Source organism: Crocuta crocuta, unplaced genomic scaffold (assembly GCF_008692635.1).
Source record: "Crocuta crocuta isolate KB4526 unplaced genomic scaffold, BGI_CrCroc_1.0 scaffold448, whole genome shotgun sequence".
NCBI lineage: Eukaryota > Metazoa > Chordata > Mammalia > Carnivora > Hyaenidae > Crocuta > Crocuta crocuta.
The window spans coordinates 3,745,709-3,817,797 of record NW_027532411.1 but is presented as its reverse complement, the minus strand read 5'-3'; the positions used below and the strand labels follow the sequence as shown (position 1 = coordinate 3,817,797).

General features: G+C 41.4%; 1 protein-coding gene across 1 annotated transcript; it reads right to left on the bottom strand.

Moving 5' to 3' along the window:
* Nucleotides 1–23,145: 23,145 nt before the first annotated feature.
* MAL2 (mal, T cell differentiation protein 2) lies at nucleotides 23,146–66,310 on the bottom strand. The gene is made up of 7 exons (XM_077778921.1): nucleotides 66,206–66,310; nucleotides 65,449–65,513; nucleotides 64,971–65,057; nucleotides 51,922–52,039; nucleotides 38,465–38,635; nucleotides 28,196–28,351; nucleotides 23,146–25,383 (listed from the first exon to the last, which is right to left on the bottom strand). The coding sequence occupies exons 1-7, from the start codon at nucleotides 66,308–66,310 to the stop codon at nucleotides 25,312–25,314; spliced, it is 774 nt and encodes a 257-aa protein (XP_077635047.1). The 3' UTR covers nucleotides 23,146–25,311.
* Nucleotides 66,311–72,089: the final 5,779 nt, after the last annotated feature.

Here is a 72,089-nt window from a genome sequence, read left to right as displayed (position 1 = left end):
ACACAAAGTGCTTGAAAACTTTTGTCCATGTGAAAACCTTCACATTAATGTTTATAGCAACTTGATGTGTAACTGGAAACATTTGGAAGCAACCAAGAGGTCCTTCAGTAGGTGAATGGATAGACTGTGGTACATCTAGAAAATGGAATATTATTAGTGCTACAAAGAAATGAGCTATCAAGCCATGACAAAACATGGAGTAACACTGAATGTATATTAGTAAGTGAAAGAAGCCAATCTGAAAAAGCTACATATTTTATGATTCCAACTCCATGCGTTTTGGAGAACGTGAACCTGTAGAGACAGTAACAAGAGCCATGGTTGTCAGGAATTCGGATGTAGAGGGATGAATCGGTGAGATACAGTGGACTTTTAAGGCGATGAAAATAGTCTGTATGATCCTACAATGATAGATACATGCCATTATATTTTTGTCCAAACCCATAGAATGTACACCACCAAGAGTGAATCCTAATGCAAAGTCTGAACTTTGTCTGATTAGTATGTGTGAATGTGCCTTCATTGATTGTACCATTGATTGTTCATTGATGTCTGCATCACTCTGGTGGGGGATACTGAAAATAGGGGAGTTATGAATGTATGGGAGTAAGGGGTATATGGGAAATCTCTATCTTCTCCTTAATTGTGCTGTGACCCTAAAACTGCACTATACACATAAAGTTTTGTAAAGAAAATTATATTTACATTATCTCAGAATATTTCTTCATAATCTACTCATAAATTACAATGGGGAAAGAGTTTTATAGTAAAGAACCCCAACAGACACCATGTCAACCAATGATCAAAGTTGACATCACCAGTAATCAGACATATCAACATACTGTCCACCTGATCTGATGCACTGAGAAGGGCATGGACGGCATCACTTCTGTGATGTCCTGGCCCCATCTCTCATATCTAACATGAGGAAGTATCAGACAAATCCAAACTGAAGAATATTCCACAAAATAAATGACCACTATTCTTTAAAAAATGACAAAGTAGTGAAGGAAATGACTCATGAACTGCCACTAATTGGAGGAGGCAGAGGAGACATGACATCGAAGCTCAATGTGGGATCGTAAACTGGATCCTCCTGCAGAAAAAAGACACAGTGGGAAAACCAGGGAAGTCTGAATAAAGTCTATAGGTGAGTTAAGAGTATTGTATCAGTGTTGCTCAGGTCGTGAACTCGCAGTTCTTGAGTTTGAGCCCCACATCCAGCTCTGAGCTGACAGTGTGGATGGAGCCTGCTTGGGATTCTCTCTTTCTCCCTCTCCCTCTGCTCCTCCCCTGCTCGTTCTTTCTCTCTCTCTCTCTCTCTCAAAATAAATAAATAAAGTTTAAAACATTTTAAAAAAGAGTATTGTATCAATGTTAATTTCCTGGTTTCAATCATCATACTATTGTTATATAAGATGTTAACATCAGGGGAAGTTTAGTGAACAGTATATGGGAACTTTATTATTTTTGCAACTACTCTGTAAATCTAAACTTATTTCAAACTAAAAAGTTTAAAAAACACATGTGTTCAATCTTTTCAACTGGACTGATGAGCAAGATCTTTTTGCTTGACATGTTCAAACACCTACTACCTCTTTCAGAGTCTCTACATCAGAATTTTTCTCTCTCCTACTTTAGATTTTCTACTTAAATACACGCATTTTCCTTTTCTAAATGCCACCTATGCTTCTCCCTGTCCTGATGTACAGCTACTCATTTTTCAATTGTCCTCTAATTTCTACTCTACAGAGAGGCCCTCCTGCTTTACACACCACCAATTTCCTACTACACGGAGATCCGAAGCCTCTCCACTATCCTTCATTCATCATATACTCAAGTGCCTATGGGTGAAGTCTCCAAAGCCTTAGATGGCTATTTATCTATCTTTAGCCTTGTATGAGGGTTTTTAAAAATAATAATGTCAGATTCGTAATCTCAAAATTTTAATCCCAGGAACAAAACAAGCCCAGGCTGGTATCCTGACCTTTTCTATGGCAGCTATCACCGAGGAATGCAAAGCATTTTATGGCATTGAATTGTGGTCATTAGGCCTGGCATGTTGGGCAAGTGCCGTGAGGCTTATTTTTATGAAGGGATAAAATACTGAGCCCAGAACTTGAGTGCTTCATCCAACACTTACAACAAACTGGCAGCAGGAGAGGCAGTGGAGTCTGCCTTCTGACCTTCATTTTCATGCCTTCATTTAGAGTTCCAATAGCTCTTCCTTTTCTGAGATTTCTTATCTGCACGTTGATAGACCAGAGGCTAACTGAGAAGTCAGCAGAGAGGTCATTGCTGCATCGAGTCTCCCAGCTGTGACTGCATGAGGTAGGGAGGTAGGTTATGGCTTTGTTGGTCACTAGTGCTGAACAGCTCAGTTCCTCTATTCAGAAAGCAGCCTTTCAATTCCTGTCTACCAGCCGTTTGTTCCTGTGCTCAAGGAGACAGGCTATTTTTCTTCTCTCTTCTTTGGTGAAGTGCACTATATTATAGGCACTACTTCAAAGGGAATACTTGGATCAGGCTACACTGAAAAATACCTAGTAACCTGCCATAAATTTAAAACTTTTCAGTACAGTCAATATTTTTCAAATGCTAAAGATAGGAAATGTGGCAATTTGAAAAAATTCAGCAAATGTATTCCCCGTGGAGAACTCTTGCCTTCTCCCCACTCCTGACTGCTGGCTTATTCTAAGGAATCTTTCTTATCTTAAAAATGTTGACCATAGGAGCGAGCCAATAGGAGCCAGCTCCCAGATTGGAGATATGGATATCTGGACTGGGAACCCTGGGGTTCATGTCTGAATAGACGTATCTTTGTTCATTTCATATCAGTTGGGTATACTGAACCCTTTTAAGAAAACATTAGTGTTCCGAGGATTCTGAGACTGCAGATACTGTAACCTAATAACTCCAAGGCACATAACTTCTAATTTTAAAATAGAGGGTTGATGGTTCTCTCCACCAGAACAAACTGTATGGGAATAGAGTAAATCTATCAGGTGATCATGGCAGAGATGTAGTTTCTTAAATCCAGACCAACTGGACTAGGGTTGAATAAGAATCATCCAGAAATCTTGTTAAAAACACAGATTCTTTAGCCCCAATAACTGAAAACCCAATTCAATGATTCAGGCGCATAGCCAGGCTAAGAAATCTTTCACCTTGAAGAAAATGAAAACTGAATCATATCAGTGGTTTACAAGTTTGGAAAATAACTAAGTTTTTAGCCTTTCATTTATCCAGTTACCTATCTATCCACTCTCTCTATATATTTATTAAATATATTTATTTATATTTATTTATTAAATACCTCTCTATAAATGCCTGCTATATGGTAGGAATGGAACTATGTGCTAGGTATTTAATTACAGTAAAGAAGCATCCAATCAAAGGGGAAGATGTACAAGGAAGTACTATTAAGTGTCATCCTAGGGGCATGCACATGGTGAAACGAAACCAAAAAAACCATCACTGAATCAAGCCTCGAGGAGTTGGGGGGAATTTTGTAGAGGAAATAAACTCTGATCTGGCTCTAAAGGACAGCCGGGTGAAGAAAAATTGGTGAAGAGAGAAGAATAATAACAAAGTGTGTATTAAGACCCCAGAAGTGAAAAGAACATGATGCAGAGATTTCCAGCAGTTTAGTATAGCGAGAGTACAAGGCCATGGGGAATTGCTGAAGGGTGGGATAGGAAAGTAATGAGCAGGTCACAAAAGGCTCGTTAGTAAAAGATCACATGTCCCTATTTACCTGGGACAGTTCTCGTTCCTGCCTCCTGCCCCAGGTTAATTCCCCTTCACTTTCAAAAGAAGATGCATTTTTAAAAACTGTACCTTATTTATTCAGAGACAGAGAGAGGGAGATCCCAAGAATCTCTGATAGCACAGAGCCTGACAGGGAGTTTGAACTCATAAACTGTGAGATCATGACTTGAGCAGAAATTAAGAATGGGTGCTTAATCCATTGAGCCACCCAGGCGCCCTGAAAGAAGATACATTTTATGGTTGGATGATACGTTGTATGGTTGGCCCCCTTATAGCCATTGCTAAGGAGTCTGGCCTTTTGGTCAGAGGAAGACATGTTGTTCTTGGAAGGTTTAAGCAGGAGAGTGAGTTGATCTGATTTCTGGTTTGATAATCTCATCGGGCTGCAGCACAGAGAATAGATTGTGGCAGGACAGGATTGGAGTCAGGGATATTGTTTGGTGAGCAACTACAGGAATCCTGGCAAGAGCTGTAATGGGTGAAAAGAAAGGATGGCTGTGGGGGTGAGCAGAAAGGAATGGATTCCACCAGTGCTAAGAATCAGACTGGACTTACCACTTAACATGTGACTGGATAAGTTATTTAAGTTTTTCCCCTTCATTTGAATGAGGAGCTATAACAATTCCTCTTGGGATTCTCCTAAGACATAACAGAATACATTTTTCAGCACACATCCCGTGAGGCCCTCAATAATTGCTTTCCCTTTTGCTGCCAGCCAAGGCCCTCATCTCCACAGGGTACTTCCCAGGTCCACCTCTGGTGGTCTCTTCTCCATTCTCCCCAATTAGGTGACATTAATTCTACTCTCAATTTCCTGTTGCTTTGACTCCTGCTTTCGCATTCCCTCAATGCCCAGATACCAGTTGAATGTCTCCAAAAATAGCTTAATTTTGTTGGAAGATGAGCTTATGATTTATAGTTGCTTGAAAGACGCACGTATCCATTAAAACAATGACAGCAACCAAAACTCTATCAGGCTTTAACCTAAAAACGTATGCCTTGAAGGCTGTACATGTAAGCAATCTGACCTATGGACATGGTAGCTATGCATCCAGAATTTTCTAAAACAGTCAACTGCCTTGCTGTTTTTGGTTTAGGAAATAAAGTGTCTTTAGGGGCATCTGGGTGGCTCAGTTGGTTAAGTGTTCGACTTGAGCTCAGGTCGTGATCTTCGGTTCACACATTTGAGCCCTGTGTTGGGCTCTGTGCTGACAGCTCAGAGCCTGGAGCCTGCTTCAGATTCTGTGTCTCCCTCTCTCCCTGCCTCTTCCCCACTTGTACTCTATCTCTCTTTCAAAAATAAATAAGCAATTAAAAAATTACAAAATAAGGTGTCCTTGAAGAAAAATGACCATATTTTGGAATCAGCTTCACCTTCTACTATAAAACTCTTCTTCCTCACTTTCTCTCCTTTTCTCCACTCCTTCTTTCCTCCCTTCATTTCTTGTCTACATCTTTCCTTTTTACTCACTTTCCCCTCCCTCTATTGTAGATATGTTTGCCTCTAATGACACCAACAGGGACCTTGACCTCTGTAGTTTGGCTTCATGTACTCTATTTGTGTGTGTGTGTGTGTGTGTGTGTGTGTGAGAGAGAGAGAGAGAGAGAGAGACAGACAGACAGACAGACAGAGACAGAAAGAGACAGAGAGAGAGAGACAAAGACAGAGAGAGAGGAGAGAATCTTAAGCAGGCACCATACTCAGCATGGAGCCTGATGTGGGGCTTGATCTTATAATCACAAGATCATGACCTGAGCCCAAATCAAGTGACTCAACTGACTGAGCCACCCAGGCACCCCTTTGGCTTCAGGGTTCTTTATAACCCAGTTTCTCTCCATCAAGGTAGACCTTTCATCCAAGTCAGTTTCTTTCCCAAAGTATGGCATACTTTCCCCCTTGTCAGTGTTTATGTGAAGACTTTATCCACCAAACCTTTGTGTTTGAGTTGGCTCTGCTGAGCTGAATTTCCATCTTCTCCAAGAAGCACTTTCATTGTCTACTCCAATGTGGAGTTGATGCCCTCCATTTGCACCTCCTCCTAATTCCTTTAGCACCAATGATCTGCATCTGCACTCTTATAAAACTGTTTATGTGTGCGTGTCTGATCTTACCAACTACGTGGACAGCTCTTGGTCAGGAGATTTTTGTCTTACAAACTCTTATGTCACCCACCAAAATCAGCATGAAATTCAAACACAATAAGTTGTAGATTTTTAATTATATGAGAAGTATAGAGAAAAGCTCCTTATTACCCCCTTTCTTAAAACCAGGTGTTTTGTTTTTTTTTTCCACTGAGCTTCCAGACACCATGAGTGTTCTTGTCTCTCAGTAGCAACTAGTGCTCTTGTCTTCAGAATTCTTGGTTTGGGAGATTGGGAAAGGTTAGGGGTCTCACATAGACAATAGAGACATGAAATCCCTATTATTCCTATCTTCCTAGTTGTCATAAAGTTAACTTTTTAAAAATGTTTATTTATTTTTGAAAGAGAGAGTGTGCCTTCCTGCACAAGCCCATATGAGAGGGGAAGGGATAGAGAGAGATGGAAACAGAAGATCCTAAGCTGTCAGCGCAGAGCCTGATGCAGGGCTCAAACTCACCAACACTGAGATCATGACCTGAGCGAAAGTCCGACACTTAACCAACTAAGCCACCCAGGCACGCCTGAGTTGTCATATAGTTAAATAAAACAATGTATTATTATTTCTGTTCAGCTTATTTTGTGAGGACACATAGATAGAAGGGCAGTTAACATATTGTTTTAAATAACTGATCTTACCGTGGATGATATCCAGCCTAATGTCTCTCCTATTTTCCATTAAGACTGAGTCACTTCTGTGGGTGGTTGGTGTTTGTCCTTAAACTTAGGGTAAACTGTGCTCCTGGTTCATCTCTAAGAGAAGGTCCAAGGTGAAAAAAATCATAGAACTCATTCTAGTACCCTAGAATTCTGGATGTTTGATTTTTCCTAATTTGTAGAGATAGTTAAATAACATATGGTCATTGGTGAAATGGTTCATGATGAAGTATTAATTATTTTAGATTAGGCTGTGGATCATGAAGTTATGGTTCATGTTGCTTTTCTTAATGGAGCTTAATGGAAACTAAACAAGTAGAGAGAAACCTTCTTATTCAACCTTATCTAGAATAGCTAATATTTGAGCACATTAACTTTCCCCTTCTATAAATAATCCTTTGGGTGAAGGAGCATATTTGTACAATCTCATCCTTCATTCCTTCACCCTCTCATTCATTCCACGAATATTTATTGTTTGTACACTATGTGGTGGATACTATTTATGGCTCTGGAGGTGCAGCAGTAAACAAACAAACAAAAGTGATCTCTTCACTTTAGGTGCTTATATTTTAAAAGAGAGAGACAGACAAAAGAGTCAATAAATAGGATACGGACAATTGTTAGAATAGTTATGAAGGAAGTTAATAGGGTGATATGAGAGAGAATAATGGGGCATTGAGATAGGATGAGCAGTGAAGGTTCCTCTGAGAATATCATATGGACCAATTTGCAAGGAGTCATCAAGAGTCTTTTAGACAGAGGGAATGGCAATGCAAAGGCCCCAAGGTATAAAAGAGTTTGACAAGTTCAAGATACAGAAAGGAGCATGATATAGAGCTAAATAGGAGTAAGAGGAGAGTGGCATAAGGTTGGAGAAGCAGGGGGCCAAAGCCAGGAATGGGAATAGAAATGAGTAGTCAGGAGGTTTGGACATTCAATAAGAGTCCTTAAGTCTCCTTTCAAAAGATGTGCATAATCAATTACTGTTGGTGTCATTAAGCAACCATGTCCTTTTCCCCTAAACCTGAATTTGCCTTGTGACTTTGGCTCATCTCATCTGAGCAGTGGCACATGAACTGTCTTCTTCATTGATTGTACTTAAGAAAACACCCTGTTTGGGAGGCCTTTCCATATGTAAAGGAGATAACTATTCAATAAAAAGGTCCTAATTTAGCATAGATCAACATGTTAAGTATTATCCACTCTCCCATGGGCTTTTTTTTTTTTAAGATATCAAAGTTTCCCTTTACTCTATAAACATATGTGGATTTGAAAGTAAATTTAATCTGGAAGTTTCTGATTCATTTACATTTAGCTCATACCATGTCATTCATTTACAGTGGTTTGAAGTTTATGAAACCTCTTGCAACTTACTTATTTTTTTAAAAAAAATTATGTAGCTTAAAAAAAACCTTTTAACTCTTCTTGTTCTTAAGAACAAGAGATGATGACTTTATAAACACAAACAAACAATAAAGCCCAATGCCAGAGCTTAGTTTGCAACATAAAAAGTTAGGATGCTTGTGTAAGTTTCAAATTAATCAAATGGAGTCACACACCCAGCATAAAATTAGGACATCAGACTTTGTTAAAATGTGCAGTGCTATCGTTTATGTAGAGTAGAAACTATAGTATATTATCGAGACATAAGAGTTTCCCTCTGTGTATTTCCTCACTTTACCTCAATTCCACACGTCATTGAATTCTGGAGATTCCAGAAATACCAGACCTTTAGAAAAAAAAAAATAATCAAACCACAAACAGACAGTATTTGAAGAGAATTTATAAAAGGTCATTTTATGTGGTAAGGAATATTTGTTTGCAAGTGACAGATAATCCACTCCGAGTGGGCTTAAACAAAAGAAGAAATTAATTGGCTAATGTGACTGAAAAAATCAGAAGTAGAGGGGGTTCAGGCATGGGAGAATTTAGAAACTCAGTGTCATCAGAACACCGTCTCTTTCCCCCTCTGGGCTCTGGCTTCTCTTCTTGGCTTCATGTGATAGTAAGATGGCTCTAAATAACTCCCGGCCAGGTGGTCCTAGATGCCATGGAAATCCAATGGGGATTAAAGAGATATACACATGCCCCTCTCTTGGTAATTGTTCCAAAGCTTCCCAGATCTCTGTCTGACTGGTGTGGGAGTTCATTTCTGTGATTGGCCTGCCTTCAGTTATGTGCTTGCTACCCATGGAACTAGAGAGTTGAGTATATTTTGCTTGAGCCACAGGGATAAAGATGGGCAAGTGATATCCCAGAGGAAAATTGGAGAATAAAAGAAATAATCCAACAAACAAACAAAGCCAAACAAAAATGTCCACCACAGAACCTACTGCACCCATTCATCTGATGTTTGGCTCCCTTGAGCAGGGAAAGTGAAATCGCAGGCTCGATCGAAGTCCTCACGTTGTCATAAATTACCCAGGCGATGTGGCCAAGTCCCTTCACTTCTCTGCCCCTCAGTATCCTTGTTTCTAAAAGGAGGGGGACCAGACACAATGCTCTCTCTGAATTTTCTTCCAGCTCTGAAATGGTAATGATCCCAAGCTTGCCAAAGAAGAATGGGAAGATTCTCCTGGCCCAAGATTTCATGGAAAAGAAAACGGAAGCAGGCCCAGGTGCAGGGCAGAAAAGGGAGCCAGCGGACCCTGGGCCATAGAGCAAAAGACGCAGAGAGAATGCTCAGGGGAGTGAGGTCAACTCCAGGACAGGACATCTCTCTGCAAGCTGAGGAGCACCCTCCAGTCCCTGCTGAGTACTCGGAGTGAATGCACTGGCGCGGTGGTGATAGTTGCCATAGAGAGGGATAAATAGACTATTGTTTAGTGCAATGGCTTGATTTCTGCCAGAAAGTTTCACACTCAAAATAAATATTATATATGGCTCCCATCAGAAGTATCTAATCTAGCAAGAAGAAAAATGTATATTTTCTGAGGTGTTTTAATAAAGTGCTTTAATTCTAGATGTCCATAATCTCGCATCAGATGTGTTTTAGAATTTAGTTATTGGTGGGGGTGGGGGGAGATTTTAAGAAGCAAATAAAGAACGTGTGCCATATGTTTTATTACCATAAGGAGGGTGCGGTACAGCACCCTACAATCATCTACATCAATATTTCTGCAACAAAACATATGAATGTTCACATTAAGAGATAAAAAGACTAAAAATAGCCTCTTATTTGTTCAGATCAGATTCTTGAAACAAGACACTTTTAGTTTCCAAAGCTTTTTGGAGCTTAAAGTTGTGGATAAAGTCCTATGGACCTATAGGTACCAGAGCTGATTGAGATCACTTTGGATAAGACAAAGGAAAGACATGGAACTTGGGAAAGTTGAAGAATGAATTGAATTGTTTTTCTTAATGTCAAGGGACATAGAATTTACTCCCTTTTTTTTCCCTCTGTGCCTAGTCTCTTGTAGGTGTCGGTGACTATGACGTAAGTACTTCCTACCTATTTTCTGGTTGGCTGTGTTCTCATCACTGCTTTAGGCTCTCCGCTGAATGGTTAACATCAAGTTCATGCCTCTTCAGCATTTGATGGGTTGGTCACTCTTCCTAGGTCTCTCATTCACTGACTTGTGTCAAGCCACTTTGTACCTAAATCTCTGGATGGTGCCCTTTGGTTTCTTTTTTTGGGCTGTTTTTCCTCCACCTACCCTGATGTGCCCATGTTCTCTTCTCTTTTCCCTCTGCACATTTCTCCATGGTGAGCCAGAGGTCACCTCCAGACATCACTTACCACTTGCATGCTTACATCTCCAAAGCTGTCTATCTCTCCAGCTTATACGGTTCTTCTGAGATCAGGACTTATAGTTGGCAAGGCATTTCCAAATTCAAACGTGCGAATGAGTTTCAAATAGAATTTATTACTCCTGCTTTCCCCCAACCCCACTCCCACAGATTACTTTAGTGAAAGGTATCACCTTTTATTCAGGTGCTTGGGACAGAATCCAGAATTATCAAGCTCTATCAATTACACCTAGTTTATACCTTCCCTACGCACTTTTTTCTCCATCATTTACTCTGCCACTATCTTATTCTAAACTTCGTCATCTCTTGCCTGGATTTACTCAGTGGCCTCCTAACTCAATTCTCTGTTTTCAGTCACCACTTCCTATAATCCACCTATTCTATCAGTATTCACAAATTTTCTCTTGAGTAAAAAATATGATCAAGTTATGACCCTGCATCAAATCTTGTGGCTTTCCTCACCCTTAAGATTAAGTCCACATTTTTTTCTCTAGGTACTAAATTCCATATGACAGAACCTCTAATTTATAGACCCGTTTCTGGCTCTCACACTCTGCCCAATCACAGGAGCTATTTGTAGCTCTCCCAACTCACCCAAGCCATTTTGCCTTTTGCTCCTCTGCACATGGTATCCTTACTTTCTAAAACTGCTCATCCCCTCAAATGCCTATTTAATTTACATTTGTAATTCAGACTCAGCTTAGAAACCTGCTACTTTAGGGGGCTGTTCCAATCACACCCACCTGGGATTAGTGTCCTCTCTGCACACCTTTAGCATTCTGCTTGTTTTCTATATTAAACATGCTTTCTGAGACCTCTTTTCTTTCATAAGATTGTTAGCTCCTTGTGAGCAGAGGCCAAGAAATTCGTATCTTCATTGCCTAAAAAAAAATGCTTGACCCATAATATCCCTCAACAGATTTTTGTCAAATGGAGGAATGAATGAACACACACACACACACACACACACACACACACACACTAAGGCTCCTATAAAGCATTCAATGTTTTTTGTTTTTGTTTTTTTCACTTTCCTGAAATGTTAAATGTTGGCTGATTAACTCTAGGAAATGCTTTTTAAATTTTTGTATGATTCAAACAACTAGTATATCATTCAGGATACGTGAGGTTCTTCTGCAGTAACAATCTCTTTTTAAAATTTTTTAGTGTTTTGATTCGTTTTTTGAGAGACAGAGAGACAGAGTGTGAGCAGGGGAGGGGCAGGGAGAGAGGGAGATACAGATTCTGAAGCAGGCTTTGAGCTGTCAGTACAGAGCCCAACACAGGGCTTGAACCCACAAACCATGAGATCATGACCTGAGCCAAAGTCAGCTGCTTAACAGTCTGAGCCACCCAGGTACCCCTGTGGCAGCAATCTTTAATCTCAGAGGTCACCTGGCCTCAATTCATTACTTGGAACCCAAGCAGTACAAGCCTACCATGTACTCAGAATCATGAAACATCTGGAACATATGAGGACTAGCAGAGTTTTAAATATAAAGACTTTTTGTTTGTTTCATTTAGAATGTCACATTTATGAGTAAAGGTTTGATATCAGCTTGATTTTTAAAAAGCAACATCTACACCACTAGGAATCTGATCCATTCGTTTTCTCCTTCTATATCAGTACCCAAAGTCCTGATTCTCTCTGCCGCTAAATCCTGATAACTTCCTCTGAGCACCACACAGCTCATCACAAAGGGAATCCATCCTTTCTTCCCCCTTCCTTCCCTCCCTCCTTCCCTCCCTCTCTTCCTTCCTTCCTTCCTTCCTTCCTTCCTTCCTTCCTCTCCCTTTTCCTCTTACCCTGGCCATCATCTCTCCACATCTGAATTGCAGCATTAGCTTGCAGGAGATCTCCAGTCTCTCCCCCTTCAATCTGCCCGTACACATTGCAGCTAGAATAATCCTACTAAAACACTGCTTTGTGTTTCTTCAGAGTTCACAGAATAAAATATTAAACCTATAGCTTATCACCCAAGACCTATTAGAATTTGTTCCTGGCCTCCACCATGACCTCATTTTCTCATTATCTTCCTGCAAAAGCCTTTGGCTTATGCAAAGGGGCCCTCCTTGAGCCTTCTCCTTCTTATCTGTTCTGGTTTAATAATGACAGCCCTTATCTCATAGGATTGTCATGAAGATGGAACGAAACAATATGAGGAGGGCTTCTAGCATACTGCCCGGCCATAAACTCGGCCCGTGATATTGTGGCACATGGTTAAAAATATGTATTATACCTTTCTAACAATCTCTTATTAAGTATCAGCACTAGGTAGGATGCCAGTGCCCCCTGCATTCTTTAGGATTCCCTGAGAATAAAGAGTATACTAACAAATACACAAATGCTAGTCATTCATATTGAAAAACTAGATAGTTAGAATTCAGTTTTTTGCAATAAGTAATCCTGGTTTGTATCATCCAAATGATGGCATGCACTTACATAGCCCTCAGTTTTGCTGTGTTTCACGGTGACTTCCAACAGTTAAACAGCCACTCAAAGTGTTATTATTTGGAAGATGGAAGAATTTGCTTTGTTTAGTTGCCAGGCCGTGTTATAAATCTGCTACGCTTTGTAGGAGTAAAGGTGGTCCAAAGATGTTACATCAGCTACTAGTGCACTTGCTGAGAAAATGGACGGTACACCTGAGGACCTGAGGGTCCCTTATAAATGCACCTTGTTTAGTTTGCCTGAAGTGGGGCTGCAAAGATGATTCTGCACTGAAGCAAGAGCACAAGACTATGAGTCTGAAAAATCTGTCTTCTGAGATCTATTTAGAGCTAATGATATGATCCATTATCATCAGTTTCTCAGTAGGATATGAATCATATCTGCTATCTTAAAAGATTGTTGTAACTAACAAGCTATACCTGTCAAAGTGTTTTGTTTCAAATTGATAGATTGATTTCTGTGTGCAATTTACATATGTAAAACATAATGTAATATGCAAAGCATGTAGAAAGATTTTCATTACATGTGTGGTATTTGTTGAAACATTCTTTCTTTAAGACCAAACTAGATTCCTTTCTACGAGGTAACTGTCACACACATTCAGAGTCAACTACAAATATTAAACACTTTTTGCTATTATTTCTGATTATTTTTGGTGCCGGTGTTCCCGAAGAGAAGGAGGATGCATAGAAGGAAAAGGTTTTATATAAAAAGGGAAATTTGAGAAATATGACCTTGTTTGCTGAGTGAAAACAAAAATTAATTCATGTCCTTGACATTGAAAATAGGGTTGTTAGATAAACACCAGAGTTCTTTGGGTTCCTGTCGGTGTTTCCAGAACAAATCAAAGTCTCTGCTACCCTTTGGGAGGGTGTCACTGCTTCGTACCTGACTACTTCAGTCAAAAAAACAGTGACAAAGGCAACAGCGGTAGCGGATTCTGCCTCAAATCCTACTGTTCGGTAAGATCTGAGCATTGCTCCTCTGTCAGGCTGGAGGAAAAAACTGACCCAGAAATTAAGTGACTGGCCCTAAATGTCACAACTGGGCCAAAATATGAAACAAGCTCTACCTGGCTCCAAACTCTGTTTCTTTCATGGCACCACCCGACCAAGCTTGTTGTGAGAGTACCAGTGACTTCAATCAAGAAGGCGAAGGTGGAATGAAAAAGTCTACTACAAGGTATGGCATTGTAAATAGTTTTGATTATTGCATGAAACACAGGACAGCCTTCAGTGTGTATTGTTATTAACAATTCAATCACCAAAGCGGTTTTAGGTGAAGGCTGGAAGAGCAATAATGCCCACACTCAGTAGAAGTCATGGCCAAGTTTTGCAAGCGGAGCCCAGTGAGTATGTTCCACAATTGTGTTTTGATTAACAGTGAAAAAGATTGAAAGGTGTTGAAAAGGTGACATTTAATTGTAATATAGTGAGTGTCTCAGGGACATGAAAAACACTCATGGTTTTAGTCCCTCCCCACTGTGGAAACAGGCATTCTGATTACAATTATTGCTGTCTATGCTTTTTAATGACTAAGTTTTAGCAAGTGACTCAAAAGAGGCCATTTACTTACACCAGCTCTTAAGTTACACCGGCATGCTGCATATGACCTTACACTTTGGGTTTGCACATTACCCCGAGGAAAGGGACTTGAGAGCACATCATCTTAAAGTGGAAAATCTTTCTGAAGTCCCCCACCCTTAAGCAGCTGCCTCTGAAGTCTGTAACATGGACTCTGACTGCCCTCTCCTGGTTGGATGGAAAAACAGCTAAAAGAAAAGTGAACATGGGTTTTTAGCACCGCATGCTCTTAAACTAACCTGAATTTCACAGAAATGGAAATTGCCAAGGGATCAAAAGTGAAAAACAATGGGACAGAAAGCGAATTCTCACTTGTAACTTTGTAGTGCAAATATAAACCCAGACTAAACACATCCCACAAAAAAGTATCCCAATGTTGGAATGAAGTCACACCTGAGAGTCATTTGATCAATAGGGCTGCCCCAGAGCTATCTAGTATGTGACCAAAACTCATCTGAGTTCTGGCCAGGTTTGTCTAGACCCATAAACTGTAGAGTAGGACTCAATGGAGCCAGGGACACCAATATTGCATTCATTTCTATTCACTGATACACTTAATGCCTGGTACCTTCTATAGTACCTACTGGCAGCTATAAAGGCTGATACCAGACTGAAGTGCAAAAAAGAGGTAGTTGATGATCCATGGAAATATTTTGTGTTTCACTATAAAATACTCCAGCATTTCTCCAGTGTTTATTGACCAAATTCATGGTTCTGATAACACCTAGAAGTGTGTATCTACTCAACTCCTTGCACTTGGTTCAGAATTGTAATCTTTAAAAATGTTTTGGATACAAGTACTTACTGAGGTCTTGGACCACACTGCTTAGGTTTGAAATGTGACTGTGCTCCTAGCTGCATGATCTTACACAAGTCTCCAAATTTCAGTGTCCTCAGTTTCTGTACCTGGAAAATGGTGATCATAAGACTGTCTTGGGTTATTGGGGAGATTAAATGTGAAACATCTAATACTCTTAGATTGGTGACTAGCACATAATAAATGTCCAGTAACATTTACGAGTGTTTTTCTACATCATTGAGGAGGTCAGTGGGCGCCTAGGTGGCTCAGTTGGTTGAGTGTTCAACTTTGGCTCAGGTCATGATCTCACGGTTTGTGATTTTGAGCCCTGCATTGGGCTCTGTGCTGACAGCTCAGAGCCTGGAGCCTGTTTCAGATTCTGTGTCTCCCTCTCTCTATGCCCCTTACCCACTCATGTGCTGTCTCTCTGTCTCTCAAAAATAAATAAACATTAAAAAAGTTTTTTGAAAAAGGTCAGTGATAGATTTCCTTAAGAAAATAAAACTGTGGGTAGGCAAGACATTTACAGAGCTTGGCTCATCAAAAGAAATAAGGATGATGCAGCCATGATGCACTAGAATCCAGGTGATACTTACCCACACAAATCCAGGGGGCTGTGAATTTGGGAAGAGGTCACCGCAGAGCTTTGACCCACTGGTTTACATAGGTGGTTACTAGAACATGGCTTCTGTAGGAGCCGAAACAGATGAGCAACTAATGAGAGTACTGCTGATTACATCAGGTTAAAAAAAAAAGAAAGAAAGAAAGAAAAAGAGAGAGAAAATGGATGAGCATGAAATTGTTGGCAATTTTTCTCGCTCAGATCACAACCTGAACTCATTTTTCAGACCTGGAAATGTATTAACTGAAGAAATGGCTAATTCCCCACAAGGAAGGACCTTATAACACCAGGGCGGATGTACACGATAATAGTACCCTTGATCCTTCTCCAAATGATTAATATTGATTATAGGAGGATGACAAGATATTTTGAGGACCTTTGGACAGAAGAATGAGTTGACATGGATGTTTGGAGTTTCAACCATGATTATTATCCCTATTTGAGTAGGGACATATGGGGACAAGAGATTTCTGGCCAAAATCCAGCTTACAAAGAACCTAGTATGTGTGTGAACCAACCTGGTTATCATCTTCCTGGTTCCTAAATGTATAACTGGATTCACCATACTTGGCAATTAGAGTAAACCTAATATTGGATCCTTGGTCTATAGATTAAGAGCTATCATAGAAGGGGAGGCCAAGTGGAAGCTTCTGAAACTGCACAGCCCCTCAGCCAATATACTACATTTGTGTGTGAATGTGTGTGTGTGTGTGTGTGTGTGTGTGTCTGTGTGTCTGTGTCTCTGTGTGTATTACATTCTAGGGGAAGGGAGATGATGGAGATGAGTGATGAGTGCCATCATTAGGATTTTAAGGATACAGGGGAGAGGGTCCCTAACATATCTCTATTTAATTCAACAGTTTGGCCTCTGCAGGAATCAGAAGCATTTTTGTGAATGACCATAGAATGGTCTAGACTGTGGCTGGCATGCCAGACAAGGTGTCAGGCACTTGGTATGGTGAAGGAGTTTGTTCCATCTGATCAAAAAAGGGGATCAGAAACAGTTGACTTTCACATGGATCAGAGAGTAATACACATCACAGATTGGTTCAGAACTAGCATAACTTTTCTGTTATGTGTCATTGATATAGTCTGCGGAGATCTGGACAATCCAGACATAACCACAGCACATTTTCCCGAACATGACGTTAATGCCTTCAGGATGAGCACAAGAGCCAGCTTAAGACCTTGGTATGAATGTGCACTCCAGAGGGCATGAGAAAAACCCTGCAAAGATTCAGGGAACTGCCTTTTCTTATAAAACTTGTAATTGTCTGTGGCACGTTGGGGCATCCCTCTAAAAAAGTCATATTATTACATTCTTGCTTTCTTAACCACAGAGATGAAAGTACCATGGTTTTCTATGGGTTTTCTGAAGTCAGTACATTCATTGTGTAGGAATATTGTTCTGGTCCATATTCTGGTTGACAGTGAGGTCCAGAGCAGGAAAGAGCTGTGAAGCAGACCCAAGTTCTGGCACAGCATCCTGGCTTAGGACTGCCTTAACAAAATACCAGATTGAGTGGCTTAAATAACAGAAATTTCTTTCTTTATGGTTCTGGAGGCTCTAGGTCCCAGATCCAGTCCAGCAGAGGCAGCTTCCGGTGAGGACTCTCTCCCTGGCTTGCAGAAAGCCTATCTTCTCGCTGTGTTCTCACAACGGGGAGGGAGAAGAATCTCCCCAGTGCCCCCTCCCTCTAGCCTTTGGCAACCACTAATCTGTTTTCTGTCTCTAGATTTATTCTGTATATTTCATATAAATGGAGTCATACAATATGTGCCCTTTTGTGTCTATCTTGTTTCACTTAGCATAGTATTTTCTAGGTTCATCCACATTTAGCATGTATTCCTTTTTATGGCTTATTAATATTCCATTATATGGATAGACCTCATTTGTTTACCCATTCATCCGTTGATGGGCATTTGGGTTGTTCCCACCTTTTCACTATAGTGAATAGTGCTACGGTGGCCATTCATGTACAAGTACTTGTTTGAATATCTGTTTTCAACTCTTTTGGGTGTATATTTAGGAATGGAATTGCTCACTGGGTCACATGATAATTCTATGAATATCTGCTAAAATATTTTGAGGAACTGCCAAAGTGTCATTCCATGGTGATGGTATGATTTTACATTTTTTAAAGAAATAACTTATTTTGTTTTATTTATTTTGAGAGAGGAGAGCATGCACAAGCAGGGGAGAGGCAGAGGGAAATAGAGAATCTCCAGCAGCCTCCATACTGGGCACGGAGCCAGACGGACCCAGGGCTCAATCTCGTGACCAGGAGATCATGATCTGAGCCGAAATCAAGAGTTGGATGCTTAACCAACTGAACCAGGCACCCCTCATTTTACATTCTTATAAGTGATGAATGAGGGTTCCAATTTATTTTTCTTCTAAAAAACATTACAGCTACCCTAGTGAATGTGAAGTTTGTTGTTGAGTTCTGAGTTACTTACATATTCTAGATACTAGACTCTTACCATACATATGATTTGCAATTTTTTTCCATTCTGTAAGTTGTCTTTTCACTTTCTGGACAGGGTCTCTTAATGCAGAAGAACTTTGAATTTTGATGTTAAATTTATCTACTTTTTTGTCATGTCTGCAAAGCCACTGTTGAACCCAAGGTCATGAGGACTTCCTCTTATGTTTTCTCGAGTTTTATCTCATGCACCTCTTGTGAAAGGAAAAGTGTCTTGAGGTGAGAATGTTTACAAACTCATGCACAACAACATTCTGGAGTTCTGGGCCGTAAACAGGGAATCCCACTCAACACAACACCGAACCAGGGAGATAGCTCTGTGACTGTGGCCATCGACCATAAGAGATTATGCCCCATACAGAAGCAGCTGGCCTGAAATGGCCTGGTGAAAGCAGAGGTGAAGCACCAGCACAGAGGCAATACCCTGTAAGGGTGGAGAGTCATCTTCCTAGATGCCAGATATGCATCGGGTCTGAAACTTATGTAGGGCAGTGTCCTCAAAAGAACTCGTGAGGCTGGAGGGAAAGAGGGTGAAAACAGGAGTAGCCCCATTTACCATCACTCCCCATGACTCGCTATGGACTTGGGACTGCCTGCCTTTGCAACTTTGGGTTCTGCACGGTTACTGTTCAGACCTTCAAGGGAAGTTAATTCTTGCCAGGGACAAAGCAAAGGTCTCATAAACTGCGGCTTCTGTTGAAGCATTTAGGATTTTAGAAACCATCAGGCAAAAAGGATTCACCATCTTGGCAGAGGTAATTGATCCTGGTCAGGAAGGAGGAGGGCTATTATTACAGAATGGAGAGAGGGAGGAATGTGTTTAGAACTCAGGTGATACACAGAGGCACCTTTTTGGTATTTCCTTGCCAACGGTGATTGTGAATGGACAAGGCAGTGAGTCATACCTGTAAGAAGTATTGCTGCCAAGAATTTAGACCTCTTAGAGATTTGGGTCTCAACACCAAATCAGTGACTAAGACCTGGAGAAGTTGGTGGTAGCTGCTAGGAAGTCAGAATGGATAATCACAGATTATGAGTGCCAGTGATGACCCCAAGCCTAACTACAGTGATGGAGCTAGTAGTTTAACTTCCTTGTTTTAATTCTTCCCTTAGGACAAGAGGCCCATTGGAACCTCAGAGAAGTGGCGCCCAGGACATGTATGGAGAAGAGGACTTATATGGCACAAGGGGCAGAAAGTGGGAGTCACCAAGTGTGCCATGCAGCTCTCCAACAGGTTACCATCCACAGGGAGGGCAGTTATTGGACAGCCTCCAATTGCAGGCGCCTTAGGATCTTCCTTCAGGTTTTAAGCTGAGGAGCTGAGATCACTTTCTTTCTGGGCAATTCAAGGCCAATGACTGAGCATCGTGTTGGTACAGGGTTCATTCTCCCTAGCTGGTGTGGGACTACTCGATGGGCGATCTTGGTGCAGGACCTCTCTCCTAAGATGGTTGAGACTTTCTCATAACTAGAACATGGTCTGAAACTCTCTCTGCCTAATCTTATTTGTTCTTCTCTTTATCTATCTTCTTTTATCTTTGGAGGCATTACCTCCAATCAGTTTCTTGTATTTTTAACTCTATCTTGGATTCGTCTTCCCAAAGGAACTATGGCCACAGGTTTGTATATGTGATTACCAGTGTAGATGAGTATATAAACTTAAAGTGATTCAAGTCATACAGCTCTTAATGGAATATTTTTTCCTACTTAAATATTTATTTAGTTTCACGCTGAATAATATCCATGAAATCATGCCTTTGATGTGTAACTTATACTTTCCTAGTGCACACTGAAAGTATAACTATTTTTAAAAATAACTGAGGCAACTCTTACCTCACATTGGAAAAGAGCATAGTATCCTACGCATTTGCTGAGAATATATTCATTTCATAAAAATTTATTCGACCAAGAGTTAGTTTTTGAGAGACAGGCAACTTTCTACTCAAAATAAATGGAGATGTAGCTATCATCTCACCAGTAAACCAAAGCAAAGATATTGATAAAAGACAATGTCTAAGGTTGCCAGACTATGAGACACTTTCCTCTCTGATTTTATTCAACATTTTCAGCAAACCAGTAGGAGAGATAAATCCAGATAAATCTGACCTCTGGATCAAGGACCAATTCATTCCTGTGGCCTCCAAATTGGGTATGTGTGTTCAGGATAAATTTATTACACAGCATGATACAAGAAAATATTTTAACTATATTTTATGATTTAAAATTAAAATGCTTTACTAATAGCTCAAATAGGTTGACACTCATTCACATATTTCATATACATAAATAGGGTATGCATGGTCAAAAATTGAGACAACAGTTAAATTGTTCAAAAGTAACAAATCTTTAACCACTGTTAAATATTTTATATACTTATGTATATAAATAAATGAGTTTATTGACATTCCAAAAAGTTTCCACACAATGGTTTTAGGGTATTCAGTAAGATGGCATATTTAATAACCAGTAACATGCACAATTTCATGAAAAGGCAACATGGCCCAGTACACGGATGCATCAGAACCCCATTGCTTTGGTGAACCTGTACATTGACTCAGGACAGAAGGCATACTTAGAATGATACATGAAAGTGTAGATAGGAAATTCAACAATATCCTTCATCTAGAATACCTCTCATGCATATCCAAGGATAAAGCTTGGAGTTGGGAGACATAAAAAGTCAAAATGTCACATGGTATATACAGATACCTCCACTTATTATTAGCCTGAGAACAGTGACTATTGTAATTTTTAGCAAACACCACTAGCCAGAGCCCTCCACTCCCATCATAATTGTGGGGAAAAAATTACATCTTTTGACCATTAATTCTTAGTTCTGATGATGCTTTGAGGACTACATTAGTTGAGTCTACAGTGAAATCTTTTGTCATGAAAAAGGTTGGAATAATGATCTAATGAGTTTACCTAGGATGCCTCAGTTTTGTATGCACAACTCCTCTGCTACAGAAGACTGATTATAAGACATTTTTACAATACACATATATTTACTAGGGAACCTGTAAGGTAGGATTCATCCTAAATATATCCACAGCTAGGTGAAAAATGCCTAGCCATTATATTCCAGATATTTGCAAGTGCTAACAAGATCAATTTTACAGAGTATATCGATTAGAACACAGGAGTAGGTAATGTTAGAACATTCATCCATTTGCTAATCCAATGTATAGTTATGGGGTACATGCTTTTTGCTATGCTCTTTAGTAGGCACTGGAGAGCTGCAAACAAAGAGAGATGGCTCCTCTCTATAAGCCTTACATCCTGGTAGAGGAGAGGACAAATACAATGAGTACATACAATCTATGCTATTTCTGTTTATGCTATATTTAAAATGTATGCTATAAGTGCCTAGGAGAAATGCAGGAAAGGAGGAGTGTGCTGCCATGGGATTCAGGGTGATAACTGAGCAGAGACCCAAAGAGGTGAGGGAGCAAGTCATGCAAGTACTTGAGAGAAGAATGCTCCAGAGAAGGCAACTAGTAATGACCTACTGCCCAAGGCACAGTTAGTACTCTCTCAAAAAGCTGAACTTCAGAGCATTCAACAAAGTCCAGATTTGATCTAAAGGTGATCACCTCCCCTTAACTCTGGACCACTCCCCCATGAATCTGTTACATTGCCACCTGACACTGGCTTACTTAGTAACAAACCTGAAGCATCATGATGTTAATGATAAGAACCTTCATGACGATAGCTTAGAATTCCAGATTTTGGCAAAGGCAGAGGCATAGATTCAGAGTTTATGTATAAAGATCAAATGGGGAATCTCAGACTAAAGAACCCTTCTGCTGTCAGCTCCAGGGCTGATCAGGAAGCCAAGCTAATTCAGGAAAGAGCAGACTCTTGATGTAAGTCAATGAGGAGTTGACAATGTTGATGTAGACAAAGGAGGAGACTGAAGCCCCACAGCCCATGTCAAGATTAATGGACTAGAGAAACAGGCAGTCAAATGCTCTGGGGACCTTTGCAGACCAAGGCTGCCTAACTCTTCCCTTATATGGCAGGTTTGGCTTAAATTCTTACAGCTAAACTCATAAGTCCTTGGTTATGATAAAAAAAAAAAGTTCTAAAAGATGACATCTATCACAAACATTCTGCTAAAAACTTCTTTAGGGGGAAAGGGTTATATATATTAATATCATATATATGTAATTTTATATATCATATACATATTTTTATAAATATGTAAAATCGTGAACTGAGGGNTAAACAAATAACAAATACTTGTTTTATTTATTTTGAGAGAAAGCATGAGTGGGGGAAGGGCAGAGAGAGGGGGAGAAAGAGAATCCCACGCAGGCTCCACATTGTCAGTGTGGAGCCCAATGCAGGGCTCGATCTCATGAACCGTGAGATTATGACCTGAACCAAAATTAGGAGTTGGACACTTAACTGACTGAGCCACCCAGCTGCCCAGTTCCCTCACCTTTAAGAGGAGATATTATCTGCCTCATGGAGTTCTCATGATAACGATGATGAGCAAATATTTGAAAGAAATGCTTAGAGCACTGCCTGGCATATATTAAGTACTATATAAATGCTTAATTTTAAAATAATTAAAAATTAATAATTTTTATATAAATGCTTTAATTTTAAAATAAAATAGATCATAGTTTTAACTTCCTTTAAAATATGACTTCCAAAAACTTACCTCTTTGACCTTCATCAAAGAAAAAAGGCTCACTGACATTTCCTGAGAGACCATCTTTTACATAGAAATATTTAAAGCAGGATTTTTATATGGTAGAAATCTAGAAATTCCAAATATGTCAAGTTTGTATCAAACCTTTAACTGAATTTCAAAGTGAATTGTGTAAAAAAATAGATGGCCCAAAAAGATTATCAAATGAATACTTTATTAGAGTCATAACACTTACAAAATAAATTTCTTTTCATCATGGAGTTACCATATTTTAAAACCAACCAACACTTTCTCATTTCTACAGCAGATATAAAGAAATTCTCAGATGCCATAATTTTTGTTCAAGTGCTTTGTCACTCAACTCACAAGTCCAGAACACGATTAATCTACAAATATAAGAATTCACAGTCAGAGGAATTTTAGGCTTGGTTCTTAATGATCTAGAAGCAACCCATTTACAAAAGCGCCACCAAAGCCATTTCATGAAATCATTTAATTTAATGCCACCAAGCATGAACCTGTTATACTTTGGAAACAAAAATAAAATCTCACAACTAAATCTAGCAGACTAAACGATTCCCACTTGAATGGACTATATATCCTTATGGCACATTTATGACTTTGTAATATACAATTCATAATACAGGTTTAAGTGTGTGGATGGTGCTAGAAAATCCAAGGAAATCAGGTATTATAGGAAAAATATGACATGAGTTTAACGTCGTAAGAATGATTTCTTCTTGCCACATATTGAAACACTTCTTTACGTCACAAACCGAACTCTAATAAGATTCTTCTTTCTAGGAGATTATTATATAAGCAGCATCTGATCACTGAGCATCGATCATGTTATTCATTCAGGATTGTTCTATGTTCCATGAAATCTAGTAGCACAACTTATACATGGCACTCTTAGGGGATGATTGAGCCAAAAAAGCAAAGTGGCAAAAATTTAAAACTCTCAAAGGCCTTCTATTTTTGGAGGTAGCCCTCCTGGGCAGGACATAAGTACCCTGCTTGGATATGTTGTGGGAGCTGGGACCTAACTCTTAATTGCCATTGAAGCCATTTTGCCATAACCAGCGTACCTCTAACAGATATATTCAAATATTTTCTGTGCAATTCGGCCAGAGACAAGTTGTTATGATGGCTACTGTTTTAAAATGGATTCTGTACATCTGTCACCAATGCAAACCAACATAGATATTGGGGCTACTATCAAAACGTGTAAGAAGTTACAACTGTAAGTTATATTTAGTAGTCTACTGAAATTTAACCCAAAGTGATGTAAAAGAATGAGAAGTAAAAAGTTAACTCTTCAGGGAGCTCTATATGGTAGAGCCTCACATATCCACACACGAATATTCCCATGTTCATGCACATGGACAAACAGATTATTATGCTTATTCTGAAGCATAAATGAGTCCAAAGTAACACAGAAGTAGACAGAGACCAGTTCCAGGTGAAGGGTCTCTGGAGATCTCATTGTAAGGATGCCAGATGACAGGTTTGCTCAATTGCTACGAGACCCTTGGTGTGATTAGGCAACTAGGATTTAGTTCATAAATTACCTTGTCCTATACCCAGGACTCTGCTTGAGCCACCATCCACCACCTCGAGGGGAAGCACTTGACCATTAACACAAAGGTGATATGATTATTGCATAATGAGGCTAAATATTATGTGGCTTATCTAGTTTTATAGCTTTCAGGATCAGTTCAATAAAATACATAACATAGAACTATGATTTTACACCAGAGGTCGGCAAACTATAACCCACAGGCCACAGGCCAAATCCAGCTTGCTGCCTGTCTTGGCAAATAAAGTTTTGCTGGAACGCAGGCACGCTCATTCACTGATGTGGGGTCGATGGCTGCTTTCACAAAGTAACAGCAAGGCTGAGTAGCTGCAACACAGCCTGCAGGGCCCACAAAGCCATCTGGACCTTTATAGAAAAATGCTGCCAATCTCTGTTTTACACTAAAAGACAGAGTTCAGTGGGAAGACTATTTAAAATGTGTCTTTTTTTCTTTTCCTTTAGGAAATGTTAGTTACCTAGTAAAATTAAGGTTTAGGTGACTCAATAACGAAACCAAAGAGACACCCTTTTCTCATGAACAATATTGGTATATTTTATGGATATAAGGGAAAATTTTCTTAAAAAAGGAAAGAGACTGATGTAAAATTAAAGGCCACTTCTCTGTTTAACATCATTATAAAATTAAAATTCCATCCATGAAATGAACCAAAACTTGTCCTTAGGTTTTCTCTATATATAAACAAATTGCTTTTGGAATGTTATTATATTTGGACAAAATGATATCCAAATCCATCAGACACGTAAAGTAGACAAATAAAACCAACACATGGACCGTTAGTTTCTAAGGAGTGTCACGGTCGCCATCTTCGTAAAGCCAGACCCAAACTGCAACCATAACAGGCTGTTGTCACAAAGGCAAAAATCTAAGAAAAAGGAAACAAAAGCTCACATCAGATTCTTAACACTGACTTTAATTAACAAAAAACAACACTCATCCTCAGGAACAACTATCTGAAGACTGAGCAACCTACCTAGAGATACTTCAACACTTATGAAAATGGTTTCTATTCTACCATTTAATTAAATGTACTACCATTTAATCCCCTCACGTCATTAACCCCTCTTTTAAACATTCTAGCCCCTAATAATGTTCTCATTTGTGGACAGCCCTAGCTTGAACATCTGTTCACATGTAGACTCACTTAAGTATTTGTGAAACTCTCAACACAGTATTCAAAACTTCACTACGAGGTGTCTATTAATACAATGATCTCACAGCCAAGAAAACTGTAAGTATTAGAGCTTGAGGATGTATAAAATCCTTCCTGTGACAGTGGAAAGGGATTTTAGAAGTAAACAAAGAAAACCCATAGAAATGAATCAACAGATTCATTTGGCCTGGGAGAAAGTTCTGAAATCAGCACTGAAGTCTGAATTACTATCCTTACTATTTGACAAGGATTTCTTTAGGAACAGCTATGTGTACATCAGTGCATTTGGTGCATAAAAACAAACAGTATATATTTAGTATATATTTATAAATAGTGGATATTATCTTCATCCTTTTCAAATTCATAATCCATAGAAAACTATAAGAAAAGCAATTAAATATGATAAAACATTATGATTTAGTGCACGGATCCTTTACCAGAAAACTCTAGCTCTGAGAGGGAATATCAGATTCACCTACAGAACACAACCATTCTCTAATTGCCATTCTGCTTTTCTCCCCAGCTTTCTTCTGCTGGTTGTCTTTCTGAGGCATCTCTCATCTAGACATCGTGTGCTGAATGAGAATGACCACTGTTGACATCTATTGTTAGTGAAAATAAATTTTCCTCTCTCAGGTATTTTGAAATAAAAAAAATTTTTTTAAAAAGTGAGGGACTCAATATAGGGTCACAAAAGAACGGCTCATACACTTAGGTATTATTAAAACTCAAAAACTAAAGATTCACTTCTATGGGAGCATATGGATAGGATGCTATGTAACACAGAAGGGAAGAGTGTAGAGGTTTACTAAGGCAGTTTCACTTAGGCACAGGAGAGGAAGGATAACAGAGACAAAGTCACAGAAGAGGGTCAGCCAGAATGGAATCACACCACGGCAACACTGAAAACTGGGCTTCTAGGACAAAGGAACGTTAGTGAGAAATGAATGACATCCACCATGGATCACCAAGTCCTTGAGCACCTGCTACACTATGAAAGTAGGATCTTATGGCAACTATAAATAGACCATTTTGGTGCTACTACCAGGATCCGGGAGGTGTTGAGAATACAGCCTGCAGTGCTAAAAAGGAGGGGACGGAAGTAATAAGGGAAAATTCAGTGAGAATTGAGGACTAATAGGAAGGACATTTGGTGGAAAAAAAGTCAATTCCAAGTCCCTGAACGTTTCTTCACTTCGTAAAATTGTTAAAACCAGTGGCTTTCTAGCTGTGGTCTCTGATAATAAGGGTTCCTTGAAAGTGCCTCAGAGAAGATGAGGCCGACAGATAGGGCTTAAGAGAAGCAAGGACATCTTCTCCCAATCCAGCAAGAGCACCCGTGCTCATGCCTTCTGTACTCATTGGGTTTTCAGGAAGATTTCATTTAGTAAAAGTTTCATTTCCTATAAAAGAAAGTCTAAAAATCACTGATCTAAACTATAAGCCCTTCAGAGCCAGAGCCATGCCTCCTTTCTGTCTAATCATTGTAGACACTCGATGAATTCTGACCAATTCTAACAGAGGCTTGGGAACCTGATGATAAGACGTGTTAGAATCACAACACCTCTACCCTTCAAAACCCAGACTCTAGACCTGAGCTGTCCAACAGCCACAGCTACATGTGGCTGTTTAGACTGAAATGTAAATTAATTAAAATGAATTAATTGGATTAATTAGTGGCCACCATATTAAATAGAACATACAAAGAACATTTCTATAATTTTAGTAAGTGCTGTTGGGCAGCGCTGCTCCCGAGAGATTTTAATGGCTGTGCGGGGAGTCCTATCTGCACAGAAGAGTAAAACTTCGGGGTCACTAACTTGCTATTGAGTCATATTAAATATCAACACATTTCAGGGAATAATTTGGATTTCTGACACTGTCAAGATTATAAAAACAGAAATAATATATTATTTCTTTAAATTATTTACATCAATACACAGCAACAAACTCACTTAAGTATATGGATTAAGGAAGATAAAAACATTCAAAATATTTCTCCACGGCATGTATTTCTTCCACGTGTCATCTCTTGTACTGGCTGGCATATTTACCCCCCTCACTCACGGGGACTTTCTCCAGTGTCAGAAACTGCACCTTGTTCATCCCTGTCCCCAACACCCAGCAAACTATCTACCTCATGGTAGGCTCTCCATAAATATTTGCTGAATTGAAATGAATTACAATTAAGATAAAGATGAATTACCACGTCTGAAGTTACAGGAAGTAAAGAGCACTATGAACTGTTTTCACAAAGTAGACTCTGTTGTGCCACACCAGCCACAACCACAAACTGGCTGTGATCTTACAAGAACGTCAGCCTCTGTGCTTCAATGTCATTGTCTACAACACGAGGGGTAACAGCAGTACTTTGCCAGGCAGGCTATTATATAGATAAATAGCTAGTAGGTGTTTAATGCCAATGGCTATTATTAGAGAAAACTACTGCTGCCTGAGGAGTTTCTGGGAGACCTGACAGTGAATGTGCGGGGGTTGCTGGTGACCTGGCCTCCTCGACACTTACTGTGGCTGCTACGTTTATGTTATACTGGTTATCGCTCAAGAGCGGCTGCACAGCCATGGTCATATTGCAACGCAGATCATGCAGGGATGTGGCCGCTGCTTCCAGTAAAAAGGCTCCAAAGTAGAAGACAAACATGGTAAAATGGTACGCAAAATCCTGATAGAGGAGACAAAAAAGACAGCTACAATTAAAAGTAATCCTTTTTTTTTTTTTTCCCTGTTCCTTATTTCAGTTGATGAGGTTTAGGTCCAGGAAGCTTAGAACATTGAATCAAACAATCTTTAACCATACTCACCATTTATTTTGGCTGCTTGACCAACATCAAGCTATGAAAATCCAAAGGAAAGTCAACCGACTCGCTGTAATCGGCATAGTGGCAAACCTTTTGATACACTGAATTTTATAGTAAAATATATAAATTCAGTGTAGAGGAAGATGCCACAGAGATTGATATTAACTAATATTGATATATATAATCTAATATTAACTAAAAAAGGAATAATGTATGCTGTTCTTAAAATTCAAGTAAAACCACATTTAAATTACATCTTGTTTGAAGCACGTGGGCAGCTCTGTCCATTAAGCGTCCGACTCTTGGTTTGGCTTGGGTCATGAATCTCGCAGTTTGTGGGCTCTGTGCTGACAGTGCAGAGCCTGCTTGGAATTCTCTCTCTTTCCTTCTTTCTGTCCCTCCCCAACTCGCGTGCACACTCTCTATAAATAAATAATAAACTTAAAAAAATTATACCTTGTTCTTATAGTTCCTAGATAATTGTATTACTGTTGTACATTATATAGTTACATTATAATATACACACATTTATAATTAAGTCTTTTATTTCTGAGCAATTATGATTTTCATCCATGAGATTTTCACTTCATACACTGAAGAATGCAGATGACCTATGATATCATAGAATTCAGTAACTTCTAAAAAAAACAAATATTATATCAGATTTCTACGGAAAGTACAGGAACTTCTAATACAACGCAATAGTCATTAGGTGATTCCTTATGTTGCTGGCTTTGTGAAGCATAACTCTACTGGAATTCACATCATCATATGTGAACTGATGATATCCATCAATACATTGCTATGTGTGTCTGTCAACAGCTCCCAGACACCAGGTACTTTACGCTCATTATCATTCATCCTTATGACTACCATTTATTATTCCCATTCTACAAACATAGGATTTTCTGTTTTGTTTTTTAAGTAAATGTTCTTTAAAAAAAAATTTTTTTAATGTTTATTTTTGAGTGGGAGGGAGAGAAGGGGGGGAGAGGGAGAGGGAGAGAGAGAGAGGGAGAGAGAGAGAGGGGGGGGAGAGAGAGAGAGAGAGAGAGAGAGAATGCGCACATGAGCATGGGAAAGCAGAAAGAGACGGAGACACAGAATCTGAAGCAGGCTCCAGGCTCTGAGCTGTCAGCACAGAAACTGACATGGGGCTCGAACCCTTGAAGCATGAGATCATGACCCAAGCCGAAGCCTGACACTCAAAAAACTGAGCCATCAAGGTGCCCCTAATTAAGTAACTGTTCTAAAGTCATACAAAGATGAACTTCTGAAAGGGGAACTCAAAGCCACACAGGTCTGTCTGGTCCCAAATTCCACTTTCTTTCCTCTGTCAAATGGTCTGTTATTGATACAGCAACATTACAGAGAAAGAACACTGCTCTGCCTTTGTAAATGCCTATTCAGCAAAAAAATTGTCCATACAAATTGTTCTTACCCTGCCTAGAATAATAAGGAAAAGTTAACCCACCAGGAATGAGAATTACAAAGGTACACACTAAAAATGCTTTCTGCTGAACACCTTTAATTTATAAGCTAACTCATCAGTGCCTTCAAAAGTTTTAAGAAGAGTGTTACATACTGACCATGTGTTTAATCTACAGGAGGAATGCTGAGATACATGTAGCTATTCAAATGTTAGTCGATGAAAGTCAAAGTCTACATGTCACTACTTTTAGGGATTAAAATAATAGAGCTGGATTTCAATTAGTAATAAAGATTGAGAGGATATATTTGAGATCATTAGCCACTCAACTAATTTACTGCGGTGGACCCTCAGAAGCAGCTCGCATTATCTCAGAAGGGACGGAGTTTGGGGACAAGGCCTCCCACTTTTGGTCTGATGAGGCCCCTCCTCTTCCTCACCAGCCTCATCTCCTGCCACCCTCACATCTCTGTGATGTGACACCGCCTCGGCCGCATTTTGGTGCTAGGAAGCACTCCAGGCCTCAAGACTGATGTTCCTTACACGCAGTGTCGTGTGGCTGGAGAGACTCTTCTCACAGCCAGTCACCACTTGCACCCTTCCCCATCCCCCACCAACTTTCTATTCCCGCCTAATTTTACCTTCTCCCTCCTTCTCAGGAGTATCAGAATTGACCTGTGGTAAAGGCTTCCCTGTCCAACCCATTTCCTTCCCTCTTCATCTTTTATGGTGTTAACCACCCAGTAAACTTCGTGCACTCCTAATTGTTTGGCTTGGGCCATGCTATCCAGCTATCCATATTATGCTAGGGCCACATGTATCCTAAAATGTTGGCAGAAAAGAATCAAATTCACGGCAACACTGGGGAGAAAATCACCACGTAGGCTCCTGGAGTTCCAGAGTCAGGCAGGTAACCTGCAGTGGGGAGTTACATGTCCTTGTAAAGCAAGTTGCTCTGATGTTCTTCTGGGCCCTCGTGGAGAAGGGGCATTTTTGTCTTGAGATACCAAGGACTAAGTATTCAGAACTTCCCACCATCAACTGAGTTCTGTCAAAGCCACGACCCATAAAGTCAAACTGGCCAACAGCAATGCTTAAGATGGAAATGGCACATCAGGTGCTAGCCCGAACCCCCAATCACCTACCACAATGGAACTGTCTCCTTTCCCTCACTCATACCTGTGGCCGTATGAGGGAGGGGTTCCCTTATGTCTAGCTGAAAGAGAAAGAAAATACCTGTGCTTCTTCTGGAGGCATGATACATGGCTGTAAGGTGACAAGGGACAGTGGCTGTATCATATGTGCTTTGTAGCCACAGTCAGGGTTGGCTTTGAAAGACAGTGGTTAGGGAATATTTTCCTAATGGGTGGAACTGTGAATGGTGCGATAGGTCATGTACTTTGCTTGGGAAGCACAGTGGCCCAGGGTGAGAATATACAGAGACTCTAGGTCAGTGGTAATGGTCTGGCAGGCTGGTCAGAGGCCTGGGAGAATAAAAGACTGAGAGTTCTGAGACAAGGGAGTATGGAACAGGGAGGTGGACATATTGGATTTGGCATGAAGTGTGATCTATCTGTCACATGGTGATGCCTACCAGAAACATCCATGCATGGAATGCCACATAGAAAAAATGACCCAGCCAGTTGATGAGAGCCAGCCTTTGTCACCAGCCACTTTGATTACTGCCATTCTGGACCCAAGAGCAGAATGACCATGGTTGGGAGGAGGAGGCTATGTAATGCCCAGTACCACTGGCTTCCAATTGCCAAAGCTGATTTAGCTACTGACTCATCTGAATGTTGAACTTGTCAACAGCAGACACCAACTCTGAGACTTTGATATAGCACAATCCTTACCTGGTAGCAAACTGATGAAACCGAGCCCCTGGCTTCCTGGAAGGCTTATGGTTCATTCTCACAAAACAGACACTCATTCTGAGTACGTATTTGCTATTCCTTCCCTGAGAGCCTCAGCCACCACCATTACACAGGGACTTACAGAATGCCTGATTCACAGGCATCTACTCAACAGAGCATGTGACTAAGGGGCCAACTTCTCAGCAGAGGAGTTGGGATGGGCCATGACCATGAGCTGTGCCATATACTGCACCATTCACAAGCTGCTGGCCTGAGAGCATGATGGAATGACTGGCTGAAGGCACAGTTTGGAGAATGTGTGGCCATCTTTTGGGACGCAGGAGAAACGGGGAGGATGAGTTTTCTACATGGTGTTATTTCTCCACTGGAAGAATGGGAAACCAGGGGTAGAAGCAGGAATTTCTCCACCATCGCTCCCCATAACCTGATGACTTTGTGAACGCTGCCCCTGCGACTCTGGGCTCCGCATGCCCAGAGGCCCGGTCCCCAAAAGGGCATACTCCTGCTGGAGGATACAGCAAGGGTCTCACTGAGCTATAAGCTATGGTTCCTGCCTGCGAATTGTGGGAACAAAAGGCAAGAGGAGGAATCACCATTTTGACAAGGGTAGCCTGCCCTTATCATCAAGGGAGGGTAAGGCTGCGGATACACAGGAGGGCAGTATATGCAGAACTCAGGTGACCTTGCTGTGGGAACTCTCTTGCCCAATTGTGACTAAAAATGGAAATTGCACACAACAGGGCCATGGTTACTGGGGGCTCACTTCCTCAGGAGGGTGGGTTTGGATGCCACTGCCAGGTGAACCACCAAGACTAGCAGATGTGAGTGTCCAGCAAGGGGGGTAAGATGGTTTGTGGAAGGAGGAGATGATGAGTGCCGATGAGACCAATGCCAGTTAGAGGGGCTGTGGTCTGTCCACCTGGCCTCTCTCTCTAAGTGCTCGTTCAGGAAGAGAGTCCTGGAAGAGCAGTTCCTCTGACACATATAGAAAAGTGGACCCACCAGAGCAAGAAGTAGACAGTAGCCTTGGTAATCATGCACTGCACGCATTCCCCTTTAAGAAAGAACCTGACATTAGCTGACAGCTTTGGCTTCAGTGGGTTTGGGATATACTATTGTGTTTGAGCTGCCACCATGTTCCTCCTGGCAGTCCCCAGCTAATGATGACAGAGTGGGGATACAGGTGCTTGGCCACTGTTGCCCAATACAAGACTTTTACAGCAAAGACCGTGCTCGTCACTTCTCATTAATTTGGCCAAGGCTGTCAACCTACCTCCCACTCTAAGACTTTCCTGCTTTACCCTACTTCCTTGCCCATTACCTTTGACAGGGTTATCTCTTCCCCTCCATCTCAGAAAAAAAAAAAATCTCTTGCACTTTTAAATCCACTTTACAGTCTGCTTCTCAGTGGACCAGAGACTGGACCCTGAACATTCCCTGCTTGGCCATTAGAATCATTTTGATTAGCACATCAATTGTGTAACCATTTCTTTACTGCCTCTGCCTACGACGACAAACCCTCAGAGCCAATGCAGGCCTGTCTTGTTCACCACTGTATTCCTAGGACCTAATGCAGGGCCAGGTATGTATTACGTGCTCAGTAAAGATCCCCCACCACTGGAGAGCCACCTCCACATTTATATCAGGCCATCCTTGTCATCTTACTCCAACTGCTGCTGTGTGTGGAACGTGTGCAAGAAGGTCTTCCACACATTTTGCTCATTGTTTTGGACAACGCAGACTATTTACGCAAAACCAGCGGTTCTCAAAGGTAAGCATGCCTCAGAATCATCTGAAAATCTTGTAAAAACACAAACTATGGGCCCCACCTTCTGAGTTCTTGACTCAGTAGGTCTGGGTGGGATTGGAGAATTTATATTCTACCAAGCACCCAGGCGACGCTGCTGCAGCTGGTCAGGGACCACCCTTTGGGAGCCACCTGTCCTGAGTCGTTGGCATGTCCCCATCAGCAGATGGTCCCGTCCTCTTTCTGAGTCTCCTCCTGCTCTCTTGCCAAACTTCCCAATATTCGTACACCCCAGAGTATTGCCCACTTCTCTTCACCTTTCCTCGGGTAAACAGCCTCAAGCAAGGCTTGATTTTTTTCGGTAACAAATGACTACCCCCCACCACCATATTCTTATGTTAAGCCCATGTTCTGCTCCACAGTCCAGGGTCAAATTTTCACTAACTAGTTAAAAAACAAAAAGCTACATCGTAAGTAGGGGGACCCTGTTTTCCATAACAGCAGCATGAAAAGGGATGATGGCCACACTGTGTTTCTGCTTTCTCATCTGTAAAAATGGGAAAATAGTATTCCATGATGAATTGTTGTAGAAATCAAATAAGTAAATGAATGGCAGGACAGAAAATATAGATCAAGACATTCACACTATTAAGGGACATCCATAATGGGCTAATGTGTGCCAGGTGCTTTATGGGAAGAAAATGAAACATGTTTAATTGTACAGAACTTTTTTTTGTAACTTTCATTTCTCTAAAATATATCTTTCCTTCATACCCCTCCTCTCCATAAATGTAAAATAAGTATGGTATCTTTTGTTTAAAGTTAGTCGAAAGGGTGTTATTTCCTTTACACACACACACACACACACACACACAGAAAAACCATCTCAAAATGAAAACCTTTCTCAAATTAGAATAGGGCAAGTTTTTAGCATTTAATGTATGTTATTACATATTATATTTTTATTTCATCATTTATACCAAAGCTAGAAAGCTTGGGGAAAAATACTGAAGACATCTACCACCATGAATGTTAACTCAATCTTATGATCAACAAAAGGTAGAAGCTATGAATATTTTAGTCAATATCCCACAACAGACACTTTTAGAAAACAAATTCTTCATTAAAATGCATTTTTGCTTCCTTTATGCATTATATACAGGTAACATGAAACTGTCACCACAAGGGGAAATTATCTTTTGAGCAGTTCATGTCTAACAGTTCCAGAAGGCAGCAATTAAAAGTTGTTACCATCTGGTGGCAACTCCCACAATATGCTTGGCTGGAAACTTCCCGGCCAGGAGTACACAAGGTAGGTGACAAAACCTACAGAAAGCAACCATGTGGTCAGAAATGACTGATTATGTAGAAAATCACAAAAGAGGAGAAGCAAAAGGAGCCCTCTGTAAATATGGTGAGCGTTGTCAACTCCTTGAAGGTGAGAGCTGGCTCTTGTAAGGTACGGCCGGGTGACGGGGCTGCGCGATGACACACGGTGGGTGTGGGGCCTGTTACTGCACCGCGTTCTCCCTCTCTCTCCGAGTGGGTGCGGCCGCTAAGAAAACCACTGGATAAACTCTGCGGGCGCCCATGCAACAGACTCGGAGGTCTTCCCATTTCAATGGCCTCTTCCATAAAGCGGTTTAATTAAAAACGAAACAAAACAAAAAAACAAAACAAAAAAACACTGCTACATTTTATTGGCTGAACAACAACGTTACAGATTGGGGGAAGGACACAAATGTAGGAAACCTAATACATTTATAAGAATATTAATGATATACTCAATATCAAAAATTAGACTCAATATAAACATAAGGAAACACATGTTTAAGAGTTCTTCATGGTTTGTTCCCTCTCTCTTTCCCTGCGCCCAGTCCCACATGTTCATCTATTTTGTTTCTTAAATTCCACATTAGTGAAATCATATGGTATTTCTTATTCTGACTTATTTCACTTGGCATAATATATACTACTAGCTCCATCCACGCTGTTGCAAATGGCAAGGTTTTATTCTTTCTGAAGGCTGAGTAATATTCCATTGTGTATATATATCACATCTTCTATACCCATTCATCAGCTGATGGACATCTGGGCTTTTTATGTAATTTGGCTATTGTTGATAATGCTACTATAAACATCAGGGTGCATGTAGCCCTTGGAGGCTGTATCCTTCAGGTAAATACCTAGTAGTGCAATTCTGGATCACAGAGTAGTTCTCTTTAACTTTCTGAGGACCCTCCACACTGTTCTGCAGAGTGGTAGCACCAGTTTGCATTCCCAGCAACAGTGCAAGAGAGTTCCGCTTTCTCCACAGCCTTGTCAACACCTGTTGTTTTCTTCACTGTTAATTTTAGCCACTCTGACAGGTGGGAGGTGGTATCTCATTGTGGTTTTGATTCGTATTTCCCTGACGATGAGTGACATTGAGCATCTTTTCATGCGTCCATTAGCCATCTAGAGGTCTTCTTTGGAAAACTTTCTATTCATGTCTTCTGCCCTTTTCATATCTGGATTATTTGTTTTTTGGGCTAGATGGGTGATGGGTATTAAGAGGGCACTAGTTATGATGAGCACCAGGTGTTGTATGTAAGTGATGAATCACTGACTTCTACTCCTGGAACCAGGAGTATGTTAATTAACTAGAATCTAAATAAAATTTGAAAATAAAATAAATAAATGGAAAAAAAGATGGTATGTCTAATAAAACCATGGGTGATGTTGGCAAAACATTTAAACATTGGTACGGCATGTGGTTTGACCAGTTAGAAGGAGCTGGGCAGTGCAGGCTCCTGGAGACTCACTACTTTTCCAGGCATTAGCCCTTTCATTGCTGGGTTATTAGGAGGTCCAGGAAGGTCCCAGAGGAAGGGCCAGGATGACGGGGAGCACAGCACTGGGAAGAGGTAGCAGGGAGGGGCAATGACTATGTATTAGCCAGTCCTGAAGGCTATACTGGTACATAGTGGTCAAAAACCATCTTTGAACCTAATACTAAAAGAGCCTGGTGGTGCTTCCCAACATCAGGTATCGACTGGTTCATTCATACATTACTATGAGAAAGCCAGGCAATTAGGGAGAGGATAGTAAGCATCTAGCTATAACTTAAACAGAGATTTCTGATCTTCATCATTTTGACCATTTATTAGAAATATTTTCTCATCGGGCTCTGTGCTGACTGCCAGCTCAGAGCCAGGAGCCTGTTTCAGTCTGTGACTCCCTCTCTCTCTGACCCTCCCCTGCTCACGCTGTCTCTCTCTCTCTCTCCTAGAAATAAATAAAACATTAAAAATTTAAAAAAAAAAAGAAATATTTTCTCATCATTAATGAGAAATCAAGGCAACAATGTAGGAACACACTGCATCAGCAATGTCAGAAACAGGACTTCCTGAGTGTGTGTGTGTGTGTGTGTGTGTGTATGTGTATGTGTGTGTCTATGTTTTTTTCTTAACTCTCCAGTTAGTTAACATACAGTGTAACATTAGTTTCAGGTGTACAATATAGTAATTCAACAGAAGGGCTATTATTTATTTTTACTTATTTTAATCTTTTACCATTTATTTATTCTGGAGAGACAGAGCATGAGCAGGAGAGGCAGAGATAGAGGGAGACACAGAATTTGAAGCAGGCTCTGGCTCTGAGGTGTCAGCACAGAGCCTGATGTGGGGCTCCGACTCACAAACCATGAGGTCATGACCTGAGCTGAAGTTGGACACTTAACAGACTGAGCCACCCAGGTGCCCCTCAACAGAAGGGCTTTTAAAAGTTTCAAACTGCAAGCCTTGTGTGTTTAAGGAATTATGACAATTACTGATCAGTTACTATAAATCACACACAAAGCTGATGAGCGCTTTAGAATACATTCATTCCATTATTCCTTAACAGCATCTAAGGGAGGAGGTATTTTTGTTATCATTTTACAGAAGAAGAAATCGAAAGCCAAAGAAGCTCAATATTTTGCCCACGGCTATATATACAGTTATTAAGCAAACCAGACCTAACTTCAAAGCCTGTGCAAGATTATAACCACTTTACGTACCACACTTCCTCCTTAACTTTTTACACTATCCATTTGCCCCTGGGGTGGTTTCATGGGCAGCCACATTCACTACACTTCACTGCTAGTGACATTTGGGATGATGGTTCTTCTAACACTCTGTAACTAAGAACATGTTTTCAATATGCCTAGCCTCTGTCCTAAAGCTGGTGAATACAATGTTACCATACCTGAAAGGAACAATATAAGCCTGACTAAAGGCTTGATTTAAGTTTCTAACCACCAACTGATTGGAATTCAAGCTCCACTGGTCATTTTGAAATTGTCCCAGAGAATGAATAAGCATAAGCATGAAAAAGAGCCCCTATGTTATATGGGAAAAGGGAAGGTAAGCCGATCTAATTTAATGGTGTCATAATTTTTTAAATTGTATTGACTGTAAACTCAACTCTTCAGATTTGCCAATTCTTATTAATTTAGGACAGGAATAAAAATAAACTATCCCCTTTTGTAAGTGTTTAAAGAATAGAATATATCGCTCCTTGTTTTCTGAAAAGAATATATATGTTTAATATCCGAAGCAGAAATCAATGGAAAATTTCAAGATGTATGTCTCAGCATCCACCCCCCAATGGCATCTCTTTGATAGTTCAATAACTGTAATGCAATTCATTTACTGAATGAAATAAAAGAGTCTTTGAGTAAAGGTCACCTAACTCATAAAGGAGCATCAGATTGCTCAGCTCCGTTAACAGAAATTTCACAAACTGGGACCCTGTTGTCCATCAAGGCACTAGCCCAGCAGACCCAGTGGTCAGATCTTTTCTCTCTCACTGGAAACAGAGCAAGGGATCAGGCATTTCAGGACAGAATAAGATATTTATACATTTCTCACATTTTCCTAAAATAGACTTAAAAATCCCTTACCAGGAAGTTCCAGTTGGCATCAATCTGAGTCACCATGCCAGAGAGGAACACGCCCAGGAAGAGGAGAGAAAAGATAAAAGCCGTCACGGACACGAACATGACCCATCCTTGTAGCAGAGGTAGAGGAACGTTGGAGGAGGCGACCAGAATCCAGACGAGGCCCCCGAACAGCTGAAGGGAGAAAGAAAGAGGTCACAGGAATGGGCAACACAACACCGAACGTCCATGCTTATACCCCTACCTCCCCCTCTGTTTCTCCGCAGACCCCTGCACACATTCCTGCAAGCCCTCCCTTTACCTTTCCTCTCTCTCTACACGGATGCCTGCTTCCTGCAGGGGCAAGGCCAGTGCTTCCGCACACAGAGCTTCCACACCTCTTTCTGCACCTGCCTTTGTGCTGGACATGCATCCTCAGCCCACGAACAGACACAGAACTCTTCCATCACCTACAAATATTTTCCTTTGACCCCGTGGCCTTTCTAACGATTTCCTTTTCAGTCAACCATTTTTACAAATTCATCTGTGCTTGGTCCTCACCTCCTATCCTTGCTGTGACTCTTCACACCTCTGGCTTTCACTCTCACCACTTCTGAGAGTTTATTAGCACAGATCAGCCATAACTTTCTAACTTGTCACTTCTAACAGCCATGTGTCCGTCCTTATCACGGCCTATTTGCACATGTGAGATTATTGCCTATCTGTAGAATAAAAGCTCAGCTGCCGTACGTGGTAGTAAACAACGTCTACCTGATTTGTTGATACTCTTCTATGTGCTGGGCACAGATCTAATATTCAGTAAATAGCTGCTGGCTGTCAGAGACCGTTTCAGGTGCTGGGAATAAGATGGTAAACAAGCTACACTTGGTCTCTGCCATCACAGAAATCACGGTCTCTTATAGGAAAGAGATAAGTGTGTAAAATGCTGCTTCACACGTGTCACAATTGGGCAAATACTGGGCACTGCAGGTTCACAGAGTGAGGGCTCTAAAAATCCAGAGCTGAAAACTCAGGGAATACACCCCGGTAGCAACAACCCAAAAGGCCAAGTTAGGGTGCATAGCGGCAGGCGGGAGGAGAGGGTGGTTTCGGGGCTGGAGAGGAGCCCGGAGTTGGTCTGGTGGAGCTGAGGGGTGGAGCCCAGCACTGGGGCGCAGCAGGGACCATATGGTGGATGGCCACGGGCAAGAGCTGGACGCTGAGCTGAAGGGTCCTGCATTCTCCCAAGGGCAACAGGAGGCCACAGAACGCCTGAGCAGGAGGGAGCACCATCTAACTTGTATTTAGAAGCTTCTCTCTGGCCAGAGAGTGACAGGGCTGAGGGACCACAGACGAGACTGTTAGAGCCACAGAGCACACAGCCCAGACTTGGGCATGGAGGACAGAAGAGAGTGAGTGGATTAGACAGAAACTGAGAAGTAAGCATGGTGGCAGGTGGGGGGACATGCCAGCAAAAAGACAGATTAGAAAGAAACCCAGCTTTCTGGCTTGGGCAACTAGAGGTGAGTGAGAAATCACAGGAGGGGAAATGGCATTGGGGTGAAGACGGTTAGTTTCATGAACCCAACCATGGCAAGTCTCCCCTATGCTACCGCTAAAGTAAGAGAGGCTATCCATCCTTTACATGGCATTCCAGGCCCTTTAGGCTCTAACCTGTTGTTCTCATCCTTGTCTCCTGCCACCAAGCACCTCACATCTTACAGTAAAGAAAAAAATCCATAGTCCAAAGACGAAGCACTTTCACATCTATGTGGCCTGACATATGCTGGCCCAGAATGTCATTCCCTCCCTATGTGTATTTGAGAAACTTCCATTCATAGCTCATCTTGAATAGTACATCACCCCAGAAGTCTTTCCTGAGTCCCACCCCATGGTCAGGTGCCCCGTCCCCTGGGCAAGCTCCTTATATGGATATGTTACACTGATGAGAAGCATTGTAATTGACTGTCCTGGCTTCCAGGCCAACTGCATCAGGAGACCTTCTTGTCAGCCAGCCACCCTATAGGTCTCTGCGTCCTAAGCCATTTATCCATCAACATAATGATACCTTCCTAACTCTCAGTCAGGCACTGTGCTAGATTTGGCAATCCAAAAGCCGAGGCCATACACCTGTTCTGAAGAAACCTACAGGCAAGCAGGAATCAGTATCTCCCCTACCCTCATACACACAGAGGTGGTATCAAAGAAACATGTCTGTCTGGCAGGAAGAAGGCTCTCCCATATTTGTGTAGTAAAAAAAAAACTCCAAGTTTCCAAGAATAGCTGGAGCTCCACATATTAACAAACAGTAATCCCGCGTATCTTGCTTAAGTGTCTAGCTAATATCCAAATTACACAAGTTACTAAAAGTCAAAACCACAAGTTTAATTCAGTTTCTACATACAGGCCAAGTCATTCGATTCATTACCACTTTGAAAAATATTATTGAAAGCATAATGAATTATCACTTGAGTATGATAACTAAAGCATCAATCTAATAAATTTATAGTTGTGGCTGCTGGTATATCTGAAGTCCTGACTTCAAATTTTAAAAAATAACAAAAAAATTATCAGCCCAGAAAGTTTTTTGAAATAAATCTAAGTCATAAATATTAATGCATATTAAAAAATTTAACCACACCCTTCTTAGTTGCTATGAAAGAAATTATGTTTCTGGTAAAAAGATTCTCTATTCTTCCATACTGTCTACTAAATATCTGAAGGTGATAAGATCTTCAAATCATTCCTTTTTTTTCTCAGCATCCTCTTTCTGGTAACCTTTTCTTAGTCTCTCACCACAAATAACTTACATTTCTTTAAAATTTTTTAATGTTTTTATTTATTTTTGAGAGAGAGAGAGAGAGCAGGGGAGGGTCAGAGAGAGAGGGAGACACAGAATCTGAAGACAGGCTCCAGGCTCTGAGCTGTGAGCACAGAGCCCAATGCGGAGCTTGAACCCACAAACCATGAGATCATGACCTGAGCTGAAGTCGCACGCTTAACCGACAGAGCCACCCAGGCAGGCACCTCAAAACTTATGTTTCTTTAAATACTGTTTAAGAAATATACATCACTATAAAATATCTATTCATTCAACCAGGGTAATAAAGATCAATTGACAAGGTTTATTAGGGGCAGGCAGACTCAGATATGAAAGCATAAATATATGATGTAGGGATTATGATAAACTTGACAATCCAAAGAAGGGCTATAAGATCCCCTAGAACTAAACATAACATTTAATAAACCCAGACTGGACCTCAAACTAGTTGGCCTGAAATCTACTGCCAGGCACTGTGGAAGAATACTTGGGAGGAAAAAAAAAAGGCAAGGTTCTGTGTCCTGGAGCTCTAGATCAGGGAGAAATAGACACCATCAAATCTGATTCAGGAGCAGATTGCAGGGAGTGCTATAAAAAAAGCCCCACTCAGTGTGCTGCAGGAGGCTGCGAGGGCAGAGGAGGGAGAAACATAATGGGAGGCATGGAAGGCAGGTTTCGAAGCAGGCTTCCAGGGCAGACCAGGGCTTTGACAGCAGATGCTGATGTGAAACATTACAGATTAACCATTCTTGTCTTACTCAAAATCACAGCCCTTCCAACACCTCAAAGGCTTGGGAAGGAAACCAAGCACTTACTGGAAAGAGAACAGATTCACCTCCTCATTTGGGGTGTGTGTGTGTGTGTGTGTGTGTGTGTGTGTTGCGTGGGAAGGGGGCAGGCGAGGGAGGAAGGTGTGCGAGTGCCTCTCCCTCACATGAACATACCCCACATCCCTGGCTCGAACAGCCTGTGAAATCCAGATTTAAGTCCTGCTCACCATGGTAGCTTTGGGAGATACTGGAGGGATGGGTCTCAGAGAACATAAGTAAGCTCACTACGGAGTTCCACCTTCCTCACTGCAAAGACTGTCACGTTGGTATATGGGTCACTATGGCTCTGACACAGCTTTTTCTTCCTCACTTCATGACTTCCTTTTGCCAAAAGCTTCCCTTTCTTCTTAGCTTCCCAACCTGGCTCCAACTCTAATCACTGATCTTTTAATAACATTACCAAAGCTCACTACGTTCACGTCCTCTAATCCTGGGTGTTACTAAGCTGAGAGCATTTACCAGCCATACTGTAAATATTAGCATCCCTGGTTAGTAGAGGTGACTCTGGAGGGAGCCTTGATTGTAGAGGTGAAAAGCAGAGCACAAAAATGGTTAAAATCTGAGGGAGAACAGCTGATAAAGTATCGTAGCAACTGCACAGTACACACACTGTGAAGGAGGGTGGAATGCCATGTCCGCCCACGTTTTTTCCTCTTGTATCTGAATCCACATTCTGACCTCTTGTCTATCACTGCCTTCCATCACTCTCCAGTGTCCTGAAAAGTCTGATAATTACATATAAAACTCCCCAGTGCACCACATTTTGACATTTCTTTCAGGAACTAAGCTGAGGCTCATGACTCTGAACCTCAAGCTCTAACAAAAAGGCAACCAGACTTCCAGGTATGTTGCAAAGGCCAACATTCCTTAGACGTAGGCATCAGCCTTCCCCCATGACTCAGTTTCCCCTTCCCCTCTGCACTCAAATTCAGGGGTTCCTGGCAGACACCTGGAGCGTTCAAGTCTGTGTTGAATTGCAATTGTTAAGCTGCTACACATCCCTACAACCACAGACTCCTTCGTGGCTTCCCATCTGTCGGTCACTTCAGCTTCGCTCCAGCAAGGGTGTGACTCCGCTGAAGCCGTCCTGCAAGAAAGCCGTGGAAGTTCTCATCCACCCATCACACTGACCTGAGCCCTCTGAAGTGGACTCAAACATGCTTTCACTAGAAACCACGGACTGCTGACAGCCCGTAGCCCCGCGGGAAGGCACGGTGCTGTTTCGGCAGCGCCTGTGGCGATCCTGGCCGCGTGGCCGACAGGCTTCTCACCTTGGCTCCTGTTTGCGTGGTCTCCTGTCTCAAAAGGGTTCATTTTGCAAATGCCCTTTTGTCTTTTCAAATGTCATGTATTTCCTAACAGCATGCTTTTAGACATGCCCTCCAACATCTTAGCTAACAATTTTCAAACCAATCTGACACCTTCACCTTAGTGCACTCCTATTAGTGCACTAAGTAAACACGCCAGTCCCTATGCTGACCTATTTTTAGTTAATGACTGGAATGAGAACAGGGAAAGGTAAGTGAGTGAATCTGAAGGTAGGAAGGACTGATTAGATTACCCCTATGGAGAAATTTCATTATTTAGAACTTTCTGTATATAACACAGAACCCTCTCTTTCCAATTTTCCTGCGATTTACATATTGAGCATTTCATCGCTGTAGCAGTGAGAATGAACCCATCAGCATGCCTAGAGGGGAAAAAAATGGTCTCTTAGTCTGGTTTAGAGTTAGTTTGACTAAGAGGTTGAAGCTAATGAGGATAACAGAAATATTAGCTAGCATTTATTGAATGTGCATGTTCCAAGAACCGCTCTAAGGGTTTTATTTGTACCAATTTAATCCTCACAAACACAGAGAGATAATTACTATTATTATTCCCATTTTACAGGTAAGTTGAAGTAGGTGGCCAGTAATAACTTGCCCTAGGTTCCACAGTTAATAAATGTTAGAACTGGGACTTGAACTGGCAGCTGGCTTCCAGAGTCTATGCTCTCGATATTACGCTATTGTGCCTCCCTCAAAGGGTTCCTATCCTTTTGCTGTGGAATAGCCTGGTGGATGTGGGGGGCTGACTCCCTGAAATCATATCAAATTGGGTAAAATGCACGTGCACTTTTCTGAGGACACAACTTTCATCAGGATCACAAAGGAGTCTGTGCTCCTCCCAAAGTTCGGAATATCGGGGCACGTGGGTGGCTCAGTCAGTTAAGGGTCTGACTCTTGATGTCAGCTCAGGTCATGATCTCAGAGTTTCGTGAGTTCAAGCCCCGCATCAGGCTCTGTGCTGTGAGCTTGAATTTCTCTCTCTCCCCCCTCTCTCTGCCTGTCCCCTACTCATGCTCTCTCACTCTCTCTCAAAATAAATAAGTAAAAAAAAAAAAAGAAGTTCAGAATATCTTATCCTCTTGGTAATCTCTCCTATTTTAATAAATACTGGTTTGCTGAGTACCTGCAAATGAAGCAACATGGTTAAAGAACGTTTAATGTTAATGTGTTGGGACCATTTGTCACCTAATGAATAGATGACCTACAGTTAGCTCTTTATATACATCCCTGTATTCCAAGATTCTTTTTTTAGCTGGGAACATACTCTGGTCAACAGATAGATGTGCTTGCAAGGCAGCCCACAAACGTGTAAATTCATTCACCATGGGACGCATTCAAGTCTCTCCAAGCTCACCTTCTTGCCGGCACTGCTACTTCCCCGCCACCCTCACCCGGCACTCTAAGCTCTTATCTCTCACCCCCTGCACCTGAGTCCATCTCACTGGTCCATGCTTCTGCCTAGCATGCTGCCGTCAACATTTTCTCTGCATAACTAAACTCTGGTAGCAGGTCTTCCAGATAGATTTCCGTAGCTGGATGCCATTGCCTGGTCCTTCCATGGTTACTGATATGTGTATCCTCTGTAGCACTGAAAACTACTGGTTTGAAAAATAATCGGTTCATATGGCTGTTTTGCCCACTGGATTGTGAGGTTGGAGTCGGCAGCACTGACTTAAACGTCTCTATGCTCAGAACCCAGGACAGTGCCTTCTACAGAAGATGTTCAACTGCATTCTCCCTGAAAGAAAAGGAAACCAACGGGTGTGGGTGATGAATGGTTCTAGAAGAAAATGCTCCAGCAGTGCAGCTTGAGATGCTAAGAACACGCTGCTGTCTGGAGCCCGGCTCATTCGCTGGTACATGGTGGGTGTCTGAAAGTCAGCATGAAGACTAGTGAAGCAGGAACATGTACTTCTCATTCTGAAGTTATTATTGGCAACTCCCACCCAGATCTTGTACTAGCAAGAGCTCAGGAGGCGGGGATGGGAAGTTATGGGGAAGGTGGCAGCTTTTGCCAGTCTAGCTCGTGACGCCCCATTTTTACTCTTCTTCGAGCCCCAAATGTGTTCAATTCACTTATTCTCCTGCAATAGTGACTGGAATTCTTGATCAGGGTGGTGTTTATCTTGTGCCCTCCCCCACCCCCTCCCGAGCCCTCCATCAGTCCCCATCTGTTCTCTCACCATGCGGACGTCCATCCAAACGCGCCCTGGCCCTGCCCTAGCCCTGGTACAGTTCTGACTTAGAGCTACAAGCTGGCGTGGTGTTTCGTTTGTTTTAAATCAGAGAAAGGAGAACAAGACAAGTTCTGGGAAGCAATGGGAAATAACATATACGAAGAGGCCTAGGTACAAAATATACTCATGCAAAGGAAGTTTTGCTTTTTAGAGTCACACTTGAAAATTTCAAAAATATGTTTGAGGATGCCGGGAAGAATTTGTTACTACAGGCCTCCCTCCCCATCTGACCCAAATTTCCATTTCAGTTTCTTAAGTAGCTGAGGCTAACCCTAAAATGGAAAGCACATCCTTATAGGGGAGAAATACGTTCTGGCTCCTTTTTATTCTTAATTATAACTGCCCTTGATTTCTTTTTTTTTTTTAATCTTCTTTTCCTGTTTGCAGGTAAATACTTATCATCTAGGTTAAAAATGTTCATGCAGGCCAATGCCCTGATGTCAGCAAGAGCCACATGGATCGTTCTTTGCCTCTTTTCTTCCTTTTTACCTCCCTCCTTCTGAAAGCTATTATGCAAAAGTTAAGAACGTCACATATGAAAGGACACGGCCTCTATCCTGTAACAGAGGACACAGGAAATTCAGGTTAGACTGCAGATTCCTGGAGAAGAACCATGACATTTTAAGAGTTGCTCAGGACATCTACCTCAAAGCTGCCCTTCTCTCCAGCCAGTTTCTCTAGAATATCTTCATACACCGTCCAGTCTGTCCTGCAGATCAGATGGCATTTGCGAGGTGCAGCACGTGCACGATACTGTGTATGCCAGCCCGGTCCCTGTCCTTTGTCATTAAGTAGTCTTTTCTATGCAGACACATCAACGCAGATATGCCATGGCCACGGCTCCTACTACCAGATACAACATTTCTGTAGGGCTCTGCAAAACAAATCGCATCTCCTTGACCTTTTCCTTTGGAGCTCCAGGTCAAGATTTTTAGGAACCTGATTTAAATTTTTTCTGCATTGTAGGTTTTCATATTTTGTACAGGGCTGCCAGTCAGGGTGAACAGTTGCCAAAAATAATCATTGGCAGGGGCATCAGTTTCTTTTCTCTTATGCAGTTTTAAGGATTCTTTTCACATGGCTGGAGATTTCTAACCCAGAGGAAAAAGGAAAATCCTGCTTAGAGAATTGAAACCCCTGCAGAGAAGGAAACATACCCACAGATAGCCCCTTTTCGCCGCTGCAAACACACAGCGTCTCTGTGCACCTCAAAGCTATTTTCTGGACAAGAAAACTCCATACATCTGACCATTTATATGTTAGTCTAATGTCAAAACTTCGGGTTGCAAATAACCTGAAATCCCTTCCCCAGATTTCTCTGCAGGACTGTGCATGCCCGCTCCAGAGCCCCGCCCTCCCCATCATCCTGTCACTAACTTGTGTGTTCCTGCTGTCATTCCTCTGAGTTACAGCTTATATTTAAGTTTGCTCCAGTATCATTTCAGAACATGCCAAAGTTCACACACTTGGTTGACCTTCTAAAGGTCAGATCTCTCTTCTTTACTTCTTTACTTCATTTGTCATTGTCATGATCCCTCATTCAAACCACTGAGATAAGTCCCTTAACTGATCTCTGCCTTTGATCTGTTTTATAAGCAAACTTCACAACTTAAAGATTTTTTTTAATATTTACTTATTTTTGAGAGGGGGTGGGGAACGAGCAGGGGAGGGGCAGAGAGAAAGGGGAACAGAGGATCTGAAGCGGGCTCTGTGCAGATGACACAAAGTCCCATGTGGGGCTCAAACTCACAGACTACGAGATCATAACCTGAGCCGAAGTCAAACGTTGGACTGGACCAAGCCACCCAGGTGCCCATACTCAAAGATTTCTAAAACATCAGTGCAATCACATTTGGCCCTGCCCTTCGACAGCTCCCCATCCAACACCTGGTCCAGTCAGTTCTCAGCAAATCACAACTCGGGCCCTCTCTGCTCTCTCTCCTTCTTCTGCCACCTTCCCATGAGTCATGTAAAAAAATAAAAACTAGGGGTGCCTGGGTGGCTCAGTCAGTTGAGTGTCTCAGGTCATGATCTCGCAGTTCATGGGTTTGAGCCCCGTGTCGGGCTCTGTGCTGACAGCTAGCTCAGAGCCTGGAGCCTGCCTCAGATTCTGTGTCTCCCTCCCTCTCTCTCTGCTACTCCCTGTCTCTCTCTTGAAAATAAATAAACATTAAACATTTTTTAAAATAAATAAATAACAAAAACAAACTAACAATTACTAGAACCTTCATGTCATGGTCCGTCTTGTCTCTAGGGTTTATACATGCCCTTGTTTCTACTTGGAATTTTCTTTCCTGCTTTTCTTGTGTATTGAATGTCTACTCATCACTTAAGACTAAACTCCTGGTTCACCATCCCATTCCAGCTGCCTGGCCCAGAGCCAGATGTGCCCTATCCTGTTTTTCAGTAGAACTTTTCATGAACCAATTTTATCACTTCAAACACAGCACTGGAATTCTTTCTTGACTTTATACTTCACTATATAGGAATTTCTTTTAAGGCTAGGAGCTATGTTAATTATCCTATTCCCAGGGCATAAAATAAGGCCTGACGCATAGCAGATTCAATTATTTGCTGAATGAGTGAAAACTATTGGGACATCCACAACACTGCAGGTCGGAGCATGTGAATACGAGTCCTAGAAGATCTCCCATAAGGAAAAACGCTAATGAATATCTTGTGGAATGTGGACAGTTTCCCAAAACCAAAAACAAGAAACCCACTGAATTCAATACATTGACTCATCTTCTTTTTCATATTTAACACTGTTACGTCTGATCTTTCTTGCGCATTATACAAGGTAAGCTCACTGCGGACAGGGACCGGAAGTAGTTTGTTCAGCCCCATAGGACAGATGCTCTGATGTCATTTTCCTATAAACGGAATTGCCTGGAAAACACTTTAGCTGCAGCTCACTCTCCATACTTGCCTTGTGCCTGAATGGCAGTCATTCTTATGCAGATCATCTCAACTAGGTTAGATGTTCTTTCCGGTGAGGGTCTGCCATCTTTTTTTCCTCCCCCCAGAAGAGTGCCTTGCACACAGTAGGTATTCGATCAATACGTGACAAAAAACTTAGAACCCTAATCCAGGAAACACTGAGAGAATTTGAAAATGTAACTTTGAAGGTGATGTTTTCCATCCTAAACTAAAAGGCTTTGCATTGCACAAATAACTCCGTATTAAACCCTTCGTGGCAAGCATGCCTTGGGAAGTATAGCTCAGTGCAAAAACTGGGGGCTGACAACCTAAATATCTGGGGGCCGACCACGCTTACCTCATAACAACAAACCAACAAACCAACCATACCAGGCCTACGTGGTTGCAATACTCTCCACCTATGAAGCCAGTGCTATAAATTGCCTTAGCTGGTGCCATTAGGCAGGCACTGTGTGCATCTTTGAATGATCTCTGAATAAGTGGCTTATACCTGAGGGATTATGCATGGGTATAATAAGAGGGACTGAGATGGAATTCTAAATGTAAAATCCGAGAAAATGTATTCTTGAAGTGCAGTTGACATACAATGTTCTATTAGTTTGAGGTGTGTAACACAGTGACTTGACAATTCTATGCATTCCTGAGTGCTCACCATGGTAAGTAAGGCCACCATTTGTGAGACTGAGTTTTCTGAGCAAAGTTTCCAGTTAGTGTGAGAGGTAAACTCCAAGATCACAGTTTCGTTAGCTTAATCGGCTACCAATTAGCCCAGCCCACTTGTCAAATGCTGTTTTCCCACATCAAGCTTTACATGACACAAGACATAAAAAGAGAACTCACCAAGACAAATGGATTTGAACAGAGAAGACAGACAACAGACAAACAGATTGGAACAGACAAATGGCCAAAACTGAGAAGGAGTTTAGGGATATCCAGAAACACTGGAAGAGGCTAAAATAATTGGTCCCCCAGAAAGGAGATCACCTAGAGATGAGAACTGCTTCTAGTAAACTGCCACGTTTAATTCACAGGCTGAGGAATTTCTGAGGAGGAGCTGAGGGAGACTGAATACTTTACAGCAACAAGAAAACTTTAAGAGGTAAGGGGAACAGTCTGGATACTTCTATGGGCCTGGGTCCCTACTAGAATGGGGAGGGGTGGAAGCTCTTGCTTTGCATGAGGGCTGTCTCGCCCACAGGGGCCTGGTAAGGGCCGCCCTTGGTGGTTCCCAGCCATGTGTTCACTAGACCCTCGGGGGAGCTTTTAGAAGAACCTAGCCGAGTCTGGTCGCTCCCCCCAGAGATGCTGATTTAATTAGTCTGGGTCAGCCACCGTATTTTTAAAAGCTGCCCAAGTAATTAAGTACAGTAGAGTTGAGAACTAACTACTGGGCTAGATACGGGGGCAGAGGAGAGGAAATAAATCCCTTCCACATTTTTTTCCCTCAGAATTAGGCAGTGTTTCCAAAAGTGTGACAAGACCACAGATGGCCCTAGACACAGTATTCGATCTGATGGCACATGGATGAGCCTTCTTTGCTATATATATACACACGTATACAGGTCCCTATATACATACATGTATCCTTACATACCGTTACATATATGCATGCATACACACATATATGTAAATACAAAAGTACATAGTAAAAAAAATATACCCAATGTATCAAATTTGAGAATTCATGTATACTATTGCTTAGGATGAGGTTAAAGTAGGTACTGAGGTTTAGAAAGTGAATCCAAGTGAACATTCTATAAATCCTAGTACAGGTGGAATGCGGATATAGCAAAAATGCCTAAAAGTAGTATGCAAATAAGCAGAGTTTGAGGAACGTGGGACTAAAGCAGCCCAGGACGTATACAAGCTTTCTCCCCAGATCTTACTGCTCTAAGCTCGTCCCCCCCCCCCCCACCTCCTACACACACACACACATACACACACACACACATACCGGTGCCCGGGCCCAGTGCCATCCCCTCACTACTCTCCTCACATGGATGCCCGCGCCTCATCCCAAGCGTTCAGATGCTTCCGAACTGGGCTCAGACTCAAAACCAGCCTCTTCCAGCCTCGCAGTCACGATCCGATTACTGATGTCGTCGCCTGTAACTCACTTGTCTCCTTTTGCAGATTCAAATCTGAGCTAAACTTAACTTAGCACGCCTTAGCCACCTTCACACAATAGGGCAGAAAACCAACGCTCAGAAGGCGTTCCGGCCCCACACGCACAAAAGCGAAACCAAAGCGACCAAATCCAGGTTATGCAAACTCAGAGGAGGTGAGGGAAGAGGGATGAACCCTCCACACCGAGCAAACAACATCAGGAAGGCCAGAGGCTGGCCACCCCTGCCCTCTGGATCTGCCATTCTCAGGGCGTGATGCAACCTCGGGTTGCCCAATTTTTGTTTGCACATCTCCCCTGCTCCACAACGAGCTCCAAAAGCTTCCAACTCCATAAAATTGCTTTAAGAAAGTTAAAGTCTCTAGCCCAATAAGGTTGCACGGCAGGCCAGGTGACCTCGCCTTCACCAGGCCCAGGGAAGTGTGCTGAGAAGCGTCGACTTGCACGGGTCAGCTAGGAAGCCAGAAGGCGCAAAGGCAGGCAGGCAGCGAGCAACCTGACAGCCACTTCTGTACCTCCCCCACCAACGCCCGGCCACGCTCACGCCCAATTTATTAGAAACTGCCAAGAGCGCGGTTCACACTTGACCTTTCCCCCCTTCCTTGCCTCCTGAGCCCTGCTCCTCTCCTCAATCCAAAGGGCACGACTAATGGAAAGGGAAGGGGGTGGGCAGGCCCGGGTCTTAAGCCCGCCTTCTCCTCCTGGCACCTCCCGCCTCCAGGCCTCCAGCTTTTCACGTCGTGGCAGCTTTCAGGTCACTCAGTCATGGGCTACACCTTTGCACCACCCAACAAAATGGCAGGTTAGCAACCGGCGAGGCCCAGAGTGCCTGCCCTGGCTCTGGCCAAGCGCGGCCCCTGGCCAAGCCGCCGGGGGTCTTCCGCGGCGCCCCAAGTCCAAACACGCTTCCGCTCTCAAAGTCCCCAATCCTGGGCCCCGCCGGGCCGGCTGCTCGCTCTCCCGGGGCCATTTCTGTCGCCAGCGGGGAAACAGGTGCCAGCGTAACAGGTGCCAGGCGAGAGGGCCCAGGTTCAGGCTGCGCTGGGCATGCGGAGGGCAGGACCCCGGGAGGGGCGCAGGGAAAGGCCACGTCCAATGTCAGGGAGCTGGGACCCGCGCAGAGGGAGCCGGTCAGGGGACGCAAGGATGCCGCTGCGGGTCCTGGCTCCCCGCGCGCCGCGCCGCGCCTGCCCCACTTACAATCTCCAGGCAGACGAAGGCACCCGAGTAGGTCCGCAGGATGTCCGGGCCGGCGGGCAGGGTGATCCGGNGGCGCTGTCCTTCCTGCGCCTTCCTCGCCCCTCCGCGGGCCAGCGCCCTGCTCTCGATTCGTTTCCCGTAGCCCGCTTGGTTTCCACCTGTTCCCTTCCACCTGCCCTACCCCTCCTCCTACGCTCACAACTTCCCTACTTTCCTCAATGTAGCTGTAAGACAGGTCTTGAAATTGTGACTCAGAAAGTAAAATCAGGGTCACTAGGCACACCTAAAAAGTGGGGTGGATCTGCCTTAAATGGGACTCTAGTGGGGTTTTAAAAACACCGCTAGGACAGTCAGACGGCTCAGCTCCAACACCTGTGGGTGGTGGATGCTGGAAAGGTAACTGGCTTCTTTGTGAGCCTGGGGTGTGCTCATCTGTGAAATGGGGGTAAGGATATCAACCTCCTGTGATTACAGTCCTCCTTCCAAATAACATTAACATGGAAAGAGCTGAGACCATGGTAAGTGCTCTTTTAATGGTAGCTAATAATGACGACTGCTGTATTTTTGAATTTTGATATATACTCATGTCATGCTTTTGTGTACACATGATGTTGCGTAGGCTGGGTATTTTCCAGATAAAGCTTTAATTATTGATTTTACTTGCCCAAAACTTATGAAGTGCTCTTGCCTTTTAAACCCTTAAATGGATTTTTTAAAAGGATGCTATGTATAGTTTAGACTCCCTACCCCAATTCATCCCCGTTTTGTCTTTGATTTTAATGTCAACATTTTGTTAAGTGAAATAAAGGATATGATCAGCCGAAGATAAACAAAAGTACACACACCAGCATACGCAGATGGACCAAGTTGGAAGAAACATTAGCTAACATCATCAGGCATTCTCCAAATTGAATACTCATCTTGTCTGTTGGTACCAGCCTTTATGGGACTGTGTATAGCTCTATGCAATGTCAGCAGATTTTAGTCACTCTACCTCATTATTATTTTAATAAGCGAAACTCATAGGCGTGGTGTCAGGATTAGGGCAAAGCCCACAAAACAGGGTGTGGGTGAAACCTTTTGTATATTCCTCCCATCTTCTCCACCTCTTAGTCATTACTTTCTGATATTTAATGTGGAAATGTAAAGTTTTCTCCACTCACTTGTTTCATTAGTGAACTCTCTCTGGGTTCAGACCCTGACAGTAGGGAATAATCTTCCTGTGTATCCTCTCCTATCCTATTTCTGACTCACATTTCTCCATAAGCACTTAAAGAACATTCAAAAGGGGGCACCTCAGTGGCTCAGTCAGTTAAGCGTCAGACTGACTTCGACTCAGGTCACGATCTCCAGCCCTGCATCTGGCTCTCTGCTGTCAGCACAAAGCCTGCTTTGGATCCTGTCCCCCTCTCTCTCTGCCCCCCCCCCATGCTTTCTCTGTCTCTCTCTCTCAAATAAATAAACATTTAAAAAAACATTCAAAGAGAAGGCCTCTTCAAAGAATTTCATTTTGGAGATATTCAGCAACTATGATGAGCCCCCCAAATTTTAACGAATAAACTTAAAATGACTTTGGAGTTTCCAGAAATACGAATGGCTCCGAGAGCCTCAATTGCACTTATTTAAAATATTGTCACTGATGGGGCGCCTGGGTGGCTTAGTTGGTTAAGCGTCCGACTTTCGCTTAGGTCATGTACTCGCGGTTCGGGGGTTCGAGCCCCGCGTCGGGCTCTGTGCTGACTGCCAGCTCAGAGCCTGGAGCCTGTTTCAGTCTGTGACTCCCTCTCTCTCTGGCCCTCCCCTGCTCACGCTCTCTCTCTCTCTCTCTCTCCTAGAAATAAATAAAACATTAAAAAAAAAAATATTGTCACTGAGGAGAAAACTTTTCACTGTGTCCCTTCCAGCACGTTCCTTGCTATACCATGTATCCCTAACCATCCTTGCTTTCCATCTCCTACTTGCTTCCACAATGACCAGTGGAACAAAAAGAATTGTCCTTGAGGTTTCTTCTATTATTGTAACATGATATTTGCTTGAAAGTGAATTCCTTCCTTGAATGATTTTCCCTGCTCATGGTAACTTCCCATACTTGTTTTCTCTCGATAATACCAGTTTCCTCCTGATGAAAGCAATACCTCCGGACTCAGAGGAAGGAAAGCACTCAGCCCCGCCTCCACTTCAGCACTGTGTCTCTTCCTCCACGCAACTGACTATGAGCTCTTCACAGTTTCACTTTCTGCTCTTTGCCCATCCTGTTTCCATAACTGACTTCCAGCATGACTTTTACCTTATTCATAGACTTCCTGTGGACCCCCTAATTTGGAATGTCATCATTCATATTCATGACACTTTCAACAATCTTGCCTCGTAACCACTTGCTACCTTCAATGAGGTGAGATCACATCTGGACCCACCTTACTGGAATTTCACTACCGCCATTCCCTTAAACGCTGACATGCTCTCTGATGGCTATCTCCTATTCATCACACTCTCCTTCATTTTCAGCCCATTGACCCTCAGCCTTTTACTTTGCCTTTATTCTCTTATTGGCCCTGTTCTGGCTTCCTATGCTCATGGGAAAGCATTTTAGAGATGCTCATATTAGTCCCAGATGTTGCCTTCCATCTTGTACTTTACTGTAAATCTACCCATACCACCCCCGTATTCTGCAGCTTGATTTCAACCCACCATCTGTGTCTGCTTTATCTGATGCTACTTCCGTAGTGTCCAGGGTTGCAGAAAGAAGATCATAACCAAGACTCTTGCTTCCACTACTTACTCACGTTACCTAACCTTGACTAGGATTTAAGGATTCCTAAGGTTGTCACTCTCCGCCACCACCCCTCCTGACTACTTGTCTTGCTTACTATCCCATATCTTCTTTCACTTTCCCCATCTTTAAGCCTGACACAGTAGACCAATGTGTTCCGTGAATGAAAGCAAATCTAAACCATTCCAACCATCCCTACTATCTCTTACTTTACAGGGAGGTTTAGACCATCTAACCAGTAATACTTGTTTCATTGAAAACAGGGCCGTCAATACAGTTATCCAGACAAACATCTGGGTGTTTCCCCGGAGCTCCTCTTATGCCGCATATTTAATCAGTTATAAGGTCTGGTAGTTCTACCATCTTATTTTCGAAGAGACATCACATTTCTCCATCCCTACTGTTCTCCTACTGCCTCAGGAGAGGATGTTATCCCTTATCACACTGAGTACTCTGTCTTGTTCCTTCCCTTATGTTCTCCACACTGATATCACAATGATTTCTAATCACAAAATTGATTGCAGTCACTCCTCTACTTAAAACTCCTCTAGGGAAGCGTGGGTGGCTCAGCCAAAGTGTCCGGCTTTGGCTCAGGTCAGGATCTCATGCTTTGTGAGTTCAAGCCACGTGCTGGGCTCTGTGCTGACAGCTCAGAGCCTGGAGCCTCCTTCAGATTCTGTGTCTCCCCCTCTCTCTGCCCCTCCCCTGCTCATGCTCTGTCTCTCTCTGTCTCTCAATAATAAATAAAAATGTTAAAAAAAATTAAAAAACAAAACTCCTCTAGGAGTCCCTACTGTTCTCAGGATCAATTCCAAACATCCCAGAGTGTATTCAGGGTATCTGTGGGGCTGTAGCTTCTGATGAGCTCTCTGACCTCCCCAGTCCTATTAATCCATCTGCAGTTCCAAAACTTCTCCTGCCTCCAGACCTTTACACATTCTCCTCCCTCTAATGGAACAGCCTTCCTTCTCACCACTCTTATACCCCGTATCTATGCTGTGGATAATTTCTTTGGGTTATAAGGGCAATTCTTTATAGCAGCATTTCTCTGGCTATTGAATATGATGTAGGGCCCCTGCCCACCCACTGTGCTTCCATAACCTGATATGCAGAACACTTACTTCGCTAAATTGAAATCATATTTTCACTTGTCTCATATCCCTTAGGTAATGTTATATGGCAGGATTTTAAGTTGAAAAGATCAGTGGAGGCATCAAAAGATATCAGATACCAGTGTGAGCTGTGAATCAGACCACCAGAAGTTTTAAGAACCCGTTAGGTAATCTATAAAACATTCACTTTTATCAAGAACATGGAAAGCTCAGATGTGAGGATTTGGAACGAGGGTGATTTGGGGGAGACCTGTGCTAACAATCACGCTTCTCTCTCCTCCATCCCCTGGCCCACACTGCAGAAAGTAGCTGAGATTTGTTCACATTATATAATAGGAGCTCGCATAATATCCATTGGCCACACGAATCCTGCATCTAAATTTCTATGCTTTATCGCTATTACTCTCCTCATTTCTTCCTGTCTCAGAAGAAGTGGGATTTTTTTTTTCCCTTTCCAAAATTAAGACCCATCCCAGCTTTTCATTATTTCTCCTTTGTACTTCCTTTAGGAAATTCATTCATTAATTTTTCCTTCTCTCTCTTCAATTTCAAATTCTACTTTACAGTCAATCTTTCCCCCTCTATGAGCACATACAAAGTCCTCTTATTATCAAAAACAGCACCACGTGACTTCTGCCCAAAATAGGATAACCAAGACTGGATTTATCTTTCTGGTTGAGACAAATTCCAGAAAAAAAAAATATGTAAAACACTGGTTTTCATACACTGCACATCAGACAATGCAGGGTAGTGATCCCTTAGGAATAAGAAAAAAGTCATGTGAACCCTATTATTTTCTCACCAAGGAGCAAGTTTCCAGAGTATGGGGGAGGAAGAGCTTTGTGGAGGCCAGCTGTCTTTGTGAGTTGAGATGGTGAAGCGGCGTTTGCGGGTCCAAAGGAGCTAGAGTTCACAGAATACTATAGGAGAGAGCTGCATTCAGAGAAAGCTTGGGAGGTCGGCAAAGGGTCCTCCTTAAAGCTTCAGATAAATGCTGATCAGCACATGAAGGTGAGTAACTTATCTGAGGCCAAGGAAGAAGCATGCCAGAGGAGCAGAGGAATAATCTCCAGAGTTCATACATAGCCAGGAACAGTTTTTGTTTCCAGGAACTAGAGTGAAAAATTTACTAATTAATGGAGCACTGGATAGAGCACTCAGAAAAGTATTGCCTTGGTACTGGGACAAAGTCAGCCTTAGATGAATGGCTGCTCTGGTCCTGCCTCACAAAGCTTTTTAAACAGCCTCAAAATGCTCACATTGTTTCTAGATAACTCAGCAGAATCACAGAACAATCCTCAGTAATATTAAGATCTACAAAAACATGTAGCACCCTAGAAGATAAGATTCACAATGTCTGGCTTCCAGTTAAAAACGACAAGGCATGCAAAGCAGAAAATACAAAACATAGTGAGGATAATACCAACCACCATAAACAAATCCAGAAATGGTACCGGTGATAATTTTAGTAGAAAGAATATTAAGATCGTTAGTATAAATGAATGCCATATGTTCAAAAACTAAGGATTGAGTATATCATGTAGAAACAAATATAAAATATATAAAAAGGACCTAAATTGAACTTCTAGATATGGAAATTACAATGTCCAAGATGAAAAAATACTCTGTGGAGGATTAACAGATTAGACACTGCAGGTGAAAAGATTTGTTAACATGAAGACATAGAAATAGAAACAGGAACTAACATGAAACACACAGAGGGAGGAAATACTGAACAGATGAAAGTATTAATAAACAGTGGGAGAACCTCATTTTAATAGTTTTGTAATTAGTATCTCAAAAGGAAGAAAGATATAGAAAAATTTTGATGATATAATGGCTGACAGATTTCCAAAAGTTATCCATTTATATCCACAGATCTAATAAGTTCAATGAACTCCAAGGATTGGACACATGAAGAAATATATACCAAGCTACATCATAATAAAATTTCTTAAAAGCAATGATAAAGAGAAAACTCTTCAAAGTAACAAAAAAAAGATACATGACATAGAGAGATACAAAAATAAGAGTGGCAACAGACTTGTTGGAAACAATGTAAGCAAGAAGGGAGTAAAACCACATGTTTAAGTTACTCAAGAAAAAAACCCGCTACCAACCTACAATTTTATATACAGCAAAAATGTCTTTCAAAAATGAAAGTAAAATATGCGCTTTAAAATTTTTTTAATTTATTTCCTAAGGCTTTTTTGTTTTAGAGCAGTTTTTGGCTTATAACAAAATTGAGAGAAGTATGAAGATTTCCTATGTATACTCTGTTCCCATGCATGCATAGCCTCCCACATTTTCAACATCACTCACCAGAATGGTACATTTTATACAAAGAGTGAACCTACATTGGCACATCTTAGTCACCCAGCCCATACTTTACGTTATGGCTCATTCTTATTGAACTATACACTGCTTTAAAAAGGCCTACTTTAACTATAAAGACACAAACATATTAAAAGTAGAAGGATGTAAACAGGTATACCATGATAAGAGTAATCACAATAAAGCCTGGGGGGCTATATTAACATCAGACCAAATAAGTTTCAGTCACAACGAAGTTATCAGGGATAGAGAGGGTGACATCATAATGATAAAAAGTATCATTTAATCAGGAGAACTTAAAACTCCTAAATGTTTATGCAACTTATAACAGAGTTTTAAAAATAAGTGATGCATAAACAGTAGAATATATGGAGAAAAAGAGAAATCCATAATTAGAATCAAAGATCTCACCACCCCTCACTCAAAACTTGACAAAAGAACATCAATGGCAACATGGAAGACTTGAGCAGCATTAGGAGAACAACTCCCTATGTTCCCTCTGGTGCCTCAGAGGCAGACCCTGAGATATGGATTCATGTACAAGTGATTCAGTGAAGAAGTGCTCTCACAGGAGCCTGGAGGAGGAGGAGCGTAAGATAGGGGAGGGGGGAGGCAGGCAAGGGTGTGATCTCAAGCATAAGTCAGCCTGATCCTGCAGAACAAGTGGAGTGTAAGTTGCATCTCAGTGTTGCACAATTCAAGGCAAGGCTTTCACACTTCTTTACTTGATTGGCATTGGAAAAGGCTAAGGACAGAAGAGAAGAGGGGCACCTGGGTGGCTCAGTCGGTTGAGCGTCCGACTTCAGCTCAGCTCATGATCTCATGGTTCGTGGGTTTGAGCCCCGCGTCGGGCTCTGTGCTGACAGCTCAGAGCCTGGAGCCTGCTTCAGATTCTGTGTCTCCCTCTCTCCCTGACCCTCCCCTGCTCATGCTGTCTCTATCTCTTTCTCAAAAATAAATAAAACGTTTAAAAAAAAAAGGGCAGAAGAGAAGAGCACATAAACTCCAGACTCTTCTAGCAATCTGCATATGCAGGGAGTGCACCTCTAGTAACTCCCAGTTGTTTTCCAAAGTGGGCCACAGGGGCTGATGCTTGAAACCACACCAAAGTGGCGAGAAAGGTACACAGAAATGATATAAAGGGAGTTGAAGGGACCTAGTGTGGTAGAGCCCTCCCTAAGGAAAGAAAAAACAAAAAAGAACATCTCAAGGCAACCTTGCTATTCACCTATGTGACAACATCCCTCAAGACCTTGTAACATGAGACCACTTCATCAGACTGCATGTTTGTGTGTTACCATATATGGGAGACGAAGAAGTAAACAATATATTTAAAAAACCATGCCACGTGGCGTTCAGGGCTCAGTTCTTTGGGTATGAACCCAACTGAGTGGCGCCGGCAGGAGTAAAGTTGCTTCCTGGCGAGAAAAGCCTCGGTGTCATGACTCTGTGAGAGAATCCTGCTGCACTAGGAGAGCACTGGCGTCATCTGCTTCAGTTCCTCGTCCGGACCTCTAACGCTGATTTCTCTCTCGAACTCCAGACCTCTACGTCCCGTTGCCTGTTGGAATGCGCCTGTACTTTAAGCTCAAAATATCCTACAGGAAACTTTCTCTTTCTCTCTAAAACTTCACCTTTCCCTATGATTTCTCCCTTCTGTTCTTGGTATTACCATTTCCCCCAGTTATCCATGCTTTATTTTCATTTTTATAAAACTTGGCTTTTTTAAAGAAACTTCCCATATCCAGCCAGGTTCCAAATCTTTGTAATCTCACCTCTTTGATGGCTCATAATCTGTCTCATTCATTTGTGTCTACTATTTCGAACAGTGTCCTATTACCTCTCCTTGAATTATACCAACTGCTTCTAAAACCTGTTTTGTTTTGTTTTTGTTTTTGTTTTTGTTTTTTGGTCTACTCTTTCTTCTCTGTGTTAAATTTTACCTTTTTATGTAAAAAACTTTTTTAACATTTATTTATTATTGAGAAACAAAGAGAGAGACAGAGGATGAGCAGGGGAGGGTCGGAGAGAGAGGGAGACACAGAATCCGAAGCAGGCTCTAGGCTCTGAGCTGTCAGCACAGAGCCCGATGCGGGGCTCAGACTTACAAACTGTGAGATCACGACCTGAGCTGAAGTCTGACGCTTAACCAGCTGAGCCACCCAGGTGCCCTTCCGTGTTAAATTTTAAATAATTCTGTAATTTTAACTTTTTCATAGTGCAGACTAGACATGCCATTTTCTTCCCTAATAGCTTTTCCTCTCCATAATAGCTGTTAATAGGTCGCCTGTTACATTCTAAATAAATAGAGAATTGCCCATAATTCTATGCATTTTGGCCTCCGTGCCTTTGTTCATCCTTGCCTTTGTTCATCCCTCCAAGTGTTCAGACTTCATTGAATGATCCGTCTTCCAAATTTCGAATATCAGAATTTGATCTACACTTCAAGATCCTGCATGAAAGCTACCTCTTTCGTAATGTCTTCAGTTCTTCTCCTTTTGACCTTTCTGTCTTTCCCACACTTTTCATGTTCTGTCTTACATAATGGTAATTCATTAGTTCATATGTATATGCACATCCACTAGTGCATATGTGTGTGTGTGGCTGTATGCACACATACACATTTAATTCATTATAAACAGATCCTCTGTATTGAGGATAATATTTGTGACTTTCCTTTGTTGAACCTGATTATGCCCAACCCTCTCTATCATTTAGGCATAGTGCTTTGCAGATATTAATTCACTCTTTTCATGCAGCAGATTGATTTTGTGTCTACTATGTGACAAACCTGTGCTAGGCAGCAGTGGCTCATATAATAGACAGAGAAAAAGTCTTCAAGCTTATAGTTCAATGGAAGAAGCAGACATCACTGAAATATGTATTCATTTTAAATCATAAAGTTAAAAGGGCAATAGTGTTTTTTTCAGGGTGCTAAGTTGCAAGCAACAGAAACTGAGCCTGACTGCTTTAAACACAAACACAATTTATTGAAAAGACATGTCTTAGTTTGTAGATTTGGCAGGAGTGCTGGGAAACCAAGCTGAGAAAATGGATAAGGGTGTATGCATAGCCAGGTCACACCCAAAATTAAGCAATGGAACTAGTCAAGTTGGGACACTACCAATTCCATTGATCACCAGGATCCATGACTTGTACTCCTTACATTGCCAGAACGGGGTCAAGGCTTCTACCATTGACACCAAGGCTGTTGATGTTTCTGTGATCTCTCAAAACTGGGTGTCAGCAAAGCCACTGTCACCATACTGGGGATAAATCCTCTTCTGTCCATGCTTCTTTGAGTCACTAGCGTCTCATTGGAGCCTGGAAGCAGGTGCATCTAATTTGCCCATGCATCTGCATTCCAGCTACAAGGAAGGCTGCAACAAGGATCCACTTTTAGCTCTCCATCATGGGAGGTGGGCTCTATCCTCCACTATGACTTATATTTTGGTAAATTGACCAAATAAGGCATTGGTCCACCTGCAGCATAGCCAAAAATACTTTGACAAATGTTTTCTTTCTATATGGAATGTATGTGAACGAGTAACAGGGTCTTCACCTAATGTGGAAAGTTGGGGAAAATTTTGAAGAGTGAGCTACTTAAGCAGAGACCCAAAGGATTAATAAAAACTAGCCTGACAGAAGGGTGGAGGAGGAACAAAGGAGAGAACATACGTGAAAACCGGTATTTAAGAAGGAACTTGCTTTAAAGAACTGAGTGAAGTCCATGTACTTGGAAATGAAGCCAGGGAGTTGGGTGAAGGTTTGGTTCAGCAGAGCCTTCTAAGTGGAGCCTAAGACTATGAACTTTATCCTAAGAACCCTATAAGGACAATGCAAAGTTAGAGGGGAGTGAACTTATAAAACACAAGCTTTACAGAGATAACTTGGGGCTCCAGATAAAAAAAAATAAATTGGCACTCAAATATTAAAACCCATCCAACAGTGAAGGGAAAAGCAGTGCAGTGAGGGTTTGCTTATCTTGAACAAATCATTTAACTTCCCTGAGCCTCATTTCTCACCCATTAAATGGGTTTATTTTCCTATATTTACCTACCTATGGGATACTGTAAAGTGAAATGAAATAGAAGATGTAATTTTTTATTGTAAAATGTTCTCAGATATGATGGTGTGATAAATATTTAGTGAGTGCTCAATTATCTTGCTAAGCATGGTAGAAGGTATGCAAGTTTATGAAACTTATGGGGAAATATTCTAATTTCACATTTCACAGAATGTCATTTATTCTCATGAGTCCTTGGTCATTATGTTTTTAACTACACTTCTATAGGGAGGCAGGATTATTTGTAGATTGACACCTATCTGGAGAGCATTTATTGCAGTGCCTAACACATAGTAAGCACCTAATGAATGTTTAACATCATTAGTAATAATACATGAATCAAGAAATTATTCCTGAAATATATTTTGTTCTTTATTTTGGTAATTATTTAAATTTATCCAATAGAAAATGACTTTTAACCCATAAAATAGAAAAATGGGTTGATATTTGCAAAGGCAAGAGAGGGCAGGTGTCACAATTACTTTTATAGGGAAAAAAAACCAAACACATTTCAGCTGACCAATGTTACTTTGAGCCCCTCGTTACACCAGAAGAGAGGGAAAAAAATCTTTCCCCAGAGAATTTGTACTATTAATTATTCTTCAAACCTTAGACATAATCAGATCTGACCTTACTAGAAGATAATCGAAGGATAGATATAGCCTAGTAAGGTAATTTTCTCTAATTATCTCCCATATGAAGGCATAGATTTTTTTAAAAAATCATAGCAGAAATCAGTGGCTTGTGATTTTTTTTAACAATGTTTTATTTATTTCTAGGAGAGAGAGAGAGAGACAGCGTGAGCAGGGGAGGGTCAGAGAGAGAGGGAGTCACAGACTGAAACAGGCTCCAGGCTCTGAGCTGGCAGTCAGCACAGAGCCCGACACGGGGCTCGAACCCATGAACCCCCAGATCATGACCTCAGCGAAAGTCGGACGCTTAACCGACTAAGCCACCCAGGCGCCCCAGTGGCTTGTGATTTTTTAAGGAGACAAACAGATGCCCACGAAAATACATTTTTTGAAGTGAGGAAAATAACTTACAGAAAAGTTAGGTAAAGTAAATACTTGCCCTGAGTTACAATACCTATTACGCCCTACCCATGGCAACCATCAGGAATAAATCATAGCATTCTTGTCCTCAGAGCTGTTTGGCATTTCGGGAAAAAAAGAAATGTTTTATCCTTGTTCTAGGTGTTCAAAACTGTCCTTCTTGTAGGAGGATGAGATGTTCTAGAAGACTGGAGGATGGGAAGCAGAAGACCTTCCTGCTTTAATACAAAAAATCCTTGAACTTTCCATCTAATAAAGACTATTAATCTGTGTTGATGAGCTCATCTGTTACATTCTGAGAATCTCGTGGAGGATCCAGACAGGGTCACCTTTTTGCAGCCCTGGGTTGAAACCCCCTTTCCGCTCTCCTCCACTTGCTATGTTGTTCCCTGTCCATTGAGCCCCCACTGGTCACGTGGCTCAAAGAGTGTGTGAAGTCATGCTTTACGTGTCCTTGCTAAGTCCCACTGCAAATTGGAGCTGGACGCTTTGGTTAATGTTTTGATTCTGCGAATGGATTTTAACAGTATCCTGAATGAAACTTGCTATAGTTTGCATTTTTCTACGAATGTATATTAAAATATATTTTCTCCAAATTCATATAAAAATATATTTAAATGATTTTCCTAAGACTTTCTTTTTTTTTTTTTTATTTCCAACTGGGCATTGCCATAAGAAATCAGGGAGTGTTACATGAAAAGAGGCTAGGATAGCTAGAATGATTACTTTAGACTACAGTAAATATGTTTGTTTACCCTCCTTGTGTAAAGCTTCCTTGAAGCCTTTATATATACCCTCTTTAGCTGTATTTGGGGTTTCCAAACGGGTTTACAGTCAGTATAATCATTAGGAAGCAGACTTCTTTTTAATTAAACATATTTCATTATGATAATTAGTCTGCTGTGTACTCATTAAATGGAATTATCTATCATTTTCTTCTAAACATTGAATTTGTTTCACAGCCTTATACTGTCTCACGGATCTCCCACGCAGAGTACTTATTAACTTTCCTTATTCAAATGCATCCTTGCTTGAATATTAATGAGCTCAGCCTTCTCTTTCTTTTTTCTTTTTTTTTTTTTTGAGTCACCAATATTATTCAAAAAAGTTTTCCCCATTCCTTTTGGTTTGTAGGATGATTTAGCTCTGGGATCTTACAGAAACTGGTTTTTCAATTGTTGAAATGATATCAAGATACCAAATGTATACAGTTAAGAATATATGCATGTGTATGTATATTTTCCATTATACACAGGTGGCAATTTATTAGCCACTAGCGAAAACAGCTGAAAAATCAATTTCTATAAAATCCTAGAATTAAATTCTATATACAAGCTGAGTGTCCCTATCTAATCGGTTACATACTTTATGTAATGTATATATATGATATCTGCTACTTATAATGCATGCTATGTATGTCACATAGTATGACATGTATGATATATACCATCTATATGTACTGTAATGGCAACTAATACCTGTCTCTCTATATCTTCTTTTAGCAATCTATTATGATAGTTAACTAGCTATTAAGTCAAAAAATTTGTATGGGTTCAAATCTTCCAATACACAACAGGAGTATGACTCTGGGAAAGTAATTTTCCCTCTTTGTGCCACAGGTATTTTTTGTTTGTTTGTTTGTTGTTTGTTTTTTCCTTGTGAAGTAAGGATAATAATAGCACCTCCCTGCTAAAGTCAGAATGAGTGCAAGTTACTGTTCAGTCGGGGAGTAGAAACTTTGCGAGGGCACGGAATAGACGATGCATGGTAGGACTTCCAGCTTCCGCAACAGTGGGAAGAATCTAGAGAAATAAAGGTCTGAAAAGACTGGGGGAAAGTCGCCCACCGTCAGCCCTGGCGTGGGAAGTGAGTAGGAGTTTCTTAGAAGCTACACACATCCGGCTGCCGCAGAAGTTCCAGCTAGTACCAAACCCCACACTGTGCAGCAAATCCACCACGTCTTAGAACGGCACCTACTCATCAGACACATTCATAAAGCGATCACTCTTGCATGTTGCTGTTATTTTACTGTTGTCATTGGTTTGACAGTTTTGCCAAATGGATGCTTGGACTAAGAGGGTCATGGGTTTTGATGACCAGTTGTACGTAAGAGATAGGAGACGTACCAGGGGACTCAACTTGGAAAAAAAAAAAAAAAAAGAGTTTCTTTACTGAAACAAAAGGCGACTTTACCTTCTGGGTATCAAAGCGAGCTCTCTGGGGGCTGTAAAGAGTTTCTCCCAGCCAGAGGCCGAGGCCTGCAGGGCAAGCCAGTGAATGGTGTGATAACAGTGGACTCTTGTGCAGGGGCCGATACCTTTGGTCTGTTGTGGTGGTGGCAGTTGTAATGATTGCTGGATACTTGAACATCAGTTTGTGCCTTTTGATCCTTTCAATGTAGACAGAAGTATTGACGAATGGGCTGCAAAGAGGTTATACAGCACTGTTTAAAAAACAATGTTTTTATGTTTACTTAATTTTGAGAGAGAGACAGAGTGCAAGTGGGAGAGGGGCAGAGAGAGAGAGAGAGAGAGAGAGAGAGAGAGAATCCAAAGCCGGGTCCAGGCTCTGAGCTGTCCGCACAGTGCCCGCAGGGGCTTGAACTCACAGACTGTGAGATCTGACCTGAGTCAAAGTCGAGTGTTTAACCAACCGCGCCACCCCTGCCCTGCTATACAGCACAGTTTTAGGTACATCGCCCTAGGTATGGTGATCCTAGGCAGCTGTGGAAGAGATCTGACCTAACGATCTGTTCTCAGAGCCCAGCTGTGCACCTTACTGCCCAGACCCTGCAGGGACTGCTCAGTGTCTATTGTCGCTTCTCATGGTAACAGGACGTAATTTTGTTTTGGGGAACTGTTTCTCCTACTGGTGCCAAAGCTCTTTTTTTTTCCCCCTCTTCTTCCAGTAACTTTGTGAGATCGTGATGGGTTGTCCCTTATTTGCTTACATGTCGCTGATTACAGTATGCCTGATGTAAGTGGGACAGGACTTTTACAGCAAGAGATTTATTTGTCCAGATCACATTTATCTTTCTTGGAGAATGATGTCCCATTTCGATTGTCCTTATCAATGACAGAAGCCCAGCATTTTTATTTGTTATTCTAAAATGTCTGTCGTCTTCTCTTCTTTGGGCTGGTATTCTCTGATTTTCTTCATGATGCATATTTGCTCGACTACATGAAATGTGTGTTCGTTTCCCCTTTATGCTGTACCTTTACAAATGCTGTCTGTGGACATATCAGACTTCCGAACTTATCAAACTTTGTATTTTGTATTAGATCCTTCTTTCTCTTGGACACCTTAGATGCCTATATTTCCCTCTAAAGCAGAGATCACACTGGCTCATCATCAACCTCAACTGGCCCATGGATGTGTTTGTCATGAAATCTCTAAACTTAAAAAAAAATAAATTTCCAATGTTTAAAAATCGTGAGATTTATAAGGGAAGGGAAGCAAAAATAATATAAAAACAGGGAGGGGGACAAAAACATGAGACTCTTAAATATGGAGAGCAAACCTATGGTTGCTGGAGGGGTGTGGGAGGGGGAAGGGCTAAATAGGTGAGGGCCATTAAGGAAATCTACTCCTGAAATCATTGTTGCACTGTATGCTAATTAACTTGGATGTCAATTAAAAAATAAATTAAATTTAAAAAATAATTTAAAAATAAAATAAAAATCGTGAGATTTTTTTAAATTCATAAATGCATGGTTTATTACAAAAAATCGTGAGATTTTATTTACAAGTTCAGATTCAGCTCCTCTTTAAAAAAAAAAAACAAAAAAATCTCCTGAACTGAGAACACTGGGAACACCGAACACTTCATGCCTGTGAGGAAGGGGCTCGGTGTAAGTAGTGCCCGCTCCCTTCCTTCGTATAGTCAGTATGGTCATGGGCTCTTCTGCCATCATAGGCCCCATGCCATTTTATGATGCATATTTCTTTAAAGAAAGGCAATGTCACTTCATGATTTGGAGCATGCTCAGACTGCTCGGCTGCAAACCCCAGCTCTACCAGTTTCTTAACTATGGATTCTTGGTGAGTTCCTTTACCTTCATGTGCCTTGGTGTTCTTCCTGTCAAGTAGAATTAAGAATACCTACTTCATGGGGCTATTGTGTTATTTAATTTTTAAAAATGTTTTTATATATCTGAGAGCGAGAGAGACAGAGAACAAGTGGGGAGAGACAGACAGAGGGAGACACAGAATCTGCAGCAGGCTCCAGGCTCTGAGCTGTCAGCACAGACCTGATGTGGGGCTCGAACCCATGAACCGTAAAATCATGACCTGAGCTGAAGTCGGACACTTAACCCACTGAGCCACCCAGGCGCCCCTCATGGGGCTGTTGTGAAGATTTAGTGTGTTTATGAACAGAAAGCGTTCAGACTGATGCCTGCACATTACACGCACTCAGTGAACATTAGGTCTTGTTATTAACTGCTTGGACCCTGTAGACAGTTGAGCTTGCAGCTGCCTCTACTCTAATCTCTAAATCTGGCTTGAACATCCCCCAAAGGTTCTGTGTCTTCAAAACTATCAAGTTTCCTTGTGGGAGTTGTCACCTTCTTGTCAGTGGGACAATGTCATTGAGGAGGATGATTTCCCCCTTCACACACATGCACACACCACCACCACCCATAACAGGTGGATAGTACTAGAAAGCTGTGGATGTTCAGAGACCTCTGAGCAATGTCTCCTCAGCCAAACAGCCCAGCTGCTGCCCCCCAGACTCTGAGGCAGATGTTCGATCTTCATTCCTTCCTCCTCCTCGATGGGTGGATGAGTGGTGCTCTCCTATGCATGGTTAATCCCCTTCTTCAGACTCCATCTCTTGTCACACCTGGCTCGGTCAACTCTCCCTACCCCGCTCTTCTGTATCTTTCTTTCTCCTTCACCTCCTATTACCGCATTCCCTTTCATACAAACTCCTCTAAATAACACTGTGTCTTCTTTCCTTTACAGCTAGACTTTTTAAGAGAATGGTCTACCCGCATTGTTTTCACATTACCACCGCCCCCTCCCTTTTTTTTAACAACACACAATATAACATGGCTTCTGCCTCCCCAACTCAGATTGGAATTGTTCAAGCAAAGGTCACCAGTGACCTCCTAGGCGTGAAATATAATGCTAACTTATATGTATACACACACATATACGTATATAAAATAATTATCTGTCTTTTTTTTAAGTTTATTTATTTATTTTTGAGAAAGAATCAGAGTGCTAGTGGGAGAGGGGCAGAGAGAGAGGCAGACACAGAATCCAAAGCAGGCTCCAGGCTCTGAGCTGTCAGTGAGGAGCCTGATGTGGGTCTTGAACCCAGAAACTGTGAGATCATGATCTGAGCCAAAGTTGGACACTCAACTGACTGAGCCACCCAGGGGCCCCTATATTTTTTAATATAATAGCTTTATTAAGATATAATTTGTATATCATTCAATGCAATGGTTTTTATTTTGTTCAAAGAATTATCCAACTATGACCTCAATGACATTTAGACTATTTTTATCACCCAAAAAGAAATTCCATACCAATTAGCAATCTTCCCCATTTTCCCTCAAGTCGGCCTACCCAGCCCTAGATAATCACAAATGTAGGTTATGTCTCTATACATTTGCCTCTTTGGGACATGCCATATGAATGGAATCATACAATATGGTGTTTGTAACTATTTTTGTTTATTTAGTATAATATTTTCTTTTTTTATTATTATAGTTTATTGTCAAGTTGGTTTCCATATAACACCCAGTGCTCATCCCATTAAGTGCCCTCCTCCATGCACATCACCTCCCTTCCCCTCTCCCCTAACCCCCTCAACCCTCAGTTTGTTCTCAGTATTAAAGAGTCTCTTATGGTTTGCCTCCCTCCTCTCCTTAACTATTTTCTCCCCTTCCCCTCCTCTATGGTCCTCTGTTAAGTTTCTCCTGTTCCCCATATAAGTGAAAGCATACGGTATCTGTCTTTCTCTGCCTTATTTCACTTAGCATAACACCCTCGAGTTCCATCCATGTTGCTGCAAATGGCCAGATTTCATTCTTTCTCATTGCCATGTAGTATTCCATTGTATAATTGTATACATAAATAACATCTTCTTGATCCATTCATCACCTGATGGACATTTAGGCTCTTTCCATGTTTTGGCTATTGTTGAGAGGGCTGCTATGAACACTGGGGTCCATGTGCCCCTATGCATCAGCCCTCCTGTATCCCTTGGGTAAATTCCTAGCAGTTTAGCATAATAGTTTTAAGGTTCGATCATGTGGTAGCTGATATTGTATCAGTACTTTGTTTATATGACTGAATATTATTCCACTGAATGGTTATACCACATTTTTGTTTATCCGTTCTTTAGTTGATACACATTTGGGTTGTTTCCACTTCTGTCCTATTCTGGATAATGCTCCTATGAACATTTGTATACAGCTTTTTATGTGATGTATATTTTTTTAATTCTCTTGTGTCTACACCTGCTGTTAATCTCATTCAGTGCATTTTTCACTTATATCTTTCATCTCTAGAAATTCCATTTAGTTTTGTAATATATTTTCCACTTCTCTCTATGTTGATGTTTTTTCCTTAAAAGATTGAGCATGTATGCAATAGCTGTTATAATGCTCATGTCTGCTAATTCCATCATCTCTTTCATTTCGATGTTTGTTTCCGTTGACTAATTCCTGCTTTGTGGGTCACATTTTCCTGCATTTTGGCATAGGTAGTAATTTTTGATTGGGTAGTGGATATTTTGAATATTATAATGTGGACTATCTGGATTTTGTTGTTCTCCTTTAAGTACTGTTGGACTTTTTTGTGGTAAGTAGATATGTTATTCATGGACTGATTTGATGCTTTTAAGGATTATTCTCAAGTCTGGTTAGAGGGTTCTAGAGTAGCTTTTACTAGTAGTCTTATGACTAAAGTGTGGCCATTCTAGAGACTTTGCCAAATGTTGTAGTCATTATTGAGGTGTGGTTCCTAGGCTAGCAACATCAGCATCACCTTATTAGTAATGCAAATTCTTAGGCCACTCTAGACTTATTGAATCAGAAACTCTGGGGTTGGGCCCCAGCTTCTGTGTTTTAACAAGTTCTCCAGGTACTTATGATACATGCCAAAGTCTGAGAACTCTACGAGAGCAATCCTTCTGAAGCTCTCATGTGCAGATGAATCACCTGGGAATTTTGTTAAATTGCATTTTTTTGATCCAGTAGTTTGGATAATGCCTAAAGTTCTAAAATCTGGGCAAGCTCCTAGTTGCTGACACTGCTGCTGAATCTCTCACCTCACTTTGAGTACTAAAATCCTAGAAAGCTTTCTAAGTAAGTCTAAGGAGTCTAATTGCAATGGCATATTAGTTTTTAAGTAAATTCATAATAATTAGAAGACCCATTCTGGAATTTCTGTATCGAGGCTCCTATTTACTGGATATAAAACTCACAAAAACCAAACACATTTTAGTTGGAAACATAGGGATTTATCTTATTTTCTTTTTTTTTTTTAATGTTTTATTTATTTCTAGGAGAGAGAGAGAGAGACAGTGTGAGCAGAGGAGGGTCAGAGAGAGAGGGAGTCACAGACTGAAACAGGCTCCAGGCTCTGAGCTGGCAGTCAGCACAGAGCCCGACGTGGGGCTCGAACCCACGAACCGTGAGATCATGACCTAAGCGAAAGTCGGACGCTTAACTGACTAAACCACCCAGGCGCCCCATCTTATTTTCTAAATGTGAGTTCAAGTATGAGAAGCTCATTATATTTAGCAATATGAATCTAATGTCACTTGTTGAAAATTTGCATCATATGCTAGACCCTGGCTAATTTTTTAAATTTTTACAGCAACTCTAGGAGGTTGCTATCGTTGTTTTCACTTCTTTATGTTTCTTATTTTAATCTTTCCAACTGAAACACAGGTTAAATTATTTATTTGATGTCATCCAGTAGCAGTTGGCAAAACCTTTACTTATATCCAGGTCTGTTGAATTCAAGTGTCAACATGATAGTGTCATTTGCTTTAGTATTTTAGCTTGAATATGATCTTAAGAATGACAGCAACAACAAAACAAACTTACTATGTATTGGGTCACCATGATTGCTATACCAAATCTCAGTTAAACATGAGTTCCAAGTCAAGGCCACCGGCATAATGCCTGAAATACCATGGGTTCAGATAATCACTTTTAAACAAGAGCCTCTATACAAGTATTCCGTTGCTTTAAAAAGTCATGTGCTAACACAGACATTGTGTGATTTCCTTTTTATTAACTAGCAAAACAATAGTTTTATTTTACTTAGAGAAAAGAGGTTAATCTTGGCAGATAAGGAGAACACTTCCAAAAAAAATTGGCAAAAACCAGAGCTTTATATACCGTGGCTAAACCTGTATCACCTCTGTTTCAAAGTCAGGACACCTTGACTTTGAAACGGTGGCTCAGTGCGAGTTACAGGGAGGGAAGATGACTTTGCCAATGGTTCTCTCTCTCTTTCTTTCTCATTTGAAACACAGGCAAGAGAATCCTGTTCTCTGCAGTAATTACTTTATAGCCTGAAGCATGAGATTTGATCATGAATATCTTACCTTGGATCAGGAAACACATTATTACTAGTTAAAAAGTTATTCATATTTAAAAGAAATAACAAACCAGCACAAGGCCCCACAGTTTTGGCCATTGCATACTGGATTCTACAAGTTGAGTAACTGCTATTGGAAAGACTCTCTCCCTTTATAAAAATTATTCAAACATTGTTTTCTATGTAGTTGAGTCTCTCTTTTTTTAAAATTTTTAACATTTAACATTTTAATTTTTTAACATTTTATTTTTTTAACGTTTATTTATTTT